Here is a 69,713-nt window from a genome sequence, read left to right as displayed (position 1 = left end):
CGATGAAGTTGAGTGTTAAAATGGCTTGCACATTGAAACCAAATTCAAAATATGATGAATATATGTGAATGGGAATATTCGTCATTAAATACCGTTGAAGCGATGGAATTTCCATTTTATTATTAAATATATGTGAGATATCTAAGTCTGTTACCCAGGTGAATAAATGATATTGAGTGATATATTGTGAACCCGAAATTAGAGAAAATCCAAGCGTTTTTGCAGGTGATTTTGCGATTTTGAATTTCAACGAAATGATTTTTGAATTTCTGTTCTGAAAAGCCACCGACGTCTAAACTACACACACTTTTCACATTTGGAAGATTATTCAAGCTCCTCAGAATAAGAGAGAGCGAACAAACACTTTCTTAACATTCGAAATACAAACTACTTGAATTGCAATGAAATGCGTCGAACTACTTCTTCACAACAATATATTTTTCGAAACACACTCACTCGCACCCAACAAGAACACACACACGAGAAATAAATTACGAATATATTATTAGAATGAGAGCAGCAGACGGGGAATATAAGCTGGATATGAGAAAAGAAAATGATATGATATTTCTTCATCTATAGGTACTTACATAATTTTGAGCGGGTAACAATGGTAAAATATCTTGCAGCTCCAAATCCTTTGTATTCTCTTGCTTCTTAGTTGCTTCCTTTGCTCGCTCGATTTTTTTTTTCGCTGATGAAATTGATAGTGCCGTTTGTGTGTTCGTCAACACTCACTCGCTCGTCGCAAATTATTTTTCCGATTCACGTTTTCAAGCTTGATTCTTCGTTGTTAAACTTTTTTTCATACAGAATTCTATAAATTTCTCTTCTTTTTTCCGTCGTGATTCGGTTTTGCAGAAAATATTATCTCGCTTTTAAGCGTTCGTTCGTCCAGTGGTTTATTTTGCGAGCGAAAAGTTTTCCAAACAGTTTTTTATTCGATATCTTTTAAATTGTATCGTTGTGTTCGCACTTGTTGAATTCGACCCTTTTATGAGTAGAATCGGCGAAGCAACAGTTTTTTGTCGTTTATTTTTGGATAAGTCGCCGGAAAAAAATCAAAAAAAAAATTACCGACAGAAAAATTGATATAGATGAAAATTATTGTTCAATGATGTTTAGATGATGAATAACAAACAAACAACAACGTAAAAAAACACAAATAATTTTGCTGGCTTTGATTGATTGAGATCTGATGTTGTATCTGGTGTGAAAAAGTGAAAATCGTTTGATAAGAGCGAGTGAATTTGTTCGTTTATCGCTTGCGACGGCTGTTTTCAAACTAATAACAGAAATGTGTACTCGAGCAACTTGTAGCATTCGAGGCAACGCGGTGCGATGTATGTTTTCGTCGCTGTTGTCGTTGTCGTCGTCGTCATCGCTTGGCTCACTCTCTCTCTCTCTCTCTCTATCCCTCCATCGTAGTCAAATGGTGGTGAAAAGTCCCAAAAAGCGATAACACACAAACATTCCGCTCGTCGGAAAATGCTGTGTGTTGCTTATCGCAACTTGGAGACGGCTAGATTGAGCGAAAAAGAGAATCGTCACTTCGTCAGCAATGTGTTGCTGCTGCTACTGCTGTTGCCATTGGCACAGCCAATTGCCTATGTCGCATAGACACCCACAGTCATTCCATCATAGACGCAAGCTGAGCGATAGAGTGCATTGTGCTTAGAATATGATATCCCACGGAATGTCGACCGATGTCTTACAATTGGATAAAGAGCACTGGCATACGGCGCGTGCATAGCATTACATTCTCCCTGCGGAACGCGCTCTAGCTCTACCGCTCACCCTCCAACTTTTACACTTCTTCTCGCTCTCGTTCTTACTCTCTGTCCCTCTCTTCCGCTTTCGCTGACTCGTTACGCTTCGCCTGAAACGAATAAAACATGGGGCAGCATTTGTTATTTTGTTTTCACTGCTTTGGCCAATATATCAACACTTTCAGCACATGGTTTGCGTTGTTTTATAAGTGATGGTTTGGCATTACACGGGACACACTAGAGATACACATACACAAATAGTGAAGCGGAAACAAAAACACACATACACAAGCCGACAAACGCATGACGACGGCAACGACGACAACGATGACAGCCATCATCGTGTTTGGTTTGCATCGAATACCGAAATTGAAAGGCTAAACTATGGTACATAATTTTGCCGTTAAAAAGTAATTGATTGCTAAAGTTAAGGGTGATTGCGTTAGATGATGTGAGAAAACCCGAGAAAAAAATCGCATGCGATTGATGTCGAACATAAGCCAAAGGAATTCTTTTGCCTTCATGCTTTTACGGCAAGCAACAGCAACATTCTCACTGAGGCGAACTAATTTGGATGGTGGGGTTTGGAACACGATTCATTGCAATGATAAAAAACGATGAATATTGATAGATAACATTGGAATAATCGCTGGCTATTTTCCATTTCGAGTGAGTATCAGTTTCATGAATGATTTTCTGCCTACGTTAAATGAAGTCCGTTTTCGTCGGGAAAGTGCTAACAGTGGCATGTGCGAAAGGGTATCTTGTTGGGCCATGGTGCCGAGCCATACCATGTAGCAAAGGCTAATGAATCCTTTTTATTGTTGGCCATCTGCTTTATAAACAAATTAAGACAAATCAAAGGCCATCACTTTGGATGTAACGCTTTTGCGTTAATGGTATTAAACTGTCGACAAATTTAATGTAGCATTTGTATTGCTTAATTACATCTCAAAACATTCTGAAAATGGGCCCGTTCCCGCTTTCAAATACAGATAGTGTGCGTAAATAAAATATACCGTGAATGGAACCGAAAAGACTAGCTCAAGAAATGACAGCACGCAACATTTCGGGTGGAAGTTGAAGAAAAAAAAAACAACAACGTAGAGTGTTAGTTATACTCGGAAGATTGGTTTTATCCCTCAATCATTACGTGATCATCGTAGTCATCATGTGTATTTGTTGACGCGTTAACACTTGCGTTTCGCCAGAGCAACAGTTTTACATCGGTTACTTATAGGCAAACGTGCATTCACATTCGGTTTGAATATATCCATGCGACGCTTTTTCGCCAAAATACACCAACGTTTACATCATATCTGTCTTCAGTCAGCCAGTCAACTAGCACACTATATAGGCAGTAGTATCGGTTAATAGGGTTGTTTTTGTTCCTGCTCTGCACAAATGTATTTCATCACATTGCCATTGTTGGTGGCAACAACAACAACGACGACGACAGTCCAACATACACACACAATGCAAAGGCAACAAGAAGCGTCGCAATGCAAAGATAAAACGTGCTAAGGGAATACGTAGGCGTTCAATGAATGAATTAGGTGAATACTGAATACGATATAGAGAAATATGAACGTGGGAAAATTAGTGCTTAAATGAAAAATACACATTGTTGCTTCATTGTCGGCATGTGTTACTGTTGCCTCTGGTGCTGTTGCTGATGGTGATGGAGAACGGTTTTGTCAAAAGAAAAAAAAATGATGATGTTTCACATGGTTGCCCCATAATATGTTTCTCTCTTGTTGCAAAGAGTTGATTATTGAGGGATATATGTGTGTGTGTGACTTCTGTGGCTTACAAATCATTTATCTCATTTCAAATCGAAAACTGACCGAAATTTAGCACTTAATGACAATGGAATTCAAAGTCATGGCCATTCTCACTTCTAAACATTTTCCATCCAGTTTTCACTCCAGTAACGGAATGGTTAAAATGGTTTTTATCTTTGCATAAAGCTCCCATTTGCTCCATACTAAATATAAAACGATGAATTCGTTCAAGAGTTGTGTTTTTTTTATCCGTCTTCTCGTTTCTATTTTTTGTTATTCCGTTGAACTGTGAATACTTTTGCCATTCTACACCCCCATTTTGGATCGGTCGACTTTAGTTAGCTATAGTTTCCATAAAGGTTCATTCAAGCACTTTCATGGGAATTCTTTTTCACTGTGCGTAAATGCAAGAAGAGAATGAAAAAAAAACGCACACATTTTTATGACGTAACCTAATCCTTATTTATACCACCATTCTGAATTTATGTCAATGGTTAATGATGTTCTTTAACCAGTTTGAATTATAGATTTATTTTAAATGAGCTACGCACAGAGAGATGTATAGAATGAATAGAGAGAAAGAAAAAATGCAACAGAATTTGATTTAAATGGCCTCACTTTTCAACATTTTATTTCCACAGCAATCGCATATAAATCTGTAATTAGATGCTTATTACAGCATTTTCACATTTAATACGGAATGAAAGTCATCCTTAGATTACAGCGTTTCGATGATCCAATCGGGAGTTGATCAAATGCGTCACTCGTTTGCTTCCCATTTCAACTAAATTAGACATTCGGTGTCACGTTGCATCAAATAAAAAGTGTTATTACATTCATTATGGAATTTCGTCGTACTAATGAAATTCACACTCGTCGATTTTCGCTTGAAGTGATCCCTGGTCTTCGGGCCCAGAAGAAATCCGAATTCGTATCGATGCTGAAATTCGAATTCGTGTTGATGTTGTCTTATTCGATATTTGTCGAATCTATGCTGAATTCGATACATTTCGCACCATTTGGCCCAATTGCGATGGCTGGTGTACGATTTCAGAAAAAAAAGTAACTAACAAGTAACAAGTAACAATCAACACTTGTTGTCATCACATCATTTTGTGCACGTTGCATTGCAAATTGTCTGCGCGACCTCTGTTCAAAGCTATTCGGTTCTACTCTGATTCGATCCACTTTCACACGAACTTTGTGTGATTGCATGTATGTATGTGTGGGAAAAAAGGCAAGAATTCAATTTTAAAAGTGTAAATTGGTGCACAATGTATGCAAAGTAGTGTAGAAAGTGAGAAAAAAAGCAGAGTGCATTTTTTTTCCTTGAATACGTGCACGTGGTGCACTCGGAATCATTTGTTGGGTCGGGATGTGTGTGTGTGTGTGTGTTTGATGCATAGAAAATGTCAGACACTGTAATTTGTTATGTGTATAACCGTACAATTACGCACCTGCTTTCCCTTTGTGAAACAGGAACAATGTAATTTATAGACGTGCTAGATGCTATACGCTATCAAGTGCTCAAGGTCGACGATGGAAAGCGAACGAAGCTTGAAAGAGCATATTACGCAAACCATTTTTATCGTCAATTTTCAATCGGAGAAGAATTATTACCATTTTTTTCTACCCATCGCCGCCTGCCACTTGAATGAAATTGATTTTCACTTAAGGTTTGTTTAATACATTTGCTGGAATTGGTTTCCGATTCCAACAAGTGGTTGTGGTGGTGCCTTACCCTTCCATTCATTAATATTCATGAAGGTCACATCACCGGGCTCCCACCCAATCGTCGCCAAAGGGTGATATTAAATCAAAAAGACGGAAACGGACTTTTTGCGTCCGGTAAAAAGTTTTGAAGACCAATTTCTCAACCACAATGACGACAACGGCGACGACTACAATACACCTTTCGAAAACAATTTTATTTAATTGGTTCTAGCTTTTAGAACAATCTAAATTCAATTTACAGTAGCATACACATATTCCACCCAACCGTTCACACACAGAACAGTTCAAAACTGGAAATATCCAAAAGCGTTGTCAAGTTTTCTATACATTTTGCCAACGGAACACTGTTTCAACGAAGTTTTCGACAAAACACAAATACGTGCATAAATCAATATTGCGCACAAAAGCTTAACTAGAGAAAGAAACAGAAAGAAAGAAAAAAAAGTGCAAGTAATGTACGTAAGTGGGCGGTTTTCATTCAATATCCTCACAATGTTTTATTTCATCTCTTTGTGATTCCATTGATTACCCCATATCATCGTGATTGTAAAATGTGCTAAGCGTTGTATGTGTGGGCATCATGAAAACCCAAATTATTCACCAGTAAACCAGATTAAAATCCGCTTAACTTGAAATGCTTAAATATCGTGTAAGCACGTGTTTTCTACTCGTCCGTCCAAAGTTTTTATGTAGAAAATGTACCGTCGTTTTTTTGTTTGTGATTTATACAAACAAACTTGTAAATTAGAACAAATCGTTTTCGAAAAGGCGTTACAATGCGATATCATAAAGATAAATAGACGCATGGCATTCGATATTCGACGAAATGCTAGGGGCATTGCTTTCATGCTACGCAAATCTTTGCATCAATTTTCGAGTGAAAATTCCGTGAACATTTTTTTTTCTTTTTCGAATCTCTCAAATCGATTCAAAAACAATATCGACCTTGAAATAAATTTTAGATATTTGATTAAAGATTTGAATGTATTTTTGTTTTTGGTTTGTTTTGAACAAATGTTCGAATCATTTTATGAAGAATCATTTGGACCAAGGTTTTGGCGCCACGAAGAAAAATCCCCTGAAGTGAAAACAACGACGTATTTGTGGCTTAAAAGTTCCGTATTCAATTTATATTGATTTGTAACTCAATCCACACAAGTTAAACAATCATTTCCGTGAGTCGATCACGTTTCTCATCGTTTCATTTTTCACAATTGTTCCTTTTTTCGTGCTTGTATGCGCCAGCGTGTGTGTGTGTCGCATTTTCCCCGCACAGCATTGCATCGACTAGACGTATTCAATTTTAAATAGAATCGTGTAATTCCTTTTGTTTTTATCTCTCGGTTCATTTTATGGCCCAATCCGTCGTCGATCTGTTTGCAATCGTTTCACGTTGATGTCATTTGCGAGTCAAACAGAGAGAGAGAGAGAGAGAGAGAGAGAGAGAAACAACCAACTGTGTCTCGTTTCAAATAAATCCAATTGATTAACGATATATTTGCCATGGAATATTTGCATCACACACATACAACCACCCATTCGAAATGTATATGTATGTTCTCAATTTTTCACTCGGATTGAACGCGCTCTGATTTATATTTGGATTAATTCAACAATACGATGGACGTTTCAGTCACTTTTTCCCCGCATTTCATTCATAGTTTTGCTTTAAATAGAAAATTGCAATTTGCAAGCAAATGCATGCATTGTTGACACCATCTCATTTCACGGCGAAATTAAATATTTGTATTGTAAACACAAACCAATGCAAATAAATATTGGCTTTTTGAATGCAATTGCTTTGCAATTCTATTGTCCGGTTAAGAATAGAAATGGTCTATTGAAAAAGTGTGAATGAGAAATGAGTAAAGATGGAACACTGCGAAAATATGAGTAATTTCTGCGTGGTTTTTCGCTTAATGAGTCTTTTTTGGTTTTTCCCCGAAATAATGCATGTGGTTTATGCGTTGAAGGTGTGGTTTGTCTCCTTTTTTTTGGAAAAAATTCCATTATTTTCATCACATATCTGATTTCGTTCATTGATCTAGTTTCAAAGAGAATTTTCCAGCTCTCAATTTTCTAAGTTTTCTGTCCATCGAGCGAGAAAGAGAGAGGCAGAAAAAAGTATGACAAAAGCCCAGAATTATTTGGCCTATCCACAGAATTCATTTGACCACTTTTTTCCTTCCGTCGTCACAATGAAAATAATGACGCAAATAACAGAATCATGAAAGAGTTGTTCTCCCTCTCACACTCACTTCGTATTCACACCGTATTGAATCTATTGCAATGAAATCAAGTGTGATTTTTCTTGTTGATGAAAATCAAAGAGCCGTATAATTCATATTTACTCCTCCGGTTGATGCTAGTGTTTTTTCTAGCGCATCTATTTTCATCTTTTTCACTCTCCCATTCCTATCTCTCATTCCTTCATTCCTTTCTCCCACGTTCTCCCATGTTCTCCCATGCTTTCTGCTTCTAATACTGTATCTCTCCCTCTCACTCTCTCTCACTCTGTTCTCTGTAACTCTTTCTCCATTGTCGAATCGAGCCGAAATTAATCAGCTGAAAAATTGTTTTTCTTTGTGTCATTTGTCGACGATTCACCGTCGTGTTTTTCCAGCATAACCATGGGTGCGTGTGTGCGTGTGTAATGAAATGTATACAGTTGACCGAGCTTCTCTGGCGACGTGATTTTATTGATAAATAACTTTGAAATGTGGCCAACCTACTCTGGTTACATCAAGAGTAAAACGCATTTGGTATGTGTTTTGGTGCTGTCATTTTTCGGGAGTTTTATGATGAAAATGCTGGAACGATTTTCGCATTTCCCTGACTTTTTATTGAGAAAAAAAAAACCAAAGCATCACAACACAACACAAAATGCCATTGCGTTGGCGTCACTTAATCCAGCTGCGGTGTGTTGTAGTGCATTAAAAATTCTGTATTCCACCATTAAAATTGGTTTGGCATTCATTGAGCCAAGGAGAAAGAGAACGAGAACGAGTGAAACAAAAGCAAAACACAGCAACGACCGAAGCGCGTTTGAAGAGTGAGTGAGAGAGAGAAAGAGAGAGAGAGAGAGCGAAAACGGAATAATAATGCAATTTTCCGCGCGTTACGATGATATAATCTGGCAGTTTATAACGCACTTGAGCGCTCGGTTCGCAATTTTTTTTATCTCTTGCCATTTGCCATGCATATGCCATTTTTTATTAGAGACTTTGCAACCAAATCCACAAACAATTTTCTACAATTTTTCATTACGACTTTTTTCTGTTTTGCACTTGTGCTTGTTGTGTTGTGGTTGCTCCTTCATTCCATTTCCATGCAGCTTTGTTCTTTTCCCATTCACAGCATCTATTTTGAGTGGAATTTTATTTTCGAACAGATGGAACAAAACACAGCATCAGCAGCAGCAGCGGCAGTAGCAGAAAAAAAATTAAAACAAATTATGTGAATTGGTTTAGCTTTTGCAATTTTCATGGCTTAACACATCTTTTGTGAAGTTGCAAATTGAGCGGTGGTGGGTTCTATTTTTTTCTGCTCCTTTATGTCGCTCGCTTCATTCTATTGCATTTTTATGAGCGGTAGCACTTTGATGACTGAGTTGCGCATTTGGAAAATGATGAGCGCGTATTTATCAATAATGAATTCCTAATCGAATTTGAACATTGAAAATTTTCCCGCTTTATTCGCCGCCAATTTTCCGCATGCGGTCGACCGAATTGAAAAAAATTAACGAACGGGGATCGACAAAAGTAGAAATTGAATTGAGTTGAACTGCGAGGCGGTGGTGAATGACGTGTGATGGCCGATCACAATGAAAACGGTCACATAAAATTTAAATTGATGGATAGATTAGCATGTTCAAGAGCGGAGAGTGCTACTTCCTTCGCTCGTCATTGGACTGCTGGAATAAGAGCCGAAAATGCGTTTTGCTCACCTCGGAAATTAAAAATTAATGAATTTATCACCATCATTTGTCGACATATATAATCTCTCTATCTCTCTCGCTACCGCTCTCTCGCTATCTGATCAGTTTTTTTGTCATGGGATTCGCGAGTGGTACAATCAATTTATGCAAATTAATACGATGAAATACCGGATTTAAAATTAATAAAATGTGTCGTTTATTGAATTTCAGCTAATTCCATGTCATACATTTGCTGCTGTGTCGGAGTCGGAAGTTTTATTTTGTTTTAGCACACATTTTCACAACGCCTACTATGACTGTCTCAACTCTTGTCGCAAGAGTCTCTCGCTTCTTTCCGAGTTCGAGTCGAGCCATATTGGAGCGTGTATATCTTTTGGCTTTAAAGTATCGAATGTATTTGTCGTTTTTGTGTGTGTGTGGAATGAAGCGGCACAAACATCGATATTAATGAAAGAAATCGACCGATAAGCTCGAACATAATCACAATCTATGGCATAATTAAATGCGATTCAACAAGTTTTATACGACAGCGTGCGAACGGTGTGTTGCGTTTCAGCATTTTCGTGTTTACTAACGATAAGTTGTTGCACATGTGATTATCAGGATTTGATTTTTACCTTTAATGCTCGGGCAAAATCTATCGGGCAACGAATTATAGTTGACATCTATACGGCAATGTAGTTTGAACAGAGCGAAAAAAAGGAACGGTTGAATGTTTGCTGTAGTGATAATGGTGTCGCATTGAAATTTCGCATAAAAATGACAGCAAGTACATAATTTCCAAGGATTTCACAAAGCATCGATGAAAGCCAAAGTAAGGGAGAGAGAGAGGGAGTGTGAGCCGTCTAACACATATACACACAAACACATGCACTGGCGAACAATATCATCATAATTATAACTTATTCTATTTTATGTGCCATTCATTGTGCGAATTAGATTTTGCGATGCGCGATGATGACAATTTGTCGAAATGGTTATTGTCGGCATTCAAACGTTTCATTTTAATGAAGTGAAAATATTTAATTGTCTGACAACGGCATTCAGTCTCTCTCGCTCTGTTTCTCTCGTTCTTTATGCCTCTCTCTCTCTCTCTCTCTCTCTTTCTCTCTCTTCTATTTCATCAGCTTCTATCGGCTGCTGCTTCATTACAAGCAATAAATGTTCAATGTTCAATGTTTTTTTTTCTCTTCTTTCGTTCAAAAGTGTTGTTTGGCACAGTTCAAAATGGTCGTGGGTGTCTTTGGTTTTGTCATTGCTTGATGACGTTCACAAAATCGTTGTGTATTTACTTATGTTCTTCATCTTCTTTTCTCCTTCTTCAGTAAAGTCCTTATAGCCACTTACCATATCAAATCAAGTGATTTTCTCCAGCCAAACTGTCGCATTCAACCGAAGGTCTGGTGTGTGCGCGCAATGAATTCCTCATCTCGAGCCCAATTTGATTGAATGGTATAAAAGCAATCAATAAATGTCGGTTAAATTGTTTTTATAACGATGAAAAAGGTAATCGTCGAACACACCGTACGTACCTTTTCAATGTGATCGTTCTAATAAGTGTTAACAATCAGTGGGAGACACACTTTAAAAACGGTCGAATGAACCACTGAACGAAACGAACGATGGGTGAATAAGAGCCAAAACTTGCTGTTGTATTCATTCAATCTGTCCATTAAAGTTCCAACCACTATGCATTCCATCCAAGTTGATGCTATTTACATAATAACGTCAACGTCAAGATTAAGCAATAACACTTTTTTTTCACTCACTTCTTTTGCCAACGCTTTTTCATATGCATTTTGATTTTGTTCGCTGGAAAAACTCTTGCGAGTGTAAAAAAATACAGCGACTTTGGAAGAGGAATTATTTTGAAGAGAGAAAAAAAAATTACAATTCCGATCGCATACACATCAACACGGTTCTTATTTTTGTCTTTATCAAGTGTGCGTGAACCATTCTAATTTGGCTCATCCCCCCCATGTAATTGGCGAGCGTGTATTGCGTAAAATGTAAATTTTTCTCGATTAACATGACACAAAGAATGAAAGGAAGGAAAGGAAATTATTGCTCCCGTTCGATGCATTGACGTGTGACGAGACACTTCGATGGAAGAAGGCATATGTCAAGAGATAGAGGCGGGGAAAAGAAATCACAACACGATAAATTTTTATCAGGTTTAATCTGGAAGTAGACCAATCAATGTTTATTCGATAGAAAAAGATCAATCGCAATACAATGACTGGCGTGGAATACTAATTTTTCTCAGCTCTGGCTTTTGACACGTTATAGTACACCTCGCAAGTTGTCAATTATTTTGGTTCCTTTTTTTTTCTTATTTTGCTCACTTTTTCTTCCTTTTTTCTTCTTTTTCTTCTTGTTTTTTTTTTGTCTTTTTTGTTCTTACTTTTCCCTATTTTGATCATATTTTCCGCTCCAACATCAGCTGCCGCGCACACAAAATGTGCGTCACATTTTTCATTTTGCAAAAATTACACGTAATAAATTCCAATAATCATGTAATCTTCTGCAACTGATTTTTTTTTGTTCGCTCGCTCGCCTAGAAAATCTTGCTCTCAGTGTGTATTGAGAGTATTATAAAAAACAAGTAGAACGATAAAAAGTCACATCATTAATGGATAATATAGTGGTGTTGTAAAAAGTATTGAAAGTTGGCGAACGATGAAACTGATTATTTATTAACTAGTTCTGAAACTATATAATCTTTGACGTTCGAAGCGTTATTTTATTAACTTCATTAAAACGATTGGTTATTGAATCATTAAAAAATGAATCGTCCCCAGCGAAAAACGTGACATTGTGCCACGATGACGACGGGAGTGGCGGTGGCGACGGTGACGGCAACATCGGATACGGTCGAAGGGAAACAAGTTTTCGGAAGTGCTACCTCAAAGCAATGTTCAGAGACACAAATGCAGGTCTTTTACTCGCAAAATTAAGTGTTTTTCTCGTTCTTCGTTCATTTCCAGTCCCCAATGGATTTGCACAATATAACGATCGAAACGGTTTTACCGATGTTGATTGCGCTGAATGCTGGAAAACAACGGTAAGTTTCATGAGGCGCTCGCGTACGCAACCACAGGCACACGCACAAGCTCTAGCAAATAAATAAAAATGATGTTAAACTTTGTATAACATGGTTGCTGCTGTTGTTGTTGTTGTTGTTGTTTTTTTTATTCGTCTGTACCATTTTCATTTTGGAATTGTAAATAGATGTGTGTGTATGTGTGGCGAAGAAGGAAAAATTGTGTAACGACCAAAAACGACCCGCTGTTTACAACGTCAACGATGGAAATTCGCCAATGATATCAACATGCGTGGAACATTAGACGTACATATTTCATAATCTAGCCGACCCGTTTACATGGGTCCATCAAATCACATGAATGTATGCGTCCCAAACCAAACCGATGCGAATGCGACGGTGGTTATTCTATTTTCTTTCGCTCTGCATTTCATAAGAACTAATGTCTCTCCGTCTCACTGTCCCTGTGTGTGTGTGTGTGTGTGTTTGTGTGTGTTTGTGCCAACATTTGGATTCGACAACAGAAGACAAACCCGCAATAAAACCAGCATTCACATTTGGAGCAGCAAAATAAAATTGATTATATTTATTTTTTGAAATGTCATCATACAAATGCTGTGAGCGGAAGAGAGAGAATGAGAATAAAGAAAAAAAAACCGAACCAAAACCATTCCATTTTTATCTCTCTGTTTGTACGCTTTCCACACATACACGCACGCACCGAGCGAAAGAGAAATGGATCAGTGGACGGGGAGCGAAAACAAATAGCACAAACCAAACAAGTAAATTAAATTAATAAAATATCGTGGAATGAAGGTTATTTCCTGCTAAAAATTCTGAACCATCACCACTACTACCACTACCACCGTCGTCGTCGCCGCTTTTGTTTCGTTAAATATTTTTTCTACTTCCAAATAACCACATTCAACAATGCATCTTCTATATTTAATTCAAATTGGAATTTACCTTAAAAAAAGGACGGTATGCAAATTGAATCATTTATTTTCCTTTCTCTCGCTTCGGTTCGACTCGGCGTTGGTGAAATCAAAATTTCGACCTTCGACTCAAAACTATGAAATAGGCCAGTGAACTGAATTCAATGTTTGCATATACTTTTATACGCTCGATGGGACGAAACACACACAAAAATGATCTTGGCGATTTTCGTTCGATTGAAATTCCATTTTAACCCTGGATTGCATTCGTCTGAAATCTCTCTAGGCCATCCGTTTACACAACAAAACCGACGCTCACTCTCTCACATTCGACGGTTCCACATCAAATTGTTGCTTTCAGGCGCCCCAGGAAAGAAAAAGTGATTCGCCTTTCATCTGCAGAATGGAGAACAAACAAAACTCTTTTGGAAATCGACAACAATTTGCCCGAATGGATGGAATTGTCGCTAAGAGAGAGAGAGTGAGAGATGCCATTGTTTTGAAAAATAAGTGGAAAATTGAACGAAACAAAAATAACGCTCGATTCTATGAAAAATGCTTAGAAGAAACAACGCTTGACGCTATGTGGCTGTGAAGGAGCGGACTCAATGTCAATGAGTCAATGTTTGAATAGTAGCAACAACAAAATCAAGATAAACACACACTGTTCAGACCATGCAGTTGAAACCGATTACCGAAAAAAACGAAAATTGTCAGCATTTGTTTATTCATTTCTATTCATACATGGATGATGGAATGAAACAGCTATTTTTATTTCCATGGGGTGCTCAACATCATTACACCGTAAACAGATTGTGTCAGTTTCAATGGTGATAAATACATATGTTGAATTTTGTCTATTTGATCTAGTTAGGGTGCAGAATACTTTTGTGCTATAGTGATTTATGTGCCGTCATAAAACTTGTTGCGGAAAAACCGCGAAACCGACACAACATACAAATAATACACCACCTGTTGCGTTCGTATCATTTGTGGAAACATGTTTTTTGTGTGCTTGGACTGATTCTATAACGATAGAAGATATATGTTTCACAATGATGATGATGACAGCAATGCCGATGCGGTAGATGGAGAGAAATTCCAGTGTAATGAATCAGGGCTTTTAAGATTGATGATAAATAGTTGGAAAATTGTCTGGTTTTTCTTGGATATTTAAAATTCGCTCGCGATTTTGATCCGGTCGACACATACACACAAAATTCAATACAAAAAATTCGTTCTGTTGAAATCCTCGCAAATCTTCCTGATTGCATAGAAACCACACACAAATGGATTAGAGTCGATGCCATTGGCTAGACTTAAGCCCAACTTTTCATGCCCGTAAAGAGCACACAGCTTGTAAGTTAGTGGTGAAGTAATATATTATCTTCGGAACAAAAATTACGCACTTGTTATTATAAGCACAGCCTACGGTCGAAATTCGTTGCTACTGCTACCGTTGTTGTTGTTGTTGTTGTTTTTTATTTATTTGCCGTGGAAAAATGTTTTTAGTGCGCACATAATATTCTTCGAGTATGAAAATAGCGTTACAAAGTACCAGATAACCACAAAATTGTCGATGAATTAAGCAACGTTGACAAGTTGGCCGAAGGAGAGAGAGAGAGAGAAAAGTAATGTGGCAAGCAGGAGTAAATAATCTAAGCTTACGTAAAACCTTGTGTCAGTCAACAAGACCAAGCCAATTGGATCAAATGCAAAAATGCAAAATATGTCAACACAAAATTGATGTTGATGTAAAGAAGCGAAAATAAAACGAATCGAAATGTGGGTGTCAATTCCATTCATATCGTTGTTTGCAATAATTGCCATACTTAAATTATAATCTCAAGCATTATGTGCATTGCGATTGCAATTGTTTGGATGCAAGTGACAGCTCATCTCAACTGTTGATTCGCTGCTGGTTGGCATCGCTTCTTCGTTGTGTTGTCTTTTTGTTGTTGTTGTTGTTGTTGTCAATGCGTACAGAAAAATGTAAACATTGATTACTGTCCAAAATGTCATGAAAATAGCTTGGCGCTCAGTCAAAATGTCAATTCCAATTGGCCGCTCATTTCACTAAAACATCCCAACGATTGAAATCGCAATGCCATACTTTTTCCACGAACTCATCAGCTCAACTGGGTGGATGGCAAGTGTTCTGTAATTGTAACAGTTGGAGAAAAAAAAACATGATGGGATTTGGAGAGGGAAAAAAATTCAATCATTTTATCGGTTACGCGGAAAATTGAAACAGCAGGCCATTTCTTGCGAACTACGGTTACGAAACAAAAGCTATTGATAGAGAGAAAAAAAAAACGATGGCACAAACTGGGGTGAAATCGATACAACCCGTTTTTATATTTCGATGACAACCGATTTTAACGGGCATCATTTGTGGTTTCACCTCATTCATCACATCATTGGCAGCATCTGGCACAGGCACTATACATGAAAATTAAATGAAACAAACAGGCTTTTTTTTCTGTAACGCGCTAGCTTTTAAATTGAATATTTTTATTCTTTGATTACAATTTACATTGTAAAATATGAATGTAAATAAATTTTATAGTGAAAAAAAGTAAGAAAAAAAGGTAAAACGGGATTTGATTTGTTTTTAAAAAAATGATTAAGAATAAAATGGCTTTAGAATGTGACGAACATACAAAGTCAAAAAAAAAATGAATTGAATTATGACGAAAACACGTGTATTTTTATTCTTTCCTTCGAAATTTGGTTCCAATAAAGTAAACACAAATTCCGTTACTATTTTTTCCTATTTTCATTGTTCAAAAAACAAACTCTGTGATTGTGATTGTGAATGTGCGTCCAAATTTTGGTTTTTTGTGTGCGAAACAAAACGAGGAGTCTTTTACAAAAACCAACAATTCGTTAGATGGTAAGAAAAAAAAATAATAATCCACAAACATTGCATTGCATGTTTTTTTTTTTCTAAATCACATCGATTTGAAGAGTAATGGTATTTTCTTCAACAATCAGGTGTGACTTTTTTCTTTGCTTAAACATCAGATAAGCCATTGTACGTTCCCTTGCGGTGCGAAAACAAAAAAAATATATATATTGATGAAAAATTACTCTTAACGTGCTACATAAAACGAAATACGTAATGTTGTTAATATTCTTAAAAATAAAACTTCGTAACTGAAAACCAAACGATTATTTAATTATTGCTGAATAAATCTTGTCTCTCTATTGATTTGTTTTGAAATTGTTTTACATGCTACTGAATAACACTATAATTCCAAATCATTATTCATTGTCCAAATAAAAGTGCCTCGCTCATGCATGTTGTATATGTGTGTGTGAATAGAAAAAAATATAGAATTGAATTTCGAACATGCATGGCGTGTGGTGGGAGGCGCTTGTAAATGGATGCCACATCAAACTTAGACCAAACTTAACTAACAATGCAATTTGTGAAGAGAGAGAAAGTGAGTTATTTAATGGATCCCTTAGCTTTGAAGAGATCACGGAGAAGCTTCTTGATGAACTTGACTTCTCGGTCGATATCTTCGAAACGCGATTTAAGTGCATCGTGACACTTGATTAGTTCCTTTTCTTCGTCCAGCAATATTTCGATTTCGGCCTTCTTCTTCAATCGATAACGGTTGGCAGCGCTCTTATTCTGCTCTTTTTTACGCGATTGACGATCTTCGGGCGATCGACGATTGATGCGTGGCTTACGCTTTTGCTTCTGCTTGGCTTGTTTGTTCTTGAATGCCGTAGCAATGGCTGGACACTTCATTGTCCAGTCTGAATCATCGGTGGTGCTGGATGATGCTTCGCTACGTGGCGAGAAGCATGACGATGAACCACACATCGAACTGTCATCATCGATTGAACTGTCGGCAAAATCTTCGGCACGTGAACGCACCAAAGCTTCCACTTCGGCCATAGCATCGTCGAAACTCTCAGTGTATTCAATCGGACTGGTTTGCTGCACCAAATTGATGGCTTGCTCCAGGATCGATGGGAATTGCTGAGCTTGAATTGCTGGCATGATGTTGGTGATTATGGGCTTGGATTCCGGTTTGCATTGTTGGAATTGTTCGTTAAGCTGCAACTGATAGTTTGTGATAGGTTGCGAAAAGAATTGATTCTGCTGAAAAATTGAAAAAAAAAAATCGGATTTAGTTTGGATTTAGTTCGGATTTGATAGCGATTTTTTGTTTAAGAATCAATACAGAACGGTGATTATGGCAGAATCATGAAAACAACTTTTTCTGATATTTGAAATTAAACGATTTCGAGAGTAAAATCATTTCAAGTGGAATAGATAGCAGAAGATGTAAATAAGGCAAAAAATAAACAACAAAATGCATGTCATGTGAGCGATTGAGAGAGACAAAAAAAATGATCAAATTTATTTGGATGTTTACCTTCGAATCGTTGTTGAGATAGGTAGATTGCAACGGAGTTTGAGGCGGCGTTTGTGGAGGGGTTTCCGGTGGTGTCAAATGGGTCAATTCAACAGCATCATAAACTTGATTGAATTCGTTTAGAAGCTGAGCGGTGTTCACCTTCACCGGATAAATGCGAGCATCCTGAACTGGTGCGTATTCATCCAATGGAATGATGGGCTGATCCAGCCATTGATCTGTAGAGAGGAAAAAAAATTGATACATTTTTTTAAGAATTGTGTCAACGTGGCGATAAGGTGTGAAAAAAGAAACAAAGTAAAAAAATGTTGGCGAAAATGAGTAATTTTTGTTGAAAATATCGTCAGAATATTTTTGGAATCAGATTATCCCATTTTGATTTTTTTTTTGCTTCGGTAAAAAAACGTGTCTCAAATCACATAAGTCGAAAAAAATTTCATTAACGCATACCGCTATTCTCTATGTAGAAACTGTCAAGTGTCAATCATTTGAATGATCTTCTCAACCTATTCTGCACCAACGACGATTACACAGCTAATGGATTCAGTCTGATTTATTGCAAATAAAGAACGCATTTAAACGCAGAGCTATGCACAGAGAGTCACTGATACGGCGAAACGGAGAGTTCAAGTGATGATTTAGCTGGGGGCAACTCGGATTTTTTATTTGAAATGCGTTGATATCAATAGACCATTAAAATAGCATCAAAATGTAGGACATTGAGTTTTCGAATGTATGGATTAAAGTGCAATGCATTTGAATGACATAGTCTCAGCAGAAAATTCAGAAGTAAAAGGAACATTTTTCGATGGTAGCGCTACTCTCGTAATTCCTTCGATGAATTGCACTGATAAAGCTATCAATGGGTCAAATTCTCTGAACTGAAGCTTGTGACTTGTACGGTGTGATTCGCATGTGGAAAAAAAGTCAAACAATTTAAGGGAACACACGTCCTACTATTAGAATTAGTTTTTTTTTACTGCAGTTGATCTTATCTTGATTCTCTGCTTCTGTTATTGATTTTTTTCTCTCGTTCGAATCGGGAAAATCCAATTAGTTAACAGGTATGTGATGGGGGAATTCATTCATTGCAATCAATTCTTCCGTTTTAATTTGTTTTTCTTTTTCGTTCAAATACTTTTTTTTTCTCTCCACAATTTGTTCCTTCTTTTAATCCAGCATTGTTAATCCAGCGTGATGTTAGAAATCAATATATTAATCGGCTTAGGAAATAATTATAAAGAATTAAAATAGAATAGCGTTTCGAAGTGAAATGTTATTTTACGTATTTTTAAAAAAATTACTGATTGATTTAGGAGCCAATGGAATTTAGGCTAAAGACTCTTTAGTAAAGAGAGCTGATGTTTGAACACTCGACATTTGTTATCGATTGGGCAAGCGTCAAAAGATGCTAGATCAAATTGATGCCTTAAGGCAATTTAAATAGATATAACATTTCTATACCAAATTAACTGAATCATTCTACATCAGAATTGACTTTTTGTCACGCATTTTAATGTCCATTGCCTTGACATAGTTGAAATTTTGGAATTTTGTCCTTTAGGCTCCTTTTATCAGTATGAAAACTGTGCAGATATAATTCAAGGCGATTCATTAGAATGTGACTATATTTCGGTATGTATTCAATACAAAGAACAACTATGGCAAGTTGTAAACAAGTTTTTCATGCGGTGTCATTGTTAAACATGTAAATTATGGTTGACAACGATACGAATAAAAATATCAATATGAAACCTTGAATGAGGGGGGGGGGGGGAAACTTGTCTTGTGAGCGCACCTAGGCGCAAGAGAATATGATGCGTAGGCTATCGACGAATTTTATGGAAGGAAACGAACGCACCGAACCAATCGCGACAAGCGCAACTGTGAAAATTGCGATTGGAATTTGAACTCATGCAATTAAATGCCATCGATTCATTTGCATGTTGACATCGTTTTTGTCTCAGAATACCAATAGAGTTGAAACTTTATGGAATGAACTCGACTTTGCTCGAATTCAATTTGAGTTTTTTCTGATCAGATATGTGTGAATTGAGTGGAATGAACCGAACCCAGGAAGTTTCTCAATACTAATCATATTGAAAAATTTGCCGAAAAATGTGTTTTGTAATTTGGAGTCTAGAATATTCCCATTGTTTCAAAAGTGTCATGAGTTTTTATCAGTGATAAGAAAAAGATCAGTATCGTTTTTTTTGTGTATATTTTGGACCAATTTTTGACCCAAAATGTAAGCATGTTAAACGTGTTTATCAAATCTCGACTACTAACCATATTGGAATAGCATGTATGAGCTCATTTGGATGCGAGAATTGGTGTTTGGTGTTTGTTTTTAGATAAGATTCGAAAAGGCCTCTTGGTTTATCTGTGTGTCGCCCTCCTGTTTCACTCACTATCTCGTTGAGATCGTATTTGTGACTTGTATGATTTGTCTGACTTCTTCCTTATATTTAAATGTGATTAGAAATATATATGCTTATATAGATGAACCACGCGGCACGACAGTCAATTGTTGCGGCGTCCAAATATGGTGTTTGTGTAGATGTTGTTGTTTGGGAATGTTAAATGTCTTCTTATGCGATGTTTCGTCACTGACTGCTCTCGCACGGTTTGATTGGTTCGTCCGTACGTAACTTGAGTGCTCAGCAAAAGTTTGCTGGTGGAATTTTTTTTATCTTTTCGTTTTCGTCGATTTTTCGTCTTCACTTTAATTTCGTATAAAAAAACTCGTTTTGCACAGCAAACAACAATCACAGACTAATTTTCTCTTTAGGTTTATTTACGATTGTTTTCAAATCTTTTTATTTATATCGATTTTTTCGTGTTTTCGTCTCGCGTATTTTTAAGGTTTCCAAATGGAAAGTTGAATAATTTTAGTATTTAAAATGAAATTGGGTGTTTTCTGGAGGTGGCCAAAGGTTGGTGCAGGTCGTGCGAAAATTTGTGATTACACAAGCAATAAACGATCGATGATATTACTTCTGGAAATGTGTCGTTGCGTATACGTTTTTTTAATCGTTGTCGTTGTTGTTATGGGATGTGATGGTCGTTGTCGTCGTTTTTTTTCTCAGGAAGTTAAATTTGTTAAGTGTTTCTTTTTAAAATGGGTATTTTTTTGCTCACAGAACACATAAATTTCAGGATTTGAGAAATTCAGTTCAGTGCTTTAATTTTTTTTATTTTTCAGGCTATTGATTTCGCTTTTTGCTAGTTTCGTGAATTGTGGATGTTAAAAAAAACGGCAATTGTTCTGATTTACTTCTCGTGTTTTCTTTTGTTATGTGTTCATTCAAAACGACAACTGTAGACGTTGCTAATTGAGCCCCCTTTTCACAAGCTTTTCTGAGGCAATCACAATTTCGCGGTTCCACCTGTATCGGTATCCAATTGTGACGATCATGCTCACGGTTGAGCTGTTGAAAATTAAAATCGGTATAAAATAATCATAAAAAGATGAACGCTGGTCGTTGACGCCGTTGAAATTGATGCACTGTTCTCGCTTTTTTCTTGGATATCAGATGAAACTAAGCTCCAAACTAGTCACCAATTGATTGTTATTTTTGTTTCGGTATTCGATGCCGAGTCTTTATCAAACTGACTCGATGATATTTAGTCTGTGTTGTGCGGGAAAGTTTTGTATTTTCTTTGTCCAATCAAAATGTCTATTTTTATCTTCTGAACAAAATGACACTGTTGCAATAAAATGGTTGGCAATCACGCTGTGAATCCCGTTTCGAATAAACACCGAAAATCGTATAAAATATTAAAAACAATAGCCAAGGGAAAAAAAAACTTGTTGATAATCGAACGCAAAAGTTGCTTGACAATTTTAACCCGTCGGCGATACACACGCGTGCCTTGTCTACACAATCAAATATATTTATAATTTTTTTTTAATTGGGCAGCATAAAAAATGCTTGATTTTCCGAACGGAACGAACGCAAAGTTAATCTCACCGGTTAGACGGTCTGTGATATACTAAACGCTGTGTGTGACGATCGATCGGTGCTGCGTTGTCGATCGGACCCAGCGAGAGACAGCAAACGAATGAACGAGATTGTGTGCGTGACCAAATCGATGTACACCATCGACCAATACCAATACACAGCCCTTATGAATATACATTGAGGAATAAATTAAAAGCGAAATCAACGTGTTGATGTTGGTGTTTGGGTTTTACGTAAATTCACTGATATACAAGTCGAATAAAACCAAATCTCAATAGGCTTGTGGAAGATGAAACGCAATTTTCGTTGTATGATCAATTGAAATCGTGTATTTCTACGTAAATCGCCGTCCAAAAAATTATTTGAAGTACAGTCGGACTAAAGCTAAGTGGAGCACGTTCCATTTTAAATAGTTTCAATTGACAGTTGTTCTGATTGCTTGCGTACACTAATTTCGGTCAAAAATTTGATGGAAAAAAACATTTCTGCCTATTTGATTGATCATTGATTAGAATTGAACAGATTGGGGACACATGGATTGAAAGAAGAAAGAAAGAAAGAAAGAAAGAAAGAAAATAGAAAACAACCATCTTGTAAGAAAAGAAGGACACACACTCAAGTCGCCAACAGTAATTAAGACAGAGTGAGTGAGAATAAAGGGCGTGCACTTATGTGCGGTTCACATGATCGTATACCGATTTAATTGAAACTTGTTATGATCCGTGCAACGCCTTGCATTCGCGCATTTGAATAAGAATGCTTATCAATTTATAATTAATATTCATATTTTATAGTCTTGTTTACTATTTGCATAATTCATTTTGTGCATATTCCAATTCGCAAGTGAATTTCGAAACTCGACACTAAACATCAAACGTTTTTTTTCCAGATTGCGTCGAAAAACGGAGAATCTCTTAGAAAACAACAACAAAATTGTGCGATTCAATCTGCTTTCAGAATGTGAAATATCTTATCATTGTGGTTGACGCTCTCATGCACAGAAACAAGTCCAATGCGATGTTGAAAACAAAAAGACAAAAACAGAAACGCATTGATTCCTTTGTTTGACAAAACCACTTTGAAAATAGACATGTTCTGTGATGATTGTGGACTGATGTTCCATTAAAAATTGCTTTGTGTCTCATGCGACGACGACAACGATGATAATGCTATCAAAGTCTCAGCTAGAGTCAACTTTAATGTCATTATTGTGTTCTTATTTTGTCTTCCTTGTCGGTGATTTTTCGGATCGATTCAATCGAAACTGAAGTAACCCGAAAAGTCAGTATCTGAATGCAAAATCGGGTGATTCAAATGCACTTATGGACGTTGTGCCCCAATGCACAATGATAAAATGGAAAAAATGTGCGGAGAAAACGAATCGAAGTAGAAAAACCGAGGAAACAATAACGCAATGAAATCAGAACCATGTTGATAACACGTACGCATTATTATTATATTGAAATTTATTTATATGATGAACTGAAGTTACACTTGTTTAATCTCAGTTGTGATCAGTTTTAAAGTGTAAACCTTGGGATTCATCGACCCAACCGAAATCAAATGACAAAAACGAAAAAGAAAGAAATCGATATTTTTTTCGAGAACGAATTGAAAACGAATTTAAGAAAAACACGATCACATCAATTAGATTAGAACGATATAAAACCACCGGGCCACTTGACGCAAAAAATAATGTAAAGTATTTTGTTTTTCTCCGCGTTGCACGTAGACCACTTGAAAATACCGAATTAACATCATCTTGAGCGAGGCCAATGTGTCCGCGTGTAAAACAAAGGTACAAAAAGTGTGAATAAACCAGTTTCCACGAAATAGTAACAATATTATCAAAATTATGGGCTCAAAATTTGGACACGAAAAGGCCGCCGACACGGGTGAACATGAAATTGGAGCACAGATTTGTTATAAACCAAAAGAGAAAGAGTGAAGTGAAAAAAAAAACACAATGACACAGTATATGTTGCTGATGCGTGATGCCGCACGCAAATTCGTGTGTTATTGGTTTGTTTTGACCATCGTTCTCTGGAGATCTGGTTTGGTGATACGAAATTTATATTTTCTCTTATAAAATGAGACTTTGGTGTGATCATGCAGCGCAAGAGTGATTTCCATTCGCAACGCGCGCACACACACACAGGCTCGGTGAGGGGTATTATTTACTGATACTTTTTTCTCTCTCTCATTCCATTGATTGTTTTTTTTTTCTTTAACTTCATATTTTTGAACTGTGTGTTATCAATGCGATGACCTAAGAAGAGTGCACGCGCGCGCACGCTTGCTATATGTATTCAAAAATATATGCATTTTTATTCGACTTGTGTACGAAGGCCAAATCTGATTTGTCTGACTTATTCAAGTGGTCTCAATTTATTGTGAGATTTGATTTGATGCACAAATCCGATGTGTATTTGATAAAATGGGACAGAAAGAGCGTGGAAAAACTGTACACAGTTTTCGATAAGAATAGAAAATCGAGAACTTTCCGTGATCATTAATTGAATCCGTCGGGCATTATGGGAGATTCAACGCACTGTTTGTGTTTAGACTTTTGACATGTTACGTGCACTTTACGTGTACAGTTGAATGAACAATTTATTTTCGATAATTGCGGACAAGGCGATCGGCCAGCTGCTGCAAATGTGTTGCATTTTATCCCATAATATACTACACATTTATATAGGACTACATTTCACTATTTCTGAATCAGTCATAAATAGGAAAAATTTGCATTTTCAATTGCAGCTTAGCTGATCATCAGTTTTTATTATCAATCAAAAGCCAACACCCGAGTTCAACAAAAAAAATACAACAACAACAACAACGAACCTATCAGTGGATTATTCCATAACGATTCAAGTTCTGACTTTCTCTCACTACGCTTGAAAAAGATGGACGGCTCATAAAATGCTAATCACAAAATGAAACATCAAGTTTCAAACTTCCACCTATTAACCGATTTCCACTTAGTTACCAGATGTTCATTTGCCATGTGAACAAAAATTTGTTCTTGTTTTGCTGTGCGCTTTACGCAATCTCAACACTCCTCTTAGCCCACTGTTTTCCCTCTCTTTCTCGTAATTGATTTCTGTGGAATAGTATTGCAACGATTCAAAATGAATTGATCCAAGGTCTTGATTTGCGTGTTGCACTTAATTCAAATGAGCATGTCTAATAGCAGGCAAATGGCGGCACAATCGCTGCGCAGTTCACACCGTACACACAAAAAAGCACAGCAAATCGATGCTGTTTTTAGATTTATTTATTTTTACATTTACATAAACGTCCAACAATTTACTTTGTTTTGATACATTAACTGCATGCCACGGTGTTGGCCGCACTTCTGTATGTAAATGGTACATACATGCTCAAGCAGCTAAGTAAATTCTCGTTGACAAGCAATTGTTCACATCGAAGCTCATAAATCTTTATCGAAGACACTGATTAATCTCATTCGATCAAGCAAATAATAACTCAATAAAAGCATAAAATTTCGAAGAGGAAAAAGAGATTAGATTTTGTTCCTGTCATGGATTTGTTGCTGTCGACTGTGTTAAACCAGTTGATCAGAAGTGAGTCAGTGTTGCCAATCGGATGGATTACTTGAGATTGCCGCTTTCTTTATCATTTATTTGAATGTAGCAACTGGCGGAAATTCCTTGTTTTTATTAGGCGATTGTTTTTTTTCATTCGATTTAGACTTATTCGATACTTAGTCTGTAGTCTCGTTCGACTCGATTTGAAAGAAGCAGAACGAAATAAAAAGAAGAGAGAAAGAGGAAGAAAAAATGGAAAAAAAGAAATCGCAAAAACACGTGCTCTTTGCAAGTACTTGGAGAAAAACGAAGATCGAGTCATAATCATCGAGTGGATTTGTTAAAATAAATTCTCCCATTAAAACAAATTGCGATTCATCTCACGAGATTTTTAAAACTTGAATCGGGAATTCATTAGAGAATTCATTATCCTCTTCAAGCGATAATTTTTACGATGGAAAAAATTCTTTTTTTGTCCCTTTTCGAACCAGTTATTCCATTCGGCAGACGTGAACTGTGTTATTAAAAATCGTTTCAATGGTTGACGTCGCTTCGGAAACGTATGCATTAAATATGAGTTGTCATGAATGTTTCGCGAATAATATTTCTGATCAATAAATAATAAATGGAAATGTGACAAAAATTGATCGAGTTGTCTGCATTTTGATTGAGCTCGTTCGCGCCTTCAATCAGGATTAATTTAATCGAATCGAACGATTGATTCAAGTCCGCGCGAACGATTCGAATCAAGTGTGAGTTTCATAGTTGAAGAATGAATTTCATGCATTTATGTGTTAAATATGCAAAGCAATGAATGGTAATGGCGTTTTCAATATGGACAATTTTAAATTGATTTGTGCCGAGAGAACCACGAGATGCTACTAAATTGAATTAAATTGGTGGCGTCTGGTGTGGTCACTAAATATAACTCTCAACGCATCAATTTAGAAAACGAAAAATATGTGCGATCGAAAATTTAAAACTCGTGAACATTTACGCAACTGGTGAAAAATGTGCGCAAATATTTAATTGTGCTCGCCAAATTGGACAAACAATTGAAAATACACGCGATGCATAGCATCAATCCGGACACCCATTGCATTTCGCTGTGTGTTATCAAATGATGATTAAAAGCGGGAGTTTGCACTTAATATCATGTTGTTAATTTTTCTAAACATCACCAATTGAATTTTTAATGATTCCATTTACTGATACCATGAGATTAAATCGAACCCAAATGCTAATCGAAATTTAATGTTAAATTTATTCAGTTTGAAAACAAACAAAACAAGCAACAACTTTTTTTTCCTGTGAATTTCAAGAGTTAGCAATTGAATTAGAAATTCAATGTATACATTCAATATTATTGAGGTTGAAGTCTCAGTAGCAGTTGAGATGCCATCTATGGGCAAAATGGTGGAAGTAGTATGGAGACGCCGTAAAAGTTTTACTCAATTTTTTTTTCGCCAAAAATGGATTTGTTCCGAGAATGTTCCACAAAAATGACATTTGAATGAATGCTTACCATTTGATTGGTCCTCCTCGACCATATTGTCCAGAAGATCTTGTTGTATTTCCAGCAACTGTTCAAACTCTTCGGGAGAGAACTCAGAGAACTCGATGGTTTGACTCGGTTTAATTAAATCATCGTTTGGTATAAGCTCTGTTTAAATAGGGTGGAAGAAAAACATTCATTAAAACCATAAATTGTTGCGTTGCGAATGTTGATTAGCACCACAGCCGCAGCAGCGTAAGGGCGATAAGAATGGCGTCGTTTGATTTTACCGGTTACGAAGCTATCTTCAAAAATAAGTATTTGTTCGGCACTAGCATCCGAAAAGTGGTCCGGTGACAGCGTCATCGGTGACCGATCGCCGTCCCATATGATATCGTGTGGTAATTCCAGACTTTCCATTGTTTGCTGTTTCTTCGTACTGGATGTTATCGAATAATATATCTGATGTTGATATTGATGTTATAGATGTTTCTTGATGTTGTGTGGATAAAAGTGTTGTTGACACAGCACGCTCCATGGTTGTTGGCGCCATAATGGCTCTAGATCGAAACGAGAAAAAAATAACTCCATATCATCAGAATATTTTGCCATTGCAATCATTTTCGTTGCTTGTGGTTCCATTTGAATGTCACACGTTAATAATTTTAAGCTGTTAATTAAAAGCTCAATCACGTTTTAATAACGAAGTTGTAAACATGAAATCGTATCAAAATACGTATTTTAATTTGCTTCAATTATTCTCTTTCTACTGAGTCTTGTACGGTTCATTCGAATTGCAAGACGCTTGAATCGTGAAACATGCCAAAAAGATAGCTTCGGGTCACGCGTTGAATTATCAATCATATCTTTCGCGTGAGATCCGTTAAATGACCTCTTGGCCCATGTGTGTTATGTCTAGAACGCAGCAGCTTACATAAATAAACACAAACTTTGGACTGCACTCACTGGCGCCAGCATGAATAACACACATTCTCGCACACGAAATTCGACGCAATGCGATCGACTATACTTCTTACTTCGAATCATTCTGGTGTCAATTTTCAGCGCGTGAACTTCGACCTGAGCCTAAGACCTGTTTTTTTTATTAGTCATTTTCATCGTGGAATAAACCCAAATTATGAATATAAATCGTAGCCTAGACATTGGCTGCGCAAAAAGTAGCCAATGTAAACAAATGATAACGGTTTTCCATTACAAAATATGAAATAAATCTCGCGAACTCAGCCAATAGATCAGATAATATTAACATGGCGCATTTGCTCGCATACATGGTTGTATGACACACTTTCACTCAATCGTCTAGTATTATGATGAATGAGCAACCTTAAGCGCGCTGTGCTTGAAAGTTTGAACATTTGTTATAATTTATACAGATTCAATTCAGTGATTTAGTGCTATAATAGCTAGGCGACTATTAATAAAATGTACGCAGAGCTGAATCTATTCAAAGAACTGACAGATACTTTCGAAATTTATCGAGTCTTTTGGTCTGTGTCACATGAGACGAACCCGTTTCAAATTGGCATGTTTTTTTTGCAGTGCAGTTACGCAAACCAGTTTTATTTTTTTCCTTCTTCAAAAGGTATCATTTACATCAGTCGCTCTATCGCAACAGAATCACACCTGCGAATAGCGAAATAGCTGTCCAAACAAAGCCAAGAATAAATTATGGCAAATGGAGAAAAACAGTGCTATCCAAATAGGAAAAAAAAATATTGACATCTTTTCAATGGCAAATATTCGGCATGTGATTCGGTCGTGCACCAGAAACGTGCGACAATATTTCAATTCATTTAATCGAAAGCTGTTTTGACGATGCTAACCAAACATCGAAAAATCGCTTCAAATTTCATTGTTAAGTTTTTTTTTCGTGTTACTGCCAGACAAATGAAGTTTCATTTACGTAAACGCAGCAAATGCTAACGATTCGAAATATTCCAAATTATACAGTAAAAAAATAATCGAGTATGCTTCATACGTGGGCCACGAAAAAATTGAAAGGGAACAAGTAAATCGACATGAAAAAAAAAGACTCAACGCAAGCAATTTCGTAGAAACAGAAGTTTAGCGGTCGAATAGCTGCCTGTTGGTTTATATATAGCACGCTTCGCAATCGCCGAGAGTCACACACATATTAAAGTTGTAAAAACAATCTGTTTTCGGTGTGATTTTTGTCGTTGAAACGCAGAAACGAATGAACGCGAACATTCAACGATGTTGTTTTTTAATATCCGACGCTTATGTATGTCTATCTCACTCATACCAGCGCTAATCAGTGGCGTCGAATCAAATGTAATCAATTTTATTGCTATGCAATGTAAATAAGCAACCAATTATCGCTGTGGGCATATTTCCTAGAATTTATGGCGTAAAATTCGCCGAATTAAACTGGGATTTTGGTAAAACTATCCGAAAAATGCATTGATTGAGCAATTTTCACAAATGTTACATCAGCCAAATAACTCTTGTGCGTGATGGTGTATACGCGTATACCACTGATCTGTGCTTTTTACCATAATTTGACATTCAACCGAAGAAGAAGAAAAAAACACATACACATCACTCATTGCTCAATCGTATTTCAAAATATTGTGAAATTCGACACAACTCCTGACTATCAGTATTTTTAATGACCCCACTACGGCACTTTCAGAGATTTCCATAGTCGATTATACACTTTGTTTCACTCAAAAAACCAATACATATGGTTCAATCCGTACAACAGTGGAATGTGTAAATGTACATTCTTTTTCTCTCGTCGTTCGTTCATATCCAAAAGAAAAAATAATTTTTTTTGTAGAATATTGAAATAATCGCGAATTGTACTTACATTAGTATCGTTTTCATTATTTTGTAAAAAGACCCCTGAGGGCGCGAAATGCACGAAGCACACACTAATCCATCTTTATTTTCCAAAAAATACCGAGAAATAACTTTAATACGCTTGCTTTAGTCGACTGCATTTGGAATAATGAGACAGCTTTTACGATTCGTTTTCCACACTAGCGCTTCGATTCAATACGTTTTCGAACAGTTCAGTTGGCTATTGCCAACCATTAATCGTATAACAGTACGTATGCGATTTACGTAATTACGAAAATGCAGCAGGCAAACGGAGGGTTGTGTAATTGATGATGAACAGATATGAGACGTTCGATTGGAGTGAATTTTTCTTCGAAATAAATTGACTTACAATTTTTTTTATTATTTCAAATTTTATTAAAAAAAAAAATCATGTTACAAGAGCTGAAAATAAACAGTAGAATGAAAAAACAAAATCTAAATCATGTATTTTTCTATCGTTTTGTATTATTGGTATTTGAATTGATGTCAGTTTTGAACTGAAATATATCCAACTTACACAAAAATGGATGAAACGAGTTAAACAATGATTTAAAAAATGTCTATGAATCAAAAAATCAATTTTCATTCAAAAAAAATTGGTTCCCCTTTAAATTCAATTGAAATTATTTTCAAACTTGCATTTTTTGTTTGCTGAGTTTGAAATCAGAAGTGAAACTCATTTACAATACGAAACATTTGACAGTGTTACGTATCTGTCATCGTGTGTTTCGATTGTCAGCCGAAAAAAAATTAACAATATGGCGTCATTTCCTATCAGGGTTCTTTTCTACCTACAACGTGCTATACGTCGGACCTATGTGAGTTGATTGTTGTGCAAAATTTCCGGAAAAATTGCGTTGATGAATTATTTTAATTGGTTTTTTCGCTTTTTTTAGAATGACTGCCGTGGATAAAAAGAAGGTTGAGTCAAAAACTCTTCCAGCCGTTCCGGAATCGCGACTTAAGATCGCTAAAAAGGCTGCTCGTGCACGAGCTGTCTTGGCTAAACGGCGTGTCACCAAAACTCTCACAATCCAAAAGCGACTCCGCGAAAATTTCTTGCGTGCCGAGAAATACTCGAAACAATATGCCGTAGCCGATCGTCGTGAAATCGAGAAGAAACGTGAGGCTAAACGTGCTGGAAACTACTACATTCCAGGCGAATCACGTTTGGCATTTGTTATCCGTATTCGTGGGTAAGTTAAGCATCGGACACAAAAAAAAATGATGAACAAAAAAAATGTGTCTCAAAGAGTTTATGTTGTGCATGTGTGCGCGGTTTTGCGTTTGAATTGATGCAAATTAATGAGAAATCCGTTTTAATTATGTGAAACATGTGTTTTCGGTGGATTTTTATGATTAACTTGATAAACGATGGGTAATTGCAAAAAGTGAGGTTATATTTTGTATCAACACGCAACAACAAATCACACATGCACATTTCCATTCTCATCTATGCTTCGATTGAACCGTATGTTAATCGGAATTCGTTTTCTTCTCTCTGTGTTACAGTATCAACAAAGTTGCACCAAAAGTGCGCAAGGTTTTGCAATTGTTCCGTTTGCGTCAAATCAACAATGGTGTTTTCATCAAATTGAACAAAGCCACCATCAACATGTTGCGTATTGCTGAGCCATACATTACATGGGGTTACCCGAACTTGAAATCAGTTCGCGAACTCATCTACAAACGTGGTTATGTCAAGGTAAATAAAATAAAACACTTTTGAATTTTTGATAAACCGATTTGCATAGTGGATGCACCTATTTTTGAAGCCACGTTTTTTTTTCATTCGCAATTCCGAAGGTTTTTACCACATGAACCATTTCTAACGGGAATCGTTTTCAATTCAAATCTTTTGTCAACACATTTATTGCAATAATTCTAACTGTTTTGTTTTTGACTTTCTCATTTTACAGCACAAGGGACAACGTGTGCCAATCACTGACAACTTCACCATCGAACGTAAATTGAAGCGCCGGGCTGACATCCAATGCGTCGAAGATTTAGTGCACGAAGTCTTCACCGTCGGTCCAAACTTCAAATACGCCTCAAACTTCTTGTGGCCGTTCAAATTGAACACACCAACCGGTGGATGGCGTAAGAAGAACAACCATTTCGTCGAAGGCGGTGACTTCGGTAACCGAGAAAACCAAATCAACGTTTTGCTTAGACGTATGGTTTAAACCATATATTTTTTTCAACACATCCAGTAAATTCAAACACACATGAATTTATAAAAAAAAACGGAGAAAAATAAATAATTAAAATTTATTGAATATGAAAAAAAAAAAAAACGATTTGTGTTGTGTTTTTGTGTTGACTGTTTCGATGGAGAGGTCAATGAAGTTGTGGTTTTGTTAGTAAGAACCACTTCGCATATTTGTCTTTATTGTAGGATTTTTTGAATTCTTCATGATACTCTTGCTTTACTTGAATACAAGGTCTCATTTGTTTAAATGAGCTGCTGTGAGAAGAAAAATTTCTCTTTGAACAGATTTTTTTCTTAATATCCATCACTCAATCGAATCTACCGTTGAATTTCCGTTCACATGTTTCGGCTTCGACATACATGTCGATATGTGTCAAACAAAGTATACCGTTTGCTTCTATACCTGACAATTGACTGGTAATGTATTGTTTTGGTCTAAAAACTAGTTGGCCTTCGTGATTTTGTCCGTTAAATTTATCGGGTAATGTATATTCGTACTTCAATCTTATGTTCATTGCTTTCTAGTCATTTGGTGCTGATGTACGGCTGTTGAAAAATTGTCCGCTGTTGTTCTGAACGACCGTTGCAAATCAAACCGTGACAACTTGCTGGAACAAATAAGGATTTTTATCAGTCGGATTGGAATCAATCACTTTAAGTCAATCAACTTTATTGCTACAGTAAAGTTATTCAAAGTTCATCAACTTTACAATCGTGAATCAATCGAATCAGCGTTCCTCAATCAAAAATGTCCGTTACGCCAAAGAGAAAGTACACGAAACGTAACTTTGATGAGGAGGTGGAGTTGCAAATCAAAATACTCGAGCAAAAAGCGCGTGAGGATTTTCTCATCAATTTCTCACAGTCGGAAGATACGTCATCAAGAGAAGTTGAAACGGTAAAAGTGTCACGTCGTGAGGAGGCCGAGACGAAGGTGTACATTCCGGCGAAGGCAAAGTCAATTTTGGAAAAGTGGATGTACGAGCATCGATTGTATTGTTACCCAACAAAAGCCGAAAAACAAGCATTGGCCATGGAAACGGGGCTCAGTGTGCAAAAAATCAGTAACTGGTTCATCAACTCAAGGCGACGAATGTTACCAAAAATGCTTCAAACCGAAGGAAGAAACCCGATGAACTTCACAATATCACGGAAAAAGAAAAAGAACGCAGCAGTGGCTACCAGCGTAGAAGGCACATGCCCAACGAATTTTCTGAGCAATTACGCCATTGCCGAAGAGAGTAAAATCATCGATCAGAACAGTATTTTTTACGACAATGGAATAGAAGCTGAAGATCAATGCACCAATGCCAATTATGAACGGATCCTACAGGAAATCATCGTACCATACACAGAAACGGACGATGAAGAATCGAAAACATCGCACTCAACAGTGGTGGAACAATCGTATCAAATGGAGGAACAATTCAATCGGGTGACTCGTGGCATTTTGTACGATCAAGCAACTAAATCAAAGTGCCTGTTTATCCTACTCAATTCATCGAAGTGACATTGTTTAAAGACCAGACACAGATTTCGTTGATTTATTTTTAAAGAGCTCGACCCTTTTTTCTTGTTTCTATTCTAATTTCGATCTTGTTTTTGTTTTAATTTCAATTTTGTTTGCAAAGGGCAAAGCCCGCTATTTCTATTGTGTCATTTAAAGACTAATTTTTGTTATTTAGAATTTTACAAACAAGTTGACCGATTATTATTCAAGTTGACATTCAATGATTGTTTAAATTGTGAGAGAAAAATATTTATAATGAAAAAAAAATTGTGTATTTTCTAAGCCCTATGAATAGATTGCATGCTTTTGACTGACAAAATAAATGAATAGAAGCGAAATAATGGAGAAAGAAGCAAAAACAAAAGCATTGAATTTAATTTATTGTTGAGAGGAAAGAAAAATGTTTAAATGGGTGAGTACCATATCTCGTAAATGAATGGATGTTAACTGGTTGTCAGCCGTTGTTGTACTTGATTTTAGCGGATTTTACGTTTGCGGCAAACTCACTTAATATTTATCGAAGCCTATAATTCATTGAGCATAGTAATTATTTGAATTTAAATAAGAAAAAGAAACATTTCATGTAATCATCGTAAGAAATTTTCGACGATAGAACGATACATCGAATACAACGTGACAAAAATCGACAGATTGCTTGCTAATTACAGTCAATCATATTTCGACTCGACGAAGTATTCCATGACTTTGCATCGTCGTTTATCACAAACTGAAATCAGTACAGCGTGTTGTCCGGTCGAATGTATCATTATCAATGTATTTATATCTTTAAATTTGAATTCATCAACTTTTTTTCCATACATTTTTGCGCATTGATTTCACGCTGTGAATCCGTCAATCAAAGAAGCAGCCGTGTGATTGGTAATGAACTTGAACGCATCGTTAACACAACTATACGTATAATACCTATAGGTATTTTGTTATGTGTCTACTTGGGAATAGAACGTGTATTTACAATTGGAACACCGGTCGATTGAATGGTCGTAATTTGAAATTACTAATTTCTAGAGAATAAATTGTGCAAGTCTCGACTGAATCGATAATGAGCAATTGAGCATCCTTATAAGTCAATAGAAGAATATTCGCAATAGAATGAATGGGTAAACATCGGATATAATTTTTTGGGATTTTCCTTCAATCGTTGAAAATGGTTGTAATGGAAAAAGATTGTGTAACACAATTTCTCTTATGGAAAACTGCGTCAATAAGTCTAAATTTTCTGTGAAATAGACAAAATGGCATAATACAGCCGGATAAAAATTGATATTGCCCAAAAAGAGTTACTGGAATATTAGAAATCAAATATTTGAACTAGCGTCGAAAAAAGATGCCTTTCGCTGAAATAAACACTAATTCAATTGATTATTCATCGCAATTTCAATTAATCGACATGCGAGTCAGCCTTTTATTTGCATTCGTTGTGTTGTTTACTTTCGCTGTACTATGCATTTGAAATGGATGGAAAACAGTTGGCCCGTTGATTGTTATCGTTCTTAATGTGCCGTAACGAAATGTTGACAATATCCATGACGTCTGAGTCACTGTTTATTTATGTGGTAGTTTTCGAGAATAATCAACACGGTTGAAATGTACCCGAAATTTCCAAAGAAAGTCAATTGCTAATTCAAACATACCCAAAACAAAAACAAATTGATTGGAAAAATACTCGTCGATGAACATCAAAAAGCGTAAAATTAGCAAAGGGATCATGGCGATAAGAGCATGTTAAGTGGTGCGCGATTCAAGATGAAGATATAAAAGTTTTATTGCGTTTCGAAGTTTATTCTAGAAATACAGGCGACGCAACCTTTGTGGTCTATAGAAATAGTGTTTTTTTTAAAGATAAATTTAGTATGTATGTACGTTTTGTGAACTGATTCAGCAGATCGTTAACATGAACATCAGCACCGGCTGCGAAAGATCGTGTGTCAATAATAATAAAGAAATAAATGTAATTTTAACAAACAACTGATGTAACACACAGCCAAATGACTCATTACTTGTTCTCGACCAACACAATAGATAAATGTGTTCAAAACAATTACGGGAGAACAATGAACGTGAACCGACTATATAAGCACGAACCCAACGCTCCGAACAATCAGTATGAATATTGCGTCTTAACAGAACAGATCCACTGCTAGTGTTAAATCAGAACAAGTTATTGAAGTGAATCAATCGAAGGGAAAAAAACAATCGAAGTTAATTTTTTTTTTTTTGAATTAGTCTAATTACGAAGTTAAAAATGAATCGTTTGATTTTTGTTTCGATGGCATTGTGCCTATTGCTTGCACCAGCCTTATCATTGCCAGCCGAAAAACAATCGGAAAAACTTGAAGATTTTGCCGGAGAAACTCCAGCCAAACATCCAAATGAAAATGAAGTGAATGGCTCCATAGATCGTGATACGGAACAAGTTGGCAGCTCGGAAAGTGGTGTAGAATCTGAAAGAGACCCAGAAGCTGAATTCGATGGAAATACCAATATCGCTGTATCATCAGTTAATGGCCAAATCCAAGGAGTCATCGAGCGTGTGGGTTACAAAGGCGATTGTAAGTGTTTGTTGAATGCAACAACAGAAAAAGTGTGTAACGAATTCTAAAATTCATCGGTTGCATTTATTACAAATTCATGAATCGATGATCGTGAACATTTTTCTTGTACTGTGATTAAAAATCGTGCGCAATTTTTTCTCTCCAAATTGCGAATAGGAATTCGTGGAAAAATCCTAAATTTTTAGATTCAAATATTTTTCTTTCAAATATCACTGGGTGGGAATCAGCAATGATGATTCTGGAATGTGTTTTTAATTTATTTTTTTTTTGCTTCGTTTTATAATATAGTCCATTGTCGAAAGATTACATGCCCACCAGGCACACAGAAATGCACCTACGGTTCGAAATTCTCTGAAAATGGCAAGACGTTGGAAGTGAATTACAAATGCACAGATAAAAATGGTAATTTCTTGAATTATTCTATTGTTTTCATTTTTGGTTTTGCAATTTTCTTCTTCAAATTTAATCACCTTTGTAATTAGAAAAGGTTAATTTGTTTTTTTAATACCAAGTTTCAATTACTATTTATTGCTTTTAAAATGAATCGATTCTAATGATTTTCTGTTCTCAATTCTAATGAATTTTCCATTCATTTCCACGTTAGGCACGCTTCTCTCTGAGAAAACACAGACTGAATCAATTGATGAAGCAACGAATTTCCAATTCCCAGACATTTCAGTGATGTTCAAACGGATGGAAGATTTCATGAAGAACATGTTCAGCGGTCCATTCTGGGGAGTAGATAAAAGTATTGAAGACGATGCTGAATAAATTCACAATTCAATCCATCATCACTTCCAGCTAAAACCAAACGAAAGAAGTCATTTAATTGACCAAACCAGTCAATTATCAGGGTTTTTACCTTAATAGAATTACTGTAACTACATAGTCAAAATTGAAGAATAATAAAAACAAATTTTTATTAAAATTAACTGACAAATTGGTTTTCGTGTTTATTCATGTGGAAAAATTTCATGGAATACAATTTTATAAATAATGTGTGTGAGTGTGCGATTGGTTTTTCAGTTGAAACGGGTTAAAAAGAGGTTGAACATTTGTTCCACGTCATCGCTGAACACTTTCGACTTGATTGCGTGCTGCAATGCGGTCCGACAAGCGTTCTGGTCATAGGCTGGCTTAAACGTTTTATCTTCATTCTTTAGCAAACCCAATTGAATCAGGAAAAAGTTGTTCACTCGAGCCACCTGACGTAATAGAATGCGGAGAATTAGCAACAAATTAAATCAACCGGAAAAAGATAATCAATTTGCAAAAGGTAAACTGGTTTTAAGTGAAATCATTTATAATTGAACTATTAACCGACTATTCATCGTATAGATTTATGACGATATTTACCTGGTTCGTTTTTTGCGCGTATTCAAAACAATCTCTGTATAATTCGGTGGCCACACGCAATGCCTCTTGATTTTTCAACGAAGCTGCCGACAGCTTGACGATGGCAAATACTAAATGGACAAGGTAATCTTTCTCTGGTATTCTCTGTAATTACAATTGAAATTTAATTATTAGAAGGTGAGGAATTGCTCTGCAACCCAACCAAAATTAACATTACAAACGAAATAAATCGAACATTTCTCGTGAAATTTCGATTTAATTGAGTGATTTCGATTTGGTGAACAAACCTTCAAATAATCTCGGAACGCCTGTAATTTGTCTGTTTCAATCAGTGCATCGAATTGGTTTGATGTGGGGTGTGGAGTGTTGCAGAACGTTTCAACTGTGTTTGGCTGTTCACTGGTGCCCGTGAATAGTACGCTACTGTCATTCAATTCCGCCGTCGAATTCAATGTCCAGTTTATCGATTGATTGGCACTCTCCACCGTCTGTTGAGATAAAATTAAATGGTTCAATCACCAATGTTACAATAGAGTATTCAATCGAAAAATTGAATGTAAAGTTTCAACTCTCTGACATAAAATTTTCCATTAGACTATTCTTTTTTGAAAGTGCAAAAATTCCAAGCATCTTACGTTATTCAAGTATTCATCGTCGTCATCATCAGCCGCACAAGTGTCAGCGTCTGATTCTTCTTCATCATCTCCGGAAGCATCTTCATCTTCTTCATCCTCATCCTAAATTAGAAAAAAAAAACGAAAACGGAAAAGATGAAAACGATTGTCGACAAATGACCATCATTAGTCGTCATTGGTTATCGTCATAATGAAAATAGGTCCTTTTACTCACTTCACTTTCACCATCGGAATCGTCTTCGTCCATTTCCTCAAGAGCGTTCAACCGTTGCGTTTCTTCTAACATTTCTCGGATTCCTTCACGGGCTTCACAGCCGAACTATAAACACACAAGTTAAAATTTGAGATGAAAAGAGTTGCATGCTGAAGTCATTTTAAAATAATTATATTCATAAAAGTCATCAAATAATAGAGTTTAATTTATCCTGGTAAAAAATAGATTTATATTGCTATATTGAACATGCAAATCAGTGTGATTGATCTTACTTGATTGCCGTTTAGGTTGAGTGTTTGTAGTTGTTCCTTGTTGTGCATGGCTGCTGCGATGGCATATCCACCATTGGCGCCAATTTCATTGTGGTCCAAAATCAGTGATTCCAAAGCCAAATGCTCGTCTTGCAGCGATTCACCCAAAATTACAGCACCTTTCGTTTTCAACAAACAGTCTCCAAAGTTGATTTCTTCCAAACTGTAAAATAGCAGAACGAATGATTATTTTTTTGTCAATCAAGAACATTAGACACTTTGAACTGTTGCTCATATTATTCCTAGTCTTTTAACTACAGTATAACAATATTTAATTTTCTTACTTTTGCATACAAATCAACGCATCTTTCAAATGTTCAGCGCCTCTTGATGTAATTGTGTTATCGTTTAAGTTCAGAGATTTCATGTTTGGATTGAGTTTGAATGCGTCCGACAATGCAGAGATACCCGGATGATAGATACCATTCTGTGGCATCCAAACCATCTCCAGTGTTTGAACTTTGGCAAACACCTGGGCCAGAGCTTTGGCACCTTCATTTTCAAGACGATTACGACCAGCAATAAAAACTTTTAACTGTAACGGTGTACCGGCCTTGACGCTAGCTTCGTAGTTATCCAAGAGCGCTTGCGATAACATTTTCCCACCAGTAATACCAAGGCCACAGTTATTTAGTTTTAACTCCTGTTGAGCATAAATTTAGCGTTAATTGGACACGTGTTTATTTCGACTTTAAAAAAGGTTTCTCGTATTTTGTTCCTTTGAAAATATGTCATTCAATTTTGAATGTTCAATCAGTAGAATTGAATTGAACACGCACCTGAAGTGAATAACACGCTGCACTTCTGAAGAGTTCAACCAATCCAGTCATTCCGTTAGGTCCGAGCGCATTGTCACTGCAATCGAAAACCGTTAGATTAGCACCGGCTGCGATCATTCCCCTGCCCATTGACTGCAAGGCTGGTGGAATTTCAGTTTTCATTCGTCCGGTGAACAGATCCTTAAACAATGCCTTCTGGAATTCGGGATGTTTTTTCAGCGCTTCGCCAATTCCCTTTGCCGCATTTACACCCAATGTATTTCCTTCCAGATTCAAATAACTCAATACTTTACAATTATTTATCGCTTCGATGAGATCTTTTGCTGTATTACGGAGAAACAAATGTTAATGAAACAGTGTTGGAAATGACTTCAAATTTAATTCATTTCTGAAAACAAACCTTCTTCTTCGCTTTCCCATTTTTTGGCTTGTGATTCAAAGCTGACACCGCTACCTCGTGTATCAGCCAACGCTTGTTCCAAACCACCGAAATTGAAACCAGCCATTGTATGTATGTCGAATTGTTTTGGATTCAATAATTACTTAATTCAATGAAATTTACCGATATTTACTACGAACTAAGGGATAAAATTTGCGATTTGCGTCGAATTTGTGATAGTAGTATGAGTACGCAACGAAATGTGTCGGTATGTTTGTTGCAAAATTTGACATAAGACCGTTCTATATGCGAAATTGGCATTTTTTGTGGTTAGAAACAAAACAAAAATCTATTCGAATTCAGCAAGTCAGCATTGAGTGTGGGAATCGCGCCAGAATGTACATCGGCAATTTATGACAGTTCAGCGTTAGTGAAGTGCGTTCAATGAACGCAAAGGGAGGACGGCATCATCTATGATATGTGTGCATTCTCAATATTAGTCAATTAAAAATTGAATCGCCTTTGATATGAATGAAAATGCTAAATTTCTTTTAAATAAAGGGACTTTTTTTTATTACTTATTTTTTTCTCACGCATTTACGTCGATTCATTTTCTTCTTTTTTCTCATCTTCATCGTAATTATTTTCGTGTTTTTCTTCTTTCTTTCATTAAATAACTTTCACATAACACAGTTATCTATTTCGTTTACGGATGTTGATTTGCATGTTGCATTTTGTTTTTACTAAAATAGATTCATCATAGAATTACTTTGAATATAGAAAAATAAATCGCCAAAAAGTAAGTGTCTAAAATATGTTCGGTTTTTGTTGTTGTTGTTTGTTTTAATGAGTGGAGTCTCTGTGTGTTCTTTTTTTGTCCACTCGGTTAAATAGAAACTTGACGCTCAAACTTTAGTCTAGCTCAAAAACCAAGTCATCGCAGTATATATTGTTAATATTGAGTTGTGGACGAACAATCAAAATAAATATGGAAATGAAATATAATTGTGTGTGTTTTTTATCTTATGACAAACTATCGTCAAATACTTTACAATGTGTTTTTTTTGCGGAAACTTCGCGCGCGTTCGGTATTTTTTTTCTCTCTTGTTGTTTTGTTTCAATTGTAGCAAAAATCAATGTATTTATTGTGTGTGGCGTTTTGTACAAATGAACGAAACGTTACGACGACAAAAAAAATGAATTATTATTTTCTTGAACGGGAATCGTATGCAAAATATATGTGATTGGCAAATAGAAACGAGCTTTCTATTGATGCAGTATTTGAAAGAATGTGTGTGTGTGTGTGTGATGTTCTGTTCTTATTGATGTCCTCGAGATAAAGTGTGATAGTTCTGAACAGCTCTGTGGCCCCTGAAATAGAGAAGAAAAAAAAACACATGTGGCCATTAAATCAACTGAATTTATGTTCAATTCTTCAATGTTTTAATGAGTTTAACGTGACATAACACTTACCACCACTTTTCCAAATCGAACGGTTGGAAATTAGTCAATCGTTGTTCAGGTGGATTCCGGTAGAATGTTGGAGTGCCATGTTGGCCTTGTTCTGTTATCTAAACACGTCATGGATAAAATGACACACAAAAAATTAGTCATAAATCGATTTGAAATGACTATTACTTGACAAGAATGACGGGACATGTACGAACAATTGAATTTACCTTGTGCCATGCATCGTGAATGTATCTGATCAATTCGTCATGTTGGGCCAGATAAGGCATTGCTGGTCGTTTTGGCAGTCCACTTTGCAACGGATTTTGATTTCTGAAACAAAAGGCCACATAAATGCATTATAAATCATTTCTCGCTCAAATAAGTGTTAGTCATTTGGCAAATTCCCGGAATTACGGAGGTTATTGTCTACGACCGCGAGAATTGGGTCGCTTTCACTGATAAAACCAAAACAAAATTGTCTGTTTATTATTAAACAGAGTTCACGCTAAAAACATGCCCAAAGCCTTACACACATACACACACATAATATCGCAACAGCAGCACACAGTAGGCGATGCCAACAATTGACTTTTGCAAAAAACGATAATCGCAAAGCGTTGCGTCTCTGTGTGTCATGCGATGCGAAACGGGAAATGAACAACATAAATAAATTACCTCATGTTATTTCGGTCCATTTTCGGGATAGTTTCGTCTTTTTCGTGTTTCTCTTCTTCTTCAAGTTATGAATTTACGGTAGTTTTCTACTCTCTTTCTCGTTCGTCTTCAACGCAGAAGAAACAAGTGTCAGGGAATGTAGATGGTACGGATTATTAGTCGTTTTGATTTTGCAACAAAAATCTCTTTTTCTCGATAAAATTTTTTCGCAAAAATTGTCACACAAAGCTCGTAATCGCCGATGTACACAACTAACTTTCACTAAACAAATAACAATTCAAGTCAATTGAACAACATAGCGCTGTGATTTATTACAGATTATTATAAAATTTTGCGAACAAAAAAAAATATAGAAATGTAATTTCTCGTTTTGTTCCTTCTCTTCGTCGTCGTCGTCGTCGTCGTCGTGCGTGTTGTGTGTGTTATTTTTTTGGTGTTCGATTTGTGTTGAAAACAAATCGCGACTACACACAAAGAATGATGCCTCCTTCTTCTTTGTGTTGACAACTAGAGAATGAGAGCTCCTGTGATTTACGTGTTTTTTCGTTGCCCGTGTCGAACTTGATAAACCCGAGCAAACACAAAATTGCAATTTGCGAAAGAGACAAACTGACAGACGGCAGAGAGATGCATAGCTTATATCGTGCGTTCAACCAACCAACGAGCTGTCAATGTGCTGAATATTGCTGAAACGGTGTTAGATACAAGTTATTGAAATATCAATGGGAAAATGAGTGTTTTTTTTTTAGAAAAATGGTTTTCTCTTTCAGGAAAAATTAAGGAAAAACTAAGGAAAAACTCATCAAAAATATTTTTTTTCGAAAAATGTCACGCGAACGTGTTGCAAAAAATCATTTTTCTGTTGCTATTTAAACCGTCACTGACAATTCAAACACTACAGTTTCAAATGACTGCATCATTAGACGCATCCATTGCTGCGTTCAGCCGACAAAACCGCGTATTTCTCTCTGTCTCGGTGTTCGTACAACACTAACAACCAGCGACCGATTTTCTATGGCGGCACTGAAGCATTCGCATTTCAGTTGGCAAATGAACTACAAGTGACGACTAACAGAGAGAATCAACCACACGCACGAGAAGTACATGGCAAAAAAAGTTGATTCTATTGCAATTTTTGTCGTTAGTGCTCTCGCTGCGTTCAATCTTTTACAAATACGATCGATTGCATTGATTTTTTTGTTGAATTCCCGTTTATTGTGTGTTTATTTGACCAAGACAATTTTCGTGACCAGCCAACAACATTTTTTTTTCTTCGTGCATCGGAAAGACACAAAGTGAGCTTGAAGCTGAAAATTGAACGCGACAAAAGTGAATCATTTTTCTTCTATCTTGATTGATTGTGAACATTGACGGTACGTGTGATTGGATTTTGGTCCAGGCGATCAATTCAATTCGCATTCGAAACAAAAATTAGTTTTTTTATTCAACGACAAAGGGAGAAAAAAAGTTCGGCATCAAAATGTCCGAGGTAAGTAAATGAGAAAAAAATTCAACTACAACGATATAGAGTTTGTGAAGTGATTTCGATAAGATAGGATTGGTTAAGTTTTAAAGCGAGTAAAGAGTGCCATTCAAGATATTTAGATAGATTCGCGCCGAATATCCTTCGTTGGTTCAAATCAAATTCATTTTTCTTCCTGCTAAAAGTTGTTTATGACCACAGACAAGTATGTGTGTATAACGACACACAGCGTACACAAGCCAATGAATGTGCACGATTCAGTTTGTGCTATACACTCGATGTGATGCCGTGTGTTTTTTGTTGTTGTTGTTAGAAACAAAGTAGCCCATGCTACTTTTTTCTGCGTCGTTTGCATTTTTCTTGAAAAATAGACTTCTGTTTTAAACCATTGCCCCGGCATTCATATTCTGCATTTGTGCTGACCGATAATTCGCTGAATCCAGCGCATAGCATCAGTTATGCCGTTTGATGGTCGGTTGGGTTTACAATTACGCGCGCGTGTGTGTTTGTGCGTTTTATGAATGACAGTATTCAAATCGAGAAAAATGGCGGAGAAAACGTTAGATGCAACACTTTTGTTGCGTTTTCTCTCGATTGTTTCAGTGGATTTTCGTTGGCTGGAAACAACGTGCCATACTGTTCTCATTGTTGCATTTATTGTACATTCGTGTTTTGTTTGTTTGAAACAAGGAAATTTTCAATGTTTTTGCACAAAATTCTTGATGGATTTGCTAAAATTCCGGTTCAATTTCCGTTATTTGCTCGGTTCCGTGCGATATTTATCTGCACAGACGGTATGAATGCAAGTCCATTGTCAAACTCAACATGTGCTTTGTGTGGTTTTTGTCGACTTTGCAACATTTTGCGATGTGAATATCGTCCAATCGTTCTATTGTATGTTCATTTGTGTTGAAATATCTTGATAAATATGAAAACAATATGGTTTTTAACTCGTTGTAACAGTGTTTTTGTCGTTTGTCTATTAAATTAAGAGAATTGTCATCAATTTTCTAGAGAAAAATATTAAAGAAGAATTTTTCAAGAGAGAAAATTCCAGAAGATTTTCAAGCGACAGTAAAGAACATTTTAAAAAGATAAAATTAATCATTTTTCCATGTCCATTTTCCCGTTTTTGTCATTACAGCAAAGAAATGGCGGTAACATCGAGAAGATTTACCAGAAAAAGTCTCAGCTGGAGCATGTTCTGCTTCGGCCGGACACATACATCGGTTCAGTGGAACCACTGAAGGAGATCATGTGGATTTACCAACAGGAAACGACCACAGCTGAAGATGGCACCACTACAAAAAAAGGCAAAATGGTTCAACGAGAAATCCAATACGTTCCCGGTTTATACAAGATTTTTGATGAAATTTTGGTCAATGCCGCCGATAACAAGCAACGTGACAAGAAGATGTCCTGTATTCGGATTGACATCAATGCCGAGACAAACACGATTTCGGTGTGGAACAACGGCAAAGGTATTCCAGTTGTGATGCACAAAGACGAAAAAATGTTTGTGCCCACCATGATTTTCGGTCATTTGCTCACATCGTCCAACTACAATGATGAGGAGGAGAAGGTAACGGGCGGTCGTAACGGTTACGGTGCCAAATTGTGTAACATCTTCAGTAGCAAGTTTGTGGTGGAAACGGCATCGAGAGAGTACAAAAAGTGCTTCAAGCAAACATGGGGCAGCAATATGTCAAAAGCGGCCGAACCAAAAATTGCCGATTTCCGCGGTGAGGACTACACAAAGATCACATTCACACCCGATTTGTCTAAGTTCAAAATGGAAAAGCTCGACAACGACATCGTTGGATTAATGTCGCGTCGTGCGTACGATGTAAGTTTTAGGGAAAATAATGAAATTTAAAGAATTACGATAAATAAATTGAGTGTTTTTCGAGGATTTCAATACTAAAACCATGCATTTCCCTTTGGCACACTCAGATTGCAGCATCAACACGTGGCGTCGCCGTGTATTTAAATGGCGAGAAATTACCCATCAAAAATTTCAAGGATTACATCGATTTGTACATCCGAGACAATGCCGACGATTCTGGTTCACCACTCAAAGTCGTGTACGAGGCTCCCAACGAACGCTGGGAAGTGGCTGTCACACTCTCCGACCGTGGTTTCCAACAGGTTTCATTCGTCAACTCCATTGCAACGACAAAAGGTGGACGGCACGTTGATTATATCACCGACATGATTGTCAAACAATTGATCGAAACGATTAAAAAGGTACAGTTTGACTGAGTTTCCTTCCACACTTGGATTTTCTATCAAAATATGGAATATTTGAACACAAAATACCTGCTACCAACTGAATTTTTGAATTTCAAGCTAATAAAAAAAAATGTTTCATTCCTCTTTCTCCCGTACAGAAAAACAAAGGTGGTGTGAGCATCAAGCCATTCCAGGTGAAGACTCACATGTGGGTGTTCATCAATTGTTTGATCGTAAATCCGACGTTCGATTCGCAAACAAAAGAAAACATGACATTGCAGACCAAGAGTTTCGGATCATCATGCAAACTCTCCGAAAAGTTCTTCAATGGCGTCACAAAAAGTGGCATCCTTGAGTCGGTGTTGTCATGGGCCAAGTTCAAGGCACAAAACGATTTGGCCAAGACGAGCGGCAAAAAGAATTCAAAATTGCGCGGTATCCCAAAGTTGGAAGATGCCAACGATGCTGGTACGAAGAATTCATTGAATTGTACGTTAATCTTGACGGAGGGAGACTCAGCCAAATCAACAGCCGTAGCTGGTCTTGGTGTGGTTGGTCGTGATTTGTTCGGTGTGTTTCCACTGCGTGGTAAATTGCTGAATGTACGTGAAGCAACCCACAAGCAAATTCTCGAAAATGCCGAAATCAACAATTTGATCAAGATCATCGGTTTGCAGTACAAGAAAAAGTATCTGACAGAAGAGGATTTGAAAACATTGCGTTATGGAAGGGTTATGGTCATGACTGATCAGGATCAGGATGGTTCGCATATCAAAGGTAAAATGTCACATTTCAAGAGGAAAAATGTCAACAATGTCAAATTGAAAATTCTTCAACCAAAGACAAGAGATTAAGCTGTGATACGAAACTAATTCCAATGTTCCCTTTCATTTCGCACTCCCGCAGGTTTACTCATCAATTTCATTCACACCAACTGGCCGGAATTGCTGCGTCTTCCATTCTTGGAGGAGTTCATCACGCCCATTGTGAAGGTAAAGAAGAAGAATGAAGAGCTGTCGTTTTACTCGTTGCCCGAGTTCGAAGAATGGAAAGCCGCCACACCAAACCATCACACATACAATGTCAAATACTACAAAGGTTTGGGTACTTCAACGGCAACCGAAGCCAAAGAGTATTTCACGAACATGGATCGCCATCGGATTCTCTTTAAATACGATGGTACCCAAGACGATGAAAACATTGTCATGGCATTCGCAAAGAAAGCGGTCGATCAACGTAAGGAATGGCTCACAGCCCATATGGATGATTGCAAACGCCGCAAAGAATTGGGATTGCAAGAGCAATATCTCTACACGAAAACAACGAAACAGATTTCTTACTCCGAGTTTGTTAACTTGGAATTGGTTTTATTCTCAAATGCTGACAACGTTCGTTCGATTCCATCCGTTGTCGATGGCCTGAAGCCGGGTCAACGAAAGGTTCTGTTCACGTGTCTCAAGCGTAATGATAAACGTGAAGTAAAAGTTGCTCAATTGGCAGGTTCAGTGGCCGAACAGTCGGCATACCATCACGGTGAACAGTCACTCTGCATGACAATCGTCAATTTGGCACAGAACTACGTTGGTAGCAACAACATCAATTTGCTTATGCCAAACGGTCAATTTGGTACTCGATTGTCGGGTGGCAAAGACAGCGCCAGCCCTCGTTACATTTACACAATGATGTCACCGTTGACCAGACTGATTTTCCATCCACACGATGATCCATTGCTTCAATACCAGTTGGAAGACAATCAAAAGATCGAACCAATTTGGTACATTCCAATCATTCCGATGGTTTTAGTGAACGGATGCGAGGGTATCGGCACTGGATGGTCGACCAAGATTCCGAACCATAATCCACGTCAGATCATTCGCAGCTTACGGAAAATGATTCATGGCGAGGAACCAGACACATTGCATCCATGGTACAAGAACTTCAAAGGTTCCATCGAAAAGGTCGGCGAGACACGTTACTTCACAAACGGAAATGTTGCCATCGTTGAAGATGTCAAAATCGAAATCACGGAATTACCGATCGGCACATGGACACAAACGTACAAGGAAAATGTACTTGAGCCCATGTTGCACGGCAGCGAAAAGCAGAAGCCAACCATAACGGATTACAAGGAATACCATACGCATACCACCGTTCGATTTGTCGTCAGCTTCGCTCCAGGCGAATTCCAACGTTTGGACTCTGAAGAAGGTGGTTTCCATAGGGTATTCAAGTTATCAGCCAGCATGTCAACCACCACCATGCATGCATTCGATAAGGACAACTGCTTGCGCCGATACGAAAAGGTCAACGAAATTCTCAACGATTTCTACACACTGCGTTTAGAATACTACGTCAAGCGAAAAGATTATTTGGTCGGTTCGTTGACAGCCGAAGCAGCCCGTTTGAGTGATCAAGCTCGATTCATTCAAGAGAAGTGCAGCGGTCAACTTACCGTTGAAAACAAGAAGCGCAAGACCATGATCGATGAGCTCATCAAGCGAGGCTATCATGCCGATCCAGTCAAGGAATGGAAACGCAAGGTGGCACAAGATGATGAAGAGGTAATTCATTTGTTTATGCATAGATGAAATGCGGAATCTAGAGGAAAAAATCGTTGAGAAAAAGCATTTTGTTTTCGAACATTCATTTCCAATTTCAACTTTTCCATCGGGAAACTTTCCAAACATTTTCATTGAATGGTCTTTTTTCGTTCTATTTTCTGACTCAAAAGGAGGCTCCAGGCGAAATTGAAGAGGAAGAAGAAGAGGGTACGTCTTCGGACAAAAAACCGAAAAAACCGGCCGATCCAGAAAAAGCATTCCAAAACTTGACCGATGTCAAGAAGTTCGACTACCTCTTGGGTATGTCAATGTGGATGTTGACCGAAGAACGCAAAAATGAATTGCTCAAGCAGCGTGATACCAAACTCTCTGAGTTGGCGGCACTCAAAGCAAAAACACCAGAAAGTCTTTGGGAAGCTGATCTTGAAGCGCTCGAAAAGAAATTGGATGAAGTCGAAGAGAAAGAGCGTCAAGAAGAATTGGGCACCAATCAGAAGACAGCGAAAGCGTTGGCAGCAAACGTAGCAGCCACTGGTAAGCGCAAGCGTGCTGCCGCCAAGGGTAGGAATTCAGAGATTTATCCATCGTCTGATGGTATTAAGGTGGAATTCAAGGTCACCGACGAAATTCTCAAGAAGTACGAGAAGATGGCAGCGGCTGGCGCTCGTGCCAAGGCCAAGAAAGAAGGTGGAGCCGCAGGTGAAGGTGGTGAAGTCGATGAATTCGACAATTTGGTCAACAAGAAGCCAGGTAAAGCAAATCGTATGCATTTTAAACAATTTTTTTCATATGCAAACCGTTCGATTTCGAACAGCGTTGTTTCTTTTCTAAGGAAATATTCTAAAAAGTTCAATTTCAATTTTGTCATTATTCAGTCGTGAAAAAAGAAAAAGTGGCAAAGGAGCCGAAACCGAAGAAAGAGCCGAAAGTGAAGAAAGAACCAAAGGCAAAGAAGTCTGACGGTCTCAAACAGTCGAAAATCAGCTTCGGCAAGAAGGTTTGTTTTTCATTGGACACACTCTTGACGTAAGACGAATAAAATCATATCATAATATCTGTTCGGTTTTGCAGAAAAAGGGCAGTGAGAGTGAAGACTCATTCGATGAGGACAACTTCGATGATGACAGTTTCACATCACCACCAAAACGTGAAGGATCCGGCCGTCGCGCTGCGACCAAGGTACATTTTAAATCGACTGATTTATTTTCTCATAAAATAATAACTTGAAATTGAATGGAAGACATTTGTGTTTGAATGTCATCGAATTCAACTCATTATTCATTTGATTTTGATGCATTGTTCATTGTTCATTCAATTTTTTAGAAAGTTAATTACGCCAAATTACTTGACGACAGTGACGATGATTCAAATTCAAAGCCATTCAGTAGTGATGACGAAGATAATTTGCTCGACAACACTGGCGTCAAGGAAGCGTCCATGCATCAGGTCAATCTCGATGAAAGTGACAATCTGTTCGATTCATTGAAGGAAGAAAGTCCAAAGCCAAAGCCCAAACCGCGCAAACTCGGCGCCAAACCCGAAGTGGTGAAAGATTCATCAACAAAAGCCACAAAACGATCGAAAAAGGCAGCCGGCTCCGATGATGATTCACCAATCAAGGTAATTCCAAATGAAATTGTTTGAAAAATCGTTCTTTTTCACAGCTTAAACTAAAAAAAAATGTCGTTTTTTCGTGGTTTTCATCACAAGAGTCTTAATGATCGATTTGTGCCTCAAAGTACTTTGAATTTTAATTGAATTTGCTAACAAAACTGATTTGGATTTACAGAAGCCCGCAGCAAAGAAGGCGAAGAAGAAGGCGTTGTCAAGCAGCGATGAAGATGACTGCATCGACGATGACTCTGATTCGGATTTCGACATGTAAACGCCCCATCCGACTACATGAACTAAATAATTTTACACAAAAATACATTTAAGCGAGCAAAAAAAAAACAAACCCATACATACAGACAAAAGCACGCATAATCCATTAATCAGAAAAGAAAAAAAAACATGAGTTTAATCTTATAGGTTAGTTTGTTGGGTGTATGTGTAATATCCAGTTGCAATGAAGCGATAAAGATAAATCGGAATATCGATGCACTGGTGCACAAGAAAACAGAACAGAAAGAACAAGTGAAAGTTCATCGTGTTGAAATCTCTATTTAATAAGTTATGATTCGTCTTAATGTTGTAATTAGCAAACATACTTACATATACTTTGACTACATTTTTTTAATTATTTCCATACCGTTTTTTTTTTATTTAATTTAATTTGGAATTTCTGTTGCTGTTTTCAATCTGTTTGGTACACACTAAATACAAACTTCTAGTGTGATTTATATCTAAAGAATCAACACACAAAAAGAGAAACACTTTTCATCGTTTTGCATACATTTTTTTTTTGGTTCAATCATTTTGAATATTTTGTTTGTTTTTTCTCACACGAAATGTTTCACATAAACAAAACCAAGGCAATTCATTTTCGATAAACGCAAAATAACAGAGAAAATAATCTTCAATTACACAAGGCATATTTTCATGAAAACATTTCAAATGAAGATGAAGAACTTAGTTTAAGGAAACATATGGAATGATATTACAATAAATTAATGTAAAATCCAATGGTGTTTTATTTCATTTTTTTTTTCTCGTTCAGTGTTATTTGTTTCAGAAAGCGAATTAAAATGCATGCATCAAAGAACAAAAAGAATGGAATTTTGGGGCAAAAAAAAAACGGAGATTGGCGATGAGTATGGAGAACAAGATCATAAGTTTACGTTGAATTTGAAAAAGGAAAAAAACCTTAATTTGATTTAAAAAACCGTTGAATTCCGTTCGCATTGTGAATGGTAACAGTTTTTGCTTATCTTGAACACTTCGTTCAATGTCATTATTGGCTACCGTAATCCATATGGCCCTGTGACATTTTCGACTAGTTCGGCATTTTGCCGACAGAGTTTGGCATCGGATGCCAAATGCACACACACACATTATTTTGACAAGCGGTTCGCATTAAGTTGGTTTTTATGTTGTAGCTTCAGGAACGCCTGTAAAATTTAACTCTCAATGAGTCATTTAACGATCGACAAAATGGATAGAATAAATTTTCTGATCACCGAAGTGTCGTTAGAGTGTTTGGGAAATAAGTTTTATGATATTTATGGTAGACAAAATAAATCATTGTTGGGTTTGATTTCAGTGACCAGTGGAAAACGAGACCCAACAAGTGTAGATAGTGATAGTGAATCCGATTTGTGGAAAGCGTTAACGACTGAAAAGAAGCCAATTATCCAAAAGCGAAATCGTACTGTTGAAAGTCATGTGGCTGTTGAGGAACCGAAGCGAAAACGACGTGCTTCCACCAATACAAATAATAAACCAGACACAAGCAATGATCCAGAAGAACTGTTAGTACCGATGGCAACTGTTCCAAAAGCCGCTAAAATTACACAGCGTCGCTCAACCATTTCTGTACAAAGCCAAAAATTACCAGTAATCGCTCCAGCAACCCGAGCACGCAAACACGACCAATTACTAACAAATCCAAGACAACTCACCCCGAAACCATATTCCAAGAAAATTGCCGAAATCAAACAGAATTTAAAGAGAGACATCAACATACGTAAGCTTTTAATTACCCATTATCAAGATTTTCAATGATAAAAACAATAAGCAAAGACACGAAACTGCGTGAGACTTATGTGTTTTTTTTAAAAAAAATTCGGTTCTGTTTAGGCAACAATGCGATGCGACTGCTGTCCGAATCACAAGAAGAAAAATATCGAACGCTGAATATCAACGCAAACATGGACGATTTCTATAAAGCTGAAGAGAAGAGCCTCTTTTCACAGTGCAACACGCTGATTCAGTTCATCAAGTTTATTCAGGAAAACGGAGACAATCCGACCAAAGTCAGCCATATCTCACAAGCAATTTTAGAGCTGCAAAAGGAGTACTGAACGGCGTTCCGTGTTCAGTGAACGCTCTGTGATTTTTTTTTCCTTTTTCTAACTCATTAGGCAAACAAAAGATGCTAAGATCGGTTTAGTACGAAGAAGAATATTTTATGGTTACAAATGTCAAATAAACGAATACAAACAAGCATTACAATACAAAATTGCATATGTTTTGAATTTTATTTTCTCTCTTTTGTTCCTTTTTCCATTTTGTCTTTTCTTTCATGCTCTTGAGCTACAAATTAGTTGAACATTGAAAAAACACTTTGAAGATTTTTGCCACGAAAGATTGTTGCTTGTCATGAACGAAAAATCGACACAATGATTAACCTAACCTTTATTTTTGTGCTGTGTGCATCTTTGACAAGCTCAGCTGAGACACGATTTTAAAATGAAAACGTCACGAATGTCGTTAAAATGTAGAAACTATAAATACAAATACAAATTGTGTTTAATTGAAGCGTCGGTTGTGAGCTTATTGGCACAGTTTCGTGTGGTATCTCTGATGATCTGTAGTCTCTTTCGACTATGTCTAGCAAATCAATGCAAAGATTCAATTTGTCATGACTCCGTCCACTTTTTGCCTGACACAAAATTTCTCGTTTGCATTCTACCGGGCATTCTGTTATGAAGGGTGAACCTTTCCAATAGTTCCTGTAGGAAACACAAAGCCAAGTCGTAAAATTCGGTGTTTATGGAACAAAACCAAAGTCAAAATGATAAATTACTTGAAATATTTTTTAAACAGCTCATCATCGTCTTTCATTCTTTCGATGAGATCATGCCAATCTGTCGGTCGTAGTCCTTGCATCGAATAATCTGCTCTAGCTGAGTATGTCTTACGCCAAATTGGATTATCTAACATGTTTGCCTCTTGTAGATTCAAAACCCATGTTTCATGGTCGACAACCGATCGCGTCGTTTCATTGTGATCACCATCAACGTAATAGATTCGATAGCTTGGATTTAAATTTTGGTATGGTGTTACTGATGGCCCAATGTAGGCTATATTCGTTGCACGACCTAGAAACAAATTGAATTGGCATTGTGTGAAGCAGAATCTTCGTACAGGTAAATCGATCAATGCAAAGATGTAAAATGTATGGAATCATAGCAAATCAAGATTTGTGATTCACAACCAAACCGAATGACAACTTAATACTCAGCATTAAGTACTCACTCAAATTTTTCGGATCATAGAACACTTCAAACTCATCGCTATGCGTGTGGCCAAAAAACTGAGCGGTAACCGTGTTTTCAAAACGAGCAATAATCTCGTAATAGTTATGTGACCAAGTTTTCAAGCAATCCTCGTACCCTGGCGGAATATGTCCGACAATGTGTACTTTTTCGTTTGAAAATTCGGCCAATTGTAATTCATGTATCAACCATTTCAGCTGTGTAGAGGGATCTTTGGAATTTTCGATGAGCCAAAAATTCAAGTCATTGCAAGCATTCATGTTTAACGAAATGATGCGCAGGCCAGGTCGTGCTAAAGTTGAATAAAACGCACCCTTTCGCAGTGTGCTCGAAACATTTCCTACCAACCAACGACTCCAAAGCGTATTGATGTCGTTGTAAAAAACGGATATTGAACTGTCTTGCTCGATTGTTGGAAAGCTAAAAAATCGGAATCAATTGAACAATGTCAGCTACAATTTCAGATTTTAAGAGTCTTTTTGCCTTACGAATTGACTGGAGAACGCTCATGATTGCCCATCGTAGGAAATATCGGTATTCCTGGCAGTTTCTCTGACAATAATCGGACACTTTCCTCGATTGTGTTCATGACATCTTCATTGGTTTGCATCCAAACGTCATGAGCCACTAGATCACCCGTCCAAATCACATAGTCAATGTCCTGGAAGAATAGTTGAAGCCAAACAAAATTGATCATCCGAAATGAGATTTATTTGAAAAAAGAGATGGTTTTCCATGGTTTTCAAAAAAAAAAGTCCAATGACCGAATGTTCCTTAATACTCACCCTATGTGTCTCCGCAATATGATCCAAAAGATGCTCAAGAGTTCGCTTTGGCAAATCACATCGATATGATCCCCATTTGCCAGCGGCTGAATACGAAACATTGGTCATTCCATCGTTCACTCGACAGCATAACGGTTCATTGCAGACAGCGTTTGCTCCCTCAACATACAGATGATCGATGTGTGTATCGGATAAATGTAAAACTTTTAGGGTATGCACATTTTTCTTTGGCAATCGGACCTCTTTAATTTCTGGTTTTGGAAACGGTGTCAATGCAACATTCCACTTGTGTATTTCACGTTCAATCTTTTCGGTGCAAATTTCTTCGAAGAAGAAAGAACAAACTTCAGCCGCTGACATATCCGTGGATGAGTGCACTCGCCTTGCGATTCGGATTATCTCTGCACCCATCAAGGGAATGCCTGATTCACACACTCTTGGTGCTTGGATTTTCATGCGAATACACATTGCTACTCCAATTTTCAGAATTTTCTCTTCACTTTCGCCAATCATCAAATAGAATCGAAGCAGAGAGACGACTGTGCGAAATATCACAATGTTTATTAATCGGATTATGGCATTTGAATTGAATTATTTATATTTTAACTTACACCATTTGCAACTCCGACAGTTATTAACCAACACATTCGATTCAACTGACGTTGCATTCATCATAGATATCACATCTGCGAATTTGCTATTAAGTATGTAAAATCCATTCGTGACGTGAGATTCTCTTCTTGCTATCACAAATAGTATGGCGATGATTAAAAGAACTCTTTTCATTGTAATAAATTATTATTTATTATTATTATTACTAATAATGAATTCTTTCCTTTCGGTTATATCGAGAATTACTTAATTTAGCTTAGATGATAGTTACACTACTGACATGAATTTCCATTTGATTCTCCCATTTCGATGTTCGCCCTTTAAATACTCTTTTGTACACTGGAAATTTTTTACTGTTACACAGATTTATCGTGTGATTGAACTCCAATCGCGTATTAAAAATTATATGATCATTATCGTTTCGATACAGCACAGCTGATCGATATGAAAATGGAATAAAAAACACCCTCACATGGAAAAAAATCGTTCTAATTTTCGTTATCATTGCAATCGCACACGATCGCCATGGAATGTAACACGATTTGCGTATAAAAAACGTCTATTTTTGCCAATTTCAGCCTTTGTCTGCGCCTAGGCAGTGGCATTATTGATTGAATTGAAACAATCTTTCAATTGTTGCTATTGATTTGAATTGAGATTGGCTTCGAATCATGGGATAGTGAAAAACACTTTTTGGTGTGCAGTTGTACTCATCAAGGACTTGATTCTAATAACGCCCGAATTAGCACGAAATATCCATTCGGTTTATAAACGCAATCCGGCGACAATTTATCGTATTTTTATTCCATTGACGTAATTTGAAATTGGAAAATCATTGCTTTAGAACACGAACTGACACACACAAAAATGCGGAAATGAAGAACGAATAAGCAATTGCTGATGAAAAAACACGCGGTGTGTGCTGTAATGAATTGTTGAATTATACCAAAAATATGCAAACGACGGAAAAATGCCATTTTTTTCTCTAGTAAAACCAAAAAATTGATTAAAAATAAACCAATTCTTTGTATTAAACCGATTTTTAAACAAAAGACACGAGCCTTTTTCGTTTGTCTTGACTGTTGCTGTCAATGTGAACTGTGTGCGAATATTTATCGATGCTATCGACGGCAACAACAATGATAACGTACAGAAACATCAACGGAGAAGAGTGTGTCGTCACAAACTCAATCTATCGTCGGTGCACAATCGAACGCACATTAACTCGACGGCGTAATGGTTCAGTGGTTAAAGTGTGAGTTTAGTAATTAAATGGTCGCATGTTCGATTCCGCCGTAGGTAAGTACGAGGTAAGTAAAATTCGTTGGTGAATTTGCTCGATTGATTGCCTTTGTTCCTTCTCTTTCAGGTCTACCAATGGATGGATGATACAGAAATATTGTGTTGCCTCTGGTGTGTGTCTGCCTTTGCCAAACGAAAGGGGACACCACCGGAGGCCTGCACGTAGAATTGTATGGTTGTTTGTCGAAAAAACCAGTTTGGTTTTTTTTTTCATTTTTTTCTTCTTTCCTTTCGAAGGAGGAAAAACCTCAGTTCTTCCGAAATCAAACGTTTTTCTTCAAATCATAAAATTTTTCTCCAATTTTTGTTTCATTCCATACTTTTTTGAGATAACATATTGTCGAAACTATTCTTATTTGCGAAGGCTATCTATGAAATTTAGGAGAATCGATTCATAATGCAACATACTTCAATTAAAATAATGCAGCAATTAAATATCCCATGAAAAATTTGGAAAGGAAATAAAAAATTGCATGTGTAATTCGATCTGGCTCATAATATTAGATTATTCATTGTTTTGAATAACTTCATCGGGCACATTCTAATGAAACATATTGTTGTTTAAACAACAAATTTTCGATTTGCATCTCGTATTTTCGATCATGAACCACAATAAAATTCATGAGCAAAAAACGTTATCGACCTTCTCGTTTTTATTTTCCAGAACAAAATTGAAGTTTTGTATTTCATGAACAACATTGAAAAAATGTGTACTTGTCATGAAACGAGCCTAGTTTTTAATCTAATGTTTTCATTATTGTTTGATCAACAATCGAAACAACAAAAAAATCTGAAAAGTAGCCAATCACAATTACATCGATTTATGTGTCACTAAATAGAAAATTGTAAAAGTATCTCAACCAAAAGTGGCTTTTTGTATCACATCAGCAAAATGGATCATATCAGTGAAAAGGGTTTCTTGGATGAAGACTACGAGGAGGCGCGATGGCGAGAAAAAGAGCGAAAAACACAAGATCTACCGATCGAATATTGGACCATACAGAAATTGGTAAAATTCATGAAAATCGGCAATCAAGTGGTGACCAATGCCTGTCTGTGCTGCATTCGAGACTATGATTTAACAAAGCAACTGAATCAGCGTGCGATTTTTTCGATTGGTGGCCTTGAGACGCTGGTCAATTTGTGCAAAATCAATGATTTAGTGTGTCGTTTCGGCACACTGTACGTACTGCGGGAGATGTCAACGAATATCGACATGCGAAGGTACATGGTCGACATGAACGTAATCGAATCACTTTGCAAGATTGTTACCGAACCATTGCACGATATAAAATGTTTGGCAATTGATATTTTGGGCATTTTGGCAAACATTCAACCGGCCCGACGAATCATTCACGAATCAGACGTCGTTAACAAAATCATCGACGGTTTGAATTTCGACCGAAGACTTTTACAAAAAACCACAGAGGAAATGACCGCAAAAGAAGCCGTTTTCATCGATTTAGCGGTGTCAGCGTCGAAAGCATTGAGTACAATATTGAGTTCACTGAGAATTCTTACGGATGCTAAGAAGGGTGGCCTAATTCTCAGCATTAGCGAACTGTTGAAAACAGTGCAAGTGCCATTGATTCGTGCCGTGCTGCGATTGTGTAATGTTTGTTCGCATGATATTGTCATCCAGCTGGGATTGGAAACAGAGCTAGTGATTGTTGATGTGACGAAGCAATTGGCGTCGAAGGATCAAGGCCTGTTGACAGATGCCTGTGGAATCGTGGCACAATGCGGCAAAAGTCCGAAAACAAGCAAACTAATCCAGAAGAATCATGGACTCAAGCAGATTGTGAACATTTTATCAGGTGAAGATTATTGGCAAAATAACGATTTGATGCTGGCAGGCACAGCCGCCGCTTATACATGTGCAACACATCGAAACAATGCTCAGCAATTCAACAAATTGCGTGTATTGCCGCTCTTAACCAAATTTCTCTCGATGAGTTTCAACGATGACATTCTGGCGAATGTCTGCGGTTTCGCTTCTCAGCTGCTGTACGAAAAAAAACTCGTCGACATTTTTCTCCAGGACGATGCATTGAAAGTGATTTTGGATTTTTTCTACATCGAACACGACACGCTACGCATTGAATATTGTCACGTTCTAACGAAGGTATGCAAATACCCAGCATACGCACAACAAATGCGAACATTGGATGGAATCACATTTTTGTGGTCATTGTTACGAAGTGAAAATCCACATGTTCAAACAGCTGCATCGAATGCATTGTGCGAGTATCTGCAACATGATGACGGAAATGATTCGGCGGAGTATCTTCGGAAACTAGATAATGGACTGGAACTAGTAGCAAGCTCACTGAAATCTAAAAACGAAACCACATTGAATGCCATTTGCTCACTCATTGTCGAAATCGCCAAAGACACCTATAATCTCGCTATATTGACCCAATATCAAGTGGTTCCATTGCTTGCTGACTTGATACACACAGAAAATAAAAAAATTGAAGAGAAAGTGACAGCTGCCATTGCTGCTTGCACACCGTACGCGGAGAATGCGAAACAATTCGGTGAACTGAAAGTGATTCGATTGATTGTCAACTTGGTCACTTCGGATAATAAAAATGTTCGACGAGCTGCCGCAATGGCATTAGCCAAATTATCCGCTTATCCAATCAACGCCATTCTAATGTACCAAAGTGGCGTTGTGCCCGTACTGCTCGAAGACATTCTCTCGGACGATGCTGTTCTGAGACATGGAGCCGCAAATTGCCTGCGCAATTTGAGAGAGTTGACACTGGAAGCGGAACAGTTTTTGATGATGAAATTACCGAAACAACATTAAATTTTTGACGTTGACAAAAAAACTGTTTTTTGAGGAAAAATTTTTATAGCCCCATTTGAATAACGACCATAACAGTAATGAATTCGTGTTTTCCGTTTTGAGCATTTTATTGCATGTTTCAGTTTTATGCTAATTTCTTATTTAATAATAATAAACAAGTAAATTATTTTAATAACAGTTTAACACCCTGGTGTTTAACCATCTTTGATAATGATGATGCAAACACATTTTATTTCCATTTTAATGTGAACTTGTTCACTCATTGGTGGTGACACAGTACTTTTTCTTGTTGCTATAGATAATGAAAAAAGATTATTGGTGGGGGAAAAAATTCTAATTCAAATGAAAATGTTTGATCGAAGGAAGAAAGAAAGAGAAGAAACAAAAAAAATTGGAAAAAACCAAACTGTTTTTTTTTCCACAAGCAACCATACAATTCTACGTGCAGGCCTCCAGTGGTGTCCTCTTTCGTTTGGCAAAGGCAGACACACACCAGAGGCAACACAATATTTCTGCATCGATTAACCCACCCAATTCACATTGACAGCAACATTCAGCGGTATATTTCTTGTTTTTCCTCATTCCATAAAGTGACATTTCTTCATACAGAATCTGTTCCAAATGAAAGAGAGAGAGAGATGCGTTCTTTCCAAACTGACTCTCTTCATATAGATCAATCTCCGTAAATGAATGCAGAAAAAAAGTGAACATCTTTTTGTCGCATATGTGTGAAAGTTGCTAAACAAAAGAGTGTGAAAAAAGAGAGATTCAGTCAGCGAACACATGTAGCAGCATATGTTTCCGATTCAAGTGTATCATGGAACTTTCTTCTCATTCAAATGCATGCCCGAACTCTTAATCCGGTTAATTCTTTTCCTAATTTCGTGAAATTAATTACAGATTTGGTTCTTCGGAGCGTTGTTTCCACCATCGTCCCATTCCTCCCGTGACAAAAGAAACCATGACTTTTATTCAAAGACAAAGTTGTTGATTGTAATAGGTGGAGAACGGGAGTAACTCGTGCATCTCTCGGTGTTAAAGTTAATCGAATTCATTTCTTTCTTAACTTAGGTGTTGTAGAAAACGGAAAGGGGCTGTTAAAATGTTGAAAAATTACACGGTTGGCTTGGTGTAACATCCAACATGTCACCTGTGCGTGTTGGTGTGATTTGGCTCAAGTGAGTGATGTGATGAAATCAAAATGAAATTGACATCGTCGTTTACGCGGGAAAGAATTTTGTTGCTGCTACCGGCACAACAATGAAATCGCACCGTGTTTATTTCTCCAAGTGGATAGAGACAAGACGATACGGCGCACTCGATCTACGGCGAATTGAGTTTTTTTCAGTTCTTCACGAATGCCGTCGATTCGGATCAGTGGAGAGTGGCTGCTCAAAGAGATAGCATCGAAATGATTGCCATTACTGCCACATACACACATTGTTGGTATTCTTTACGATTGTTTGCCGATGGCAAAGTCAAATCTATGGTGACAACCTACGCAAACAATCATTATCACACATTGATAACGAACAAATGTCAAAATTAATTGAATCAATTGTACAATAAATTAATTTATTGATATTGAAGCTCAAATTTTGATTGCAATTCCATGGAATGGTTGCTATTTTCTATCGATTTATAGTACATCTGCAGATTTGATATTGTAATTAAGTTTAATCTGTCAAAATATTAGAGCATTCAACCGGAGATGAGAGTATTTCGTCGAATTTCAACAGATATTGCTCAGTTTGCTTGACCTCAATGGTCAACACAACAAAGTAATTGATCCAAAGTTCAATCGTATATCAAATGGACGACGCCTTTGAACTCCTAACTCAATTCATCCCTATGTGATGTGTAGACGCATTTCAAAATTGGAAATTCGCAATGAATTTATGGAAATCAAGTGGATTTGAAATGCGTAGTGTAGTTTCCAGACTACGATGTTGCTGAACTCAATCTTCGGGATATGAATTTTAGATGATGGAATTTCGACTCTTTTTAATTATCGTCCATTGATTGTTTTATTTTTCCCTTTCCACTCCGCATTCAAGTTTAAACTCATTGCACGTGGAGTGGGAATCAACTTCTGGCTGTCCCAAATTGGAAGCGATATAGAGCTCATGAGATTAATGGTTCTGAGTGTGTGTTGCGATTGCACGTCGCCAGGCACCTGTGACCTGAATTTTTAACAAACTGCAACTATATCATGTGGGTTTGCCGACAAACTTCTGCGCGATGCCATCCTCAATTGTACAGTCAAAATTTTCAATTTATATGCAACATTCTCTCATCTCAATGCCGAAATGAAACGCTTGTATCCTCCGTATTTTGTGCCGTTGGTGTGTCGTATATCTTTAAATGAATGTTTTATACTTCAATATGATTCTACTTTTCTCGTTCTCCATCCATGAATTGTGTGTCTTTTGTTGTGCCACAATCGTCGTTGTTATGCATTTAAAGGATTTTAAATTTTTTATCGCATGCGGTTGATCCGCTTTCCACCGCATCAATTGTCCTCCGAGCACACAATCGTCTTCTTATTTTTTGCGGAATGTAAATAAAAACCAAAATCATCGCATCATCAAACTCAAATACAATTAAACGCCTACTGCCACATTCATACAATTTGTTAATCGTAAAATGAAGAAATGTATTATCATTGAAGATGAAAAAAAACCGTCTAAAATCCATGTAAAACGTAATATAAACATTGGCTGGTCGCATATCATTAGCGGTTTGTTTGCAATGCCTCGATCAAGATTCCTTCACACAATTAGCTTCAGATAAATCAATCAAATTGAAACAAATGGCCGAACACAAACGAGATTTATTTTTCAATTCACAAATAAATCTCATGCTCAATCAGCGTTCATCAAAGCGTCGAGCTGAGCAAACGAAAAAGAATGCGGGATTTTCGTGCCATTGGCTTCTGTGTGCTGGTTTTTCTTCTTTGCTCGCCTTAAATAATGGGGACAATGAACGAGGGCGCCGCGCGCTCGCTTAGATGTAGCGTTTTACGTTTTTGTTTTGACTGCTGCGCGTGAAATTCATTCACAGTAGGAAATTCCAAGTTGGAATAAAGAAAAATGCTTCTTTTTTTAATTCCCGGACAAATGGGAAATGCAATGATAACGATACGGTTCTACTAGAACACAAAGTACCGCTCGCTAAAAGGAAATTCATTGCGATTTTTCTACGCGTTCTTTGAGAAATGGACGACGGTATATGCTGCAAAAAGACAACGGATTATATGTCACATACACACACATACACACAAAAACAAAAACAAAAACAACAAATTTTTCATATGCAAACGTAAATCCTACTTAATATGGAATACATTTTATTTCCGCTCTGAAGCATTTCACATCGAATGCCTGAGCAAGTTTCACAACCATGAAAGTACTGTGATTTTACCATTTACATACTCAAAAGCACACGCATTCGAATATATTATCAATGACGGAAATTGAAATTTGCCTTTTTTTTCTCTCTCTCTCTCTCTTTCTCTTCCCTGACAAAGAGAAAAAAGACATTCAACTGTTTCTCTTTCTGCCACTGATTCTTCCGCTGAAGTGGACTTGTGTGGAAAGAGAGAGATTTTTATGCAAAAAAAAAACATCAAACGAAACGAAAATTTATCGCAATATGAATTTTTGAACAGAAAATGAAGTCGACACACACAAACGCAGACAGGTGCTGTCGATCTGTGTGGCAAAAAGAAACGCAAAGCCAACGAATGAATAGAAGAATTTACACACATAAATTTTCACAGAATAATAAGTATGAAAATTTTAAAAGGCCGTGAAAAAAGAACGGAACGACAAAAAGTTGTCTTTGAAAGAGCTGGTTATTATTTAATCTGGGACATAAACGATGGCTGACTTGGAGCGTATTTTCTTTCCTAGTTTTGCTAAATAAATTGTTAATGAGATGTCTGACTGTAAACGGCAGCAGCACGTTTATTGTCTTTCGTCATATTATTGGGGTGACGGATGAAATAAGCTCGGTACAATTCGACTTGGGCGTGAATGAATAAGCGCGTTGGTGCCAAATTCCAAGATGGATCGGCCATATTTTCGGTGAAAAGTCACTTAGATCAATCCTTCAACAATGCAAAATCCACTTGTTATCCAGGAAAATGCTAGGGGTTTCACGCAACTTAAAATTCATTTAGAATTTAAATATTTCTCTCTTTTCTCACACATTCCCAGGGATTCACCAAAATCCCCATTATTTAAAAATATTTCAACATTCACCTCGAAAATTATGTTCTAGAAGTGTGTTTTGGTGGATCTTCAGGATGGATCAGACTGGGTTTGACAATGCCCTGGTCCATCCTGTGGATCCACTTCCAGAACCAGGAACGGTATTGAACAATCCTGAGGATCCACCAAAACCCACTTCCAGAAGTTTTAGATTAAAAAATTCTTAGATATTCCCAGTTTTATAAATAAAAAGAAGCAATATCTATAGTATACACATAAAATGGTTATATTTCCACCTATTTAGTAAAATCTTCGGCCTTCGAGTTTGCGTGAAACCCCTAGGGAAAATGTATATTCCTATGGTACATGTACCATCATAATGGGCCTCTTTTTGGTTCAACAAGGCAGAAATGAAGTTAACAATCGACTTAACAATTTTATCACATCAAGCGATAAACGGCGACGACGACCCCAGAAAAAAAATTACGGGATGAGACATGAACAGAAAAGGAACGACCGATGGCTGCAAAATTTAAATGTATAACATTTATTCCAACTGCTCTGTGCTGAGCTGCAAACATCACGCACATGACGAAATGATTTAGTATCGTAAACACTTCATACCCGCTTATATCGTCAATGTCAATAGCATACGGATGACGTCGTTGTCGTCATCACCGGCACTCGTACAAACAAAAAAGAATGTTCACGTTGATACGATGGCTTTTTTTCCTCTCTCTCTCTCTCCTTTCCATTTCCATTTGCATTTTCTCTCTCAGCACCGAGTATGTGCTAAACCGAAATGACACATGTGAAAAGTTTATTTCATTCGAAAAAGTCAAAATGCTGCTGCTGGAGAAACTCGTCATCGTGATGCACTTCGTGGGGATTCTCATGTAACGACCATCATCTAAATAGCTGAACAAATCAGAGCGGAAAAAATAAAGCAATGAAATGGTTCCGTAGCACACATAGACTTTGGATACGTGGGCAGCTTTGTATAAAACGTATTTCTCAATTGCCCACTCTCTCTCTCTCTTTCTCTCTCTCTCTCTCTCTCTCTCTCTCTCTCTCTCTCTCTCTCTCTGTCTCCCTGTGTCGTATTCAAATACGGTTCGTTTTATGGATATGCAGAGTAAATGTTATGACTATGTTCTTCGCTTTGCTTGGCCAAGCATTGAGCCAACGAACAATTCATGGCACACGGGAAATACGAGTCAGTGCGACTGAATTGAAAGTCATGATGTGTCCTCTCCCATTTTATTGTTTTCGATGAAATTGCGTCTTCTAAGCAGCAGCAGCAGCAGTAGCACTCAGTGGTGGACAAGCAGAACAAAATTGACAAAAACTATAAATCTCTTATCATTATGGAGATTGTGTGCTGAACAAAGAGTAAACCCAATCATAAATTGTGAATTCAATTTTGCAGCGAAGTCGTCTGTGTCTCCGTTCTGACTGCAACACTCATAACATCTAGGCCAATCGAAGTGAAAGTTGTCGGATTACGATGGGAAATTTGTCAGAAATTGAAAAATCGGCCATTCAATGACGTGACGACAGACATTTTTGCCGCCGAAAAAAAGAGTGCGAAAATAATTATGAATTGGGTTTTTTTCGTACACCAACAGTGACTTACATTTTATGGCAATCGTCTACAACATGTAATTTATGCCACATTCATGACTGGCACTATTTCTCTTTCACACAACCAAATAAACCTTTGCCTACCGCCCCTCATCCCGTTTCCCATCTCACATTCACGCTAATCCAGACACATAAGCATTTTACGTGATTTTATTGACTGCAAGCTAAGCATGAATGGATAATGCATTTCTGTTGTATCGGCAAATTGAATTTGAGTAAGTGACAATAAATTTTCTGGTTAAAGTTGACCTTTTTTTCTCTATCTTTGTCTTCATTCGTTCTCTTCAAATCCAGTGGAATTCGTTGAGAAAATTGATGCACACATCCGGATAAACAAAGACCATAAATACTACTTGTGTAATTTTCGTCTAACGACAATTTAATGCAACACAATATGCACGAAATTCGGCCAAACAACAACTTGTGTATCACTTCGGTGTGTCTGGTGTTGTAGATGCAGTTGTTTTTTTTCGTATCTTGTGTTATTTATGCTTCTGGCAAAAAATGTCTAGGATTTTACGACACAAAAATAGCTCAGCAAAGACTGTGAAGCTTGATTTTTGGGGGAGCTCAAGCACAAACTCTGTCTACTATGTGTATGTACTTTGAAATGTTGCCATGGTGAACAATCGCATAGACCATAGACAAACGTACAAATTGTGATTTTATTACGATCTGCTTTGCAACCGGTATTTCACGTTGATTAAGAAACGGAAACGTAATTTTTAAGTCTCACGGGAATCATTTTATTTTGAATAACAAACAATTTTTTCTTGAATAGAATTCAGCTATCGAATTGCGGAGCACTTGTTTGCGGTTACATATGAGGAAAATCTCACAACACTCATGGTGCTTCATTTAAATGACGAAATGGGAATGTTGAAAACATTCATCTTACTCTTGGTTGGAAAAGAATTTTCATTCAAACCGAAATGTGAACAATTGTTACTCAAACAATTCAATTCGGTCGTAGGGAACTTTGTTCGATCCTCTCAGATTAAAATGCCTTAGATTGATTGTGGTCTTTAAGTAATCTATCGATGTTTTTCTCTTTCAGTTTTGTTCTTAAAACGTTCAAATTGTTTGGAATTTGTCAGAGATTGTTACAAATGCCGGAATTGCAATGTTTTTGCCATATTTGAATGAACGTTGATTTTGAAAAGATTAGAAAAGTTCACAGTCTCCTGTAATCTAATCACTTTTTTCACATCTCAGCGCAGTTGAGATGAGTTACTCCATATACTATTCGGTGTTTTGAATACGGAGACTGTAATTCAGAAGCTCAGACGATGAATATGATGCATTATTTTCAACAGATTTTTTTTCCAGAAGGTCCGCCAACTATTCAAGAAAATTTCAAAGCGGAACGCTTGTTTTTCATACTAACAACAATTACATCCATGCTCATTTTCCACCAAATAATTCCATTTATAAACAAATGTAACAAATGCATTTAAAGAGAAACGAAGCGTTAATTCTCATGTGAACCCCTTTTATTTCAGTAGTATGAGTGTGAAATAAGTTGTTCTTTTTTCATCCTTGATGCTTCTTTTTTGATTTTCCATTGCTGTTTATCAAAAGGCTAAACAATGCGGTGCACTGACATTTGAAGGAGTGAAATGTTGAGCTGAGTATTTTTCAACGCCAACATTTTGCATTTAGAGCCGGAACCATGTATTTTTGATGTAAAGTTACGAGAAATTTTTTATAAGAAATTACAAATTGTCTTGTTGCTTCACGTTTGCTCTGTCAAAAAATTTGACTTTAAATATTAGCAATTTATTTGGATGATGATTCCAGCACAAATTACACAAGCTGTAGAAATTGTTGCAGTTTGTGTTCATTTGATGGTGATAAGAATGTTCACGAGTTGTTTGAAACTATGAACAACTTTCAGTTCATCGACCATCGAGCAGCCAGAGAGTATACGGTTGGCGGGCATTGCACGCTGGTGAGCATCAAGTGTGGCACAAATTGTGTACATGCACAAATTATACAGTCTTATCAAAGGAAGCATAACAAATGTGTTTGGAATGCATTTTGCATTCATTGTTGCTGCTATTTCAGGAATTTAAATGAAATAGTAGCCAGTGTATTGGGTTGTCGTGCGAAGTAGCCAACGACTCATAAAGCAACAACTAATGTCAGACTATTAGAGAAACATATCCGGCGATAAAATTGATGCTTCCAGATATTGCCGGAACTTCGGTATTCTCCACTTTTCATACAAATGACCATGTCTTTGAACTTTAAGTACACCATTAGATAGAATGGCTCAATTATGGTATTTGCTTCCAAGCGAACAAATTTCCTACAAGCAAAGATAACTTGTGTGATTTTTGTTTCACGCCAAATTCTAAATTTACTAATTTTTTTTTTGTCATCCACACTCACAAAAGAGAACTCCAAACACACAGAAAAGAATCCCCGGAAATTTTAGGTGTTCGCCGTAAAATTTGACATTTATATATAAATTTCTATGTACATTTTACCGGCAACACTTCAATTTTCCGGGCGATGACATAATTTCAAATATTTCAACAGAAATTAGCGCCATCTGTCACTTCAAGCGGTAAAATATATATAGTATTTGATAAAATGTTCGAAAATATGTCATCGCCCGGAAAATTGAAGTGTTGCCGGTAAAATGTATATAGAAATTTATATATAAATGTCAAATTTTACGGCGAACACCCAAAATTTCCGGGGATTCTTTTCTGTGTGAATGATTGTGTTAATTTGAGCAAAATAGAGTCGAGATATTTGACCTTTCTAAATGGAATGTACAAGAAAATTCCGAAAAAATAACAATTTTTTATCTTGTTTTTCCAGTAAATACGTAAGAGTACTCTTAAGCTTCACGAATTTCATCTTTGCCGCAATTTGATCTTTGCTATTTCAACCAAACCCATATTATGGAAACAACGTAAATGCGAAATTCCTTTTAAGAAAAATTGTTTTCATTTATATGTAGATGTGAAGAGATGAAAAAATATTTAGAATTTCTTAAAAGCTTGGAATAGGCTAGAACAATGGGAAAGCAAATTCACGACTCCGTTGAAAGACATGTCTGACGAAACATAAAATACGATTCATTTAATTCAATGGTTATACAATTTGAGTCTAGGCACTGAAAACCGGATGATCTGAATTTTATTCGAAAAGGGAAAAATTCCGACAGAAAACATTAAAAAATTACCCAAAGAAAGCGTTTATGCCGAAAAAAAATTGTCCTTGAATTGAACTGAAAAGAAAACGAGAAATCTTTGGGTTTTTCAGCTGTTGCATCATCTAATTAATTCGCATTTGTGCTGATAAGATTTGCCCAAAGGTCGTTTGGAATGCTGGGCATTACATTGTGTAACATTCATATATCCATCATGGAATGGATTCAAAAAGTCAAATGGTGGTCGCCAGTCGATTGCAACTTGATCATTTGTTCGTTTGCCATTTGCTGCTATTTTCATTCCGTTGAAAGCAACCGAGACAGCAAGACGAGAGCAATGCAAAAAAACTGAGACATTCCGCTTGACGACAATTAATGCTTTTGCACAGAATTTACAGAACAAGATAATTCCAATAACAAACAACGGCGAACAGGCGAGCGAACACAATGGAATATTTCGCATTTTCCTAGTGAGTCGAAGCGCGTCAATTCTCATGTGTATTTCGGCAAAAGAATCAAGAACTGTTGGTGGAGAACATTGTTAGTACGGCGTACACAGAATCATTTGAGTGGCGCGACCCAGAATTAGAAAATGTTAAATAAACAATGCACAGAGCGAAAGAGAGAGTGAGAGAAAGCGGGAGAGTGACAGAGGAGGGGAAGAAAAGAGCGTGGTTGCATGGTGGAAAAAACAAAGCGCAAAGATAACAATAACAATGTCTGTTTGAACAAGTGAATGAAAAGAAAGTGGCATGGTAAATGCGTGATTAACATTGATAATAATAAGACAAAATGGAATTGCCATTAATCTTTTTGACCAACATCGAAAGAGAGCCGGGCACGAAACAAATATCGAGAAGGTTACGAGCAAACGAATGCAGCACAAAGGAATTTCTCTTTCTCTCTATCGTGCGTCGACGAGAATAAAGACTCGCGATAATGGCTAAAATCACACGACAAAAGCAAATAAACAGTTCGAAACAAGATTTGCGTCGGCGGCCAAATGTTCTGCATTTTTTCAGAGCTGCAAACTTTTTCCGTTGCTCATTTTTCTGTGTCGAAAAACTTGGTTGCAAAATCCGTTTGTTTCGATGTGAAAAAACCTGCCATTTAAAATTCGTCTAAAATTATCGTTGTCTTTTTGCGTCTCTGTTTGATGAAAATTCATTGCAGCATGCCATCCATGCCATTGGCGGCGGTTTATTTGGCGGCGACGGTGAAATTTGATATGAGCATTGCAGCATTTTGAAATCATGTCGAAGAGTTTTGGCCAATACTCATTGCAGAGAAAAAGTGTGACAAATGCGAGTTGTGCTGGTGCTTCTGTTGTTGCGACAACGAAAACGACGACGATGATGACGCCTCCACTGCGAAGCTTCCAATTTCGGAACAGTGTGGTGTTCTTTTTATGCTCAATGCCATTATTCTGATATCAGCAGTAAGCGACGAACAAATGACACAGACATCTGTTGGACAGAAGAACAGAAACAACTGATTCACTGCTTTTTTTATACTCGCCTATCGCTCATTTGGTCACAATTCGCATTCATCAAACCGAAAGATATTTTCTAGCCCGAAAACAACCACCATCGCCATTTAATGTTTGCAACGAACGCCAACTGATAACTGCCTCATGTTTCTTGTGATTTGACTATTTACACCATTGACGCACGTATAACATAATGACCGTTGAGTTCAGTGCTGACTATAAAATCACAAGCATCACCAAGCCCAAGCACGTACGTAAAAACGATGCAAAATTGACATTGTCAACTTGACAATAGCGTGGCTTTGGCTTTTTCGATGCCATGTGATATAACGTATATATAAAACGTACGGTTTTTTCTCTCTCTGCGAGATATGGTGAGAAAAAGCGGTGACCAAAGCAAAAATATGACCTCATCTCAACACTGTGAAGGAGCCGGTTTCTAAATGCAGCCCATTTCCGTCATGCCACGAACCATAAACTAACCAAATGGGAATTTCAAATGCAATACTTATCTTGCAAGCGCACTATTTTTTACGTCGGATTCAAGGTAAACGATATGATTATATTTTGCTGAAAACAAACCGTTACCAATTCTATAACATCCACAATTAATGGCGAGCTTTTCTCTCGCTCGGAATGGAAGCACAAACAACTGGCATGAAAAAAAATGTTCATGT

At 37.0% G+C, this 69,713-nt stretch overlaps 9 protein-coding genes and 1 long non-coding RNA gene across 18 annotated transcripts in view; 5 read left to right on the top strand and 5 right to left on the bottom strand.

The window, feature by feature from the left end:
- The window catches only part of LOC129566832 (protein dimmed), a 27,336-nt gene extending 26,269 nt beyond the window's left edge, over positions 1-1,067 (bottom strand). For both annotated transcript variants that reach the window (XM_055443098.1, XM_055443099.1), the window contains exon 1: positions 591-1,067. The gene's annotated coding sequence lies outside the window, so the exon portion shown is untranslated. The remainder of the gene's footprint in view (positions 1-590) is intronic.
- A 14,823-nt stretch (positions 1,068-15,890) lies between these two features.
- On the bottom strand, positions 15,891-29,689 carry LOC129566828 (activating transcription factor of chaperone). The gene is made up of 5 exons (XM_055443092.1): positions 29,465-29,689; positions 26,904-27,173; positions 26,644-26,781; positions 17,600-17,817; positions 15,891-17,322 (listed from the first exon to the last, which is right to left on the bottom strand). Exons 2-5 carry the CDS (start codon positions 27,031-27,033, stop codon positions 16,657-16,659), a joined length of 1,152 nt encoding a protein of 383 aa, XP_055299067.1. The 5' UTR covers positions 27,034-27,173; positions 29,465-29,689; the 3' UTR covers positions 15,891-16,656.
- LOC129566836 (uncharacterized) lies at positions 22,097-23,582 on the top strand. Its single transcript, XR_008687791.1, has 2 exons — positions 22,097-22,207; positions 22,454-23,582. It is a non-coding gene; the product is annotated as an uncharacterized LOC129566836 (long non-coding RNA).
- Positions 29,690-30,179: 490 nt separating the features above from the next.
- LOC129566831 (60S ribosomal protein L7) lies at positions 30,180-31,776 on the top strand. Its single transcript, XM_055443097.1, has 4 exons — positions 30,180-30,296; positions 30,375-30,674; positions 30,991-31,183; positions 31,398-31,776. Exons 2-4 carry the CDS (start codon positions 30,376-30,378, stop codon positions 31,662-31,664), a joined length of 759 nt encoding a protein of 252 aa, XP_055299072.1. The 5' UTR covers positions 30,180-30,296; position 30,375; the 3' UTR covers positions 31,665-31,776.
- Positions 31,777-36,689: 4,913 nt separating this feature from the next.
- LOC129566826 (ran GTPase-activating protein) lies at positions 36,690-39,603 on the bottom strand. Of its 2 annotated transcripts, none has more exons than XM_055443089.1 (9): positions 39,469-39,603; positions 39,069-39,391; positions 38,574-38,932; positions 38,251-38,452; positions 37,979-38,083; positions 37,765-37,866; positions 37,417-37,617; positions 37,130-37,273; positions 36,690-36,978 (listed from the first exon to the last, which is right to left on the bottom strand). In XM_055443089.1, exons 1-9 carry the CDS (start codon positions 39,572-39,574, stop codon positions 36,796-36,798), a joined length of 1,725 nt encoding a protein of 574 aa, XP_055299064.1. In that variant the 5' UTR covers positions 39,575-39,603; the 3' UTR covers positions 36,690-36,795. The 2 variants fall into 2 exon arrangements, with proteins under 2 accessions (XP_055299064.1, XP_055299065.1); XM_055443090.1 differs by having other exon boundaries at positions 37,765-37,860.
- A 665-nt stretch (positions 39,604-40,268) lies between these two features.
- Positions 40,269-41,714, bottom strand: LOC129566833 (MAPK regulated corepressor interacting protein 2). Of its 2 annotated transcripts, none has more exons than XM_055443100.1 (4): positions 41,575-41,714; positions 41,115-41,229; positions 40,921-41,018; positions 40,269-40,818 (listed from the first exon to the last, which is right to left on the bottom strand). In XM_055443100.1, exons 1-4 carry the CDS (start codon positions 41,592-41,594, stop codon positions 40,767-40,769), a joined length of 285 nt encoding a protein of 94 aa, XP_055299075.1. In that variant the 5' UTR covers positions 41,595-41,714; the 3' UTR covers positions 40,269-40,766. The 2 variants fall into 2 exon arrangements, with proteins under 2 accessions (XP_055299075.1, XP_055299076.1); XM_055443101.1 differs by having other exon boundaries at positions 41,127-41,229.
- LOC129566822 (DNA topoisomerase 2) lies at positions 41,505-50,475 on the top strand. Of its 6 annotated transcripts, none has more exons than XM_055443081.1 (11): positions 41,505-42,270; positions 42,324-43,063; positions 44,202-44,903; positions 45,011-45,304; positions 45,448-46,066; positions 46,196-47,850; positions 48,021-48,600; positions 48,726-48,847; positions 48,922-49,029; positions 49,174-49,470; positions 49,640-50,475. In XM_055443081.1, the coding sequence occupies exons 2-11, from the start codon at positions 43,055-43,057 to the stop codon at positions 49,733-49,735; spliced, it is 4,482 nt and encodes a 1,493-aa protein (XP_055299056.1). In that variant the 5' UTR covers positions 41,505-42,270; positions 42,324-43,054; the 3' UTR covers positions 49,736-50,475. The 6 variants fall into 6 exon arrangements, with proteins under 6 accessions (XP_055299056.1, XP_055299059.1, XP_055299058.1 ...); XM_055443084.1 differs by having other exon boundaries at positions 41,516-42,270; positions 42,345-43,063; XM_055443083.1 differs by having other exon boundaries at positions 41,529-42,270; positions 42,356-43,063.
- A 343-nt stretch (positions 50,476-50,818) lies between these two features.
- Positions 50,819-51,977, top strand: LOC129566830 (uncharacterized). The gene is made up of 2 exons (XM_055443096.1): positions 50,819-51,475; positions 51,589-51,977. The coding sequence occupies exons 1-2, from the start codon at positions 50,920-50,922 to the stop codon at positions 51,810-51,812; spliced, it is 780 nt and encodes a 259-aa protein (XP_055299071.1). The 5' UTR covers positions 50,819-50,919; the 3' UTR covers positions 51,813-51,977.
- A 7-nt stretch (positions 51,978-51,984) lies between these two features.
- LOC129566824 (sphingomyelin phosphodiesterase-like) lies at positions 51,985-55,557 on the bottom strand. Its single transcript, XM_055443088.1, has 6 exons — positions 54,406-55,557; positions 53,795-54,333; positions 53,498-53,670; positions 52,990-53,429; positions 52,538-52,832; positions 51,985-52,463 (listed from the first exon to the last, which is right to left on the bottom strand). Exons 1-6 carry the CDS (start codon positions 54,578-54,580, stop codon positions 52,196-52,198), a joined length of 1,890 nt encoding a protein of 629 aa, XP_055299063.1. The 5' UTR covers positions 54,581-55,557; the 3' UTR covers positions 51,985-52,195.
- Positions 55,558-56,600: 1,043 nt separating this feature from the next.
- Positions 56,601-58,523, top strand: LOC129567014 (armadillo repeat-containing protein gudu-like). Its single transcript, XM_055443463.1, has one exon. It carries the CDS (start codon positions 56,601-56,603, stop codon positions 58,521-58,523), a length of 1,923 nt encoding a protein of 640 aa, XP_055299438.1.
- The last annotated feature ends 11,190 nt before the right edge of the window (positions 58,524-69,713 follow it).

Source organism: Sitodiplosis mosellana, unplaced genomic scaffold, assembly GCF_009176505.1.
Source record: "Sitodiplosis mosellana isolate CC-2019 unplaced genomic scaffold, AAFC_SMos_1.0 Smas_scaffold_5, whole genome shotgun sequence".
In the NCBI taxonomy this organism is placed as follows: domain Eukaryota; kingdom Metazoa; phylum Arthropoda; class Insecta; order Diptera; family Cecidomyiidae; genus Sitodiplosis; species Sitodiplosis mosellana.
Note: the sequence above shows the minus strand (reverse complement) of the source record. Positions and strands in the feature narration are given on the sequence as shown.

Bases quoted from the DNA above. Each gene is read 5' to 3' on its own strand.
- LOC129566830 (XM_055443096.1), top strand. From the start codon at position 50,920: ATGAGTCATTTAACGATCGACAAAATGGATAGAATAAATTTTCTGATC. The intron at 51,476-51,588 runs GTAAGCTTTTAA...GGTTCTGTTTAG, and splicing joins AAAGAGAGACATCAACATAC to GCAACAATGCGATGCGACTG.
- LOC129566824 (XM_055443088.1), bottom strand. From the start codon at position 54,580: ATGAAAAGAGTTCTTTTAATCATCGCCATACTATTTGTGATAGCAAGA. The intron at 54,334-54,405 runs GTAAGTTAAAAT...TATTTCGCACAG, and splicing joins CTGTCGGAGTTGCAAATGGT to TCGTCTCTCTGCTTCGATTC. The intron at 52,833-52,989 runs GTGAGTACTTAA...ATTTGTTTCTAG, and splicing joins CTATGATCCGAAAAATTTGA to GTCGTGCAACGAATATAGCC.
- LOC129566828 (XM_055443092.1), bottom strand. From the start codon at position 27,033: ATGGAAAGTCTGGAATTACCACACGATATCATATGGGACGGCGATCGG. The intron at 26,782-26,903 runs GTAAAATCAAAC...CTATTTAAACAG, and splicing joins TGAAGATAGCTTCGTAACCG to AGCTTATACCAAACGATGAT. The intron at 17,818-26,643 runs GTAAGCATTCAT...TCCTCTCTACAG, and splicing joins CGAGGAGGACCAATCAAATG to ATCAATGGCTGGATCAGCCC.
- LOC129566822 (XM_055443080.1), top strand. From the start codon at position 43,579: ATGACAGTATTCAAATCGAGAAAAATGGCGGAGAAAACGTTAGATGCA. The intron at 46,067-46,195 runs GTAAAATGTCAC...GCACTCCCGCAG, and splicing joins GGATGGTTCGCATATCAAAG to GTTTACTCATCAATTTCATT. The intron at 48,848-48,921 runs GTTTGTTTTTCA...TCGGTTTTGCAG, and splicing joins AAATCAGCTTCGGCAAGAAG to AAAAAGGGCAGTGAGAGTGA.
- LOC129566826 (XM_055443089.1), bottom strand. From the start codon at position 39,574: ATGGCTGGTTTCAATTTCGGTGGTTTGGAACAAGCGTTGGCTGATACA. The intron at 38,453-38,573 runs GTAAGAAAATTA...GCTATTTTACAG, and splicing joins GCGTTGATTTGTATGCAAAA to TTTGGAAGAAATCAACTTTG. The intron at 37,867-37,978 runs GTGAGTAAAAGG...TTTCTAATTTAG, and splicing joins ATTCCGATGGTGAAAGTGAA to GATGAGGATGAAGAAGATGA.
- LOC129566831 (XM_055443097.1), top strand. From the start codon at position 30,376: ATGACTGCCGTGGATAAAAAGAAGGTTGAGTCAAAAACTCTTCCAGCC. The intron at 30,675-30,990 runs GTAAGTTAAGCA...TCTGTGTTACAG, and splicing joins TTTGTTATCCGTATTCGTGG to TATCAACAAAGTTGCACCAA. The intron at 31,184-31,397 runs GTAAATAAAATA...CTCATTTTACAG, and splicing joins ACAAACGTGGTTATGTCAAG to CACAAGGGACAACGTGTGCC.
- LOC129566833 (XM_055443100.1), bottom strand. From the start codon at position 41,594: ATGGACCGAAATAACATGAG. The intron at 41,230-41,574 runs GTAATTTATTTA...CTTTTGTTTCAG, and splicing joins ATGGACCGAAATAACATGAG to AAATCAAAATCCGTTGCAAA. The intron at 41,019-41,114 runs GTTCGTACATGT...TGACGTGTTTAG, and splicing joins GGCACAAGGTAAATTCAATT to ATAACAGAACAAGGCCAACA.
- LOC129567014 (XM_055443463.1), top strand. From the start codon at position 56,601: ATGGATCATATCAGTGAAAAGGGTTTCTTGGATGAAGACTACGAGGAG.